This window comes from Garra rufa, chromosome 17 (assembly GCF_049309525.1).
Source record: "Garra rufa chromosome 17, GarRuf1.0, whole genome shotgun sequence".
In the NCBI taxonomy this organism is placed as follows: domain Eukaryota; kingdom Metazoa; phylum Chordata; class Actinopteri; order Cypriniformes; family Cyprinidae; genus Garra; species Garra rufa.
In genome coordinates, this window is record NC_133377.1 from 21,573,048 (window position 1) to 21,636,629 (window position 63,582).

A 63,582-nucleotide genomic window follows, 5' to 3' on the forward strand; every position below is an offset into this window, starting at 1 on the left:
TGAACTTGACGTTCAAGGGGGGCGGGGGTGCTGTTGGGTGGATAGATAAAATCGCAGCCTTGTGAGGTTTAGAAATCGCATGTGCTTAAATCGCGATTTTTTTGCGATTGCGATTAATTGCACAGCCCTAATTAAGTTGGCTTGAGAAAGCCAACTTACTGATATTCTATTTTCTTCCTATCCAAAATTTTCTGACTGTATCTCCTCCTAGAGCTTTAACTCTACAAACTCCAAACTCAGTCCATATCTTCAGTCTGGTCTAACTCGAGTTGCTATATCTTTTCTAACTGATCGGACTTACAGTTTTCGTAAAAATGCAGATTAAAACTGGGGAAAATCCCATTGACTAACATTGACGGAATGTTCAAATGAGCCAAGACTTTTCAAACTCCAACTGTCAAAATTCAAATTTAAACTCCCAGAATCCTTTGAGACTCAATCAGGCTTCCCTTCTATGAACTATATTTCTAATCCATTCAAACTCATTCAAGCTCATCTATCTTTCTATCTAAGTCATGCTAACAGTATGCTAATCATGCTCAAATCATGCTAGCGACTTGCTAGTCATGCTAAAATCATGCTAGCGACTTGCTAGTCATGCTAAAATCATGCTAGCGACTTGCTAGTCATGCTAAAATCATGCTAGTAACTTGCTAGTCATGCTCGAATCATGCTAGTGACTTGCTAGTCGTGCTAAAATCATGCTACTAACTTGCTAGTCATGCTAAAATCATGCTAGTGACTTGCTAGTCGTGCTAGGATCATGCTAGTAACTTGTTAGTCATGCTAGTATCATCCTAAAATCATGCTAGCGACTTGCTATATATGTTAAAATCATGCTAGTGACTTGCTAGTCATGCTAGTAATCATGCTAGTGACTTGCTAGTCATGCTAGAATCGTGCTAGTGACTTGCTAGTCATGCTAGAATCGTGCTAGTGACATGCTAGTCATGCTAAAATCATGATAGTGACATGCTAGTCATGCTAGTAATCATGCTAGTGACTTGCTAGTCATGCTAGAATCGTGCTAGTCACTTGCTAGTCATGCTAGAATCTTGCTAGTGACATGCTAGTCATGCTAAAATCATGCTAGTGACTTGCTAGTCATGCTAGAATCGTGCTAGTGACTTGCTAGTCATGCTAGAATCGTGCTAGTCACTTGCTAGTCATGCTAGAATCATGATAGTGACATACTAGTCATGCTAAAATCATGCTAGTGACTTGCTAGTCATGCTAGAATCGTGCTAGTGACTTGCTAGTCATGTTAAAATCATGCTAGTCATGCTAGTAGTCATGCTAGAATCATGCTAGTGACTTGCTAGTCATGCTAGAATAATGCTAGTGACTTGCTAGTCATGCTAGAATCATGCTAGTGACTTGCTAGTCATGCTAAAATCATGCTAGTGACTTGCTAGTCATGTTAAAATCATGCTAACGACTTGCTAGTCATGCTAAAATCATGCTAGCGACTTGCTAATCATGCTAAAATCGTGCTAGCGACTTGCTAGTCATGCTAAAATCGTGCTAGCGACTTGCTAGTCATGCTAAAATCATGCTAGCAACATGCTAGAAACATGCTAGTAAACACCCTGGGTACCCTAGTAACCACATAGCAACACCCTAGCAACCACCACAGGCACCATAGCAACCGCATAGCAACACCGTAGCAACCACCCCAGGCATCATAGCAACCGCATAGCAACACCCTAGCAACCACCACAGGCACCATAGCAACTGCATAGCAACACCTTAGCAACCACCCCGAGTACCTTAGCAACCGCATAGCAACACCCTAGCAACAATCCCAGGCACCATAGCAACCGCATAGCAACACCTTAGCAACCACCCCGAGTACCTTAGCAACCGCATAGCAACACCCTAGCAACCACCCCAGGCACCATAGCAACCTCATAGCAACACCTTAGCAACCACCCCGGGTACCATAGCAACCACATAGCAACCACCCAGGGTACCTTAGCAACCACATAGCAACACCCTAGCAACCACCCCGGGTACATTAGCAACACCTTAGCAACCACCCCGGGTACCTTAGCAACCACCCCGGGTACCTTAGCAACCACATAGCAACACCCTAGCAACCACCTCGGGTACCTTAGCAACCGCATAGTAACACCTTAGCAACCACCATGGGTACCTTAGCAACCGCATAGCAACACCTTAGCAACCACCCCCAGGTACCCTAGCAACACCTTAGCAACCACCCTTAGCACCCTTGCAACCGCCTAGCAACACCTTAGCAACCACTCTAAGAACCTTAGCATCTAACTTGAAGCTTTTAAAATTACTTTAAACTTCAAACTATTTCAGACTGAAAACCATCAAACTTAAAACTTTTCAATCTATCTATCTATCTATCTATCTATCTATCTATCTATCTATCTATCTATCTATCTATCTATCTATCTATCTTCAAGCTTAAAACTGCTGAAAACTTCAAACTATTTCAGACTGAAAACCATCAAACTTAAAACTTTTCAATCTATCTATCTATCTATCTATCTATCTATCTATCTATCTATCTATCTATCTATCTATCTATCTATCTATCTATCTATCTATCTATCTATCTATCTATCTTCAAGCTTAAAACTGCTGAAAACTTCAAACTATTTCAGACTGAAAACAGTCAAACTTTTAAAACTTTTACAAACTTTAAAAACTATTTTAAACTATCTGGTCAGACTTTCTCAAGCCAACTTCAAAGTTTGTCTTGACGAACTTTTTTATCTAGTTGTTATATTGATGTTGTTGCACGGTTGAAACTATAATTGAGTGATTACATGAGATATCCCATGGGATACAGATTTCAAGGGATAGTTCACCCACAAATGAAAATGTGATGTTTATTTGCTTACCCCCAGGGCATCCAAGATGTAGGTGACTTTGTTTCCTCAGCAGAACACAAACAAAGATTTTTAACAAAAACCAGTGCAGTCTGTCAGCCAAATAATAGAGGTGGATGGGCACCAGACCTTTAAAAGTAAACAAAAACATGCACAGACAAATCCAAATTGCACCCTGCGACTCGTGACGATACATTGATGTCCTAAGACATGAAACGATCAGTTTTTGTGAGAAACTGAACAGTATTTATATCATTTTTTACCTTTGATACACAGCAATGTCCATCTGTCCTGAGCACGAGCTTTGCATCCGGCTCGTGACATGTGAACGTGCTCTGGTGTAGAATACGCAAACGCTGTAAGGGGAAACCGGTTAAAAGTCCCGGATGAGTTTGTGCAAGCAAATGTAATCTTTTCGCTTTAATCGGTTTGAACAATCAGGATACGCGCAAGTAATTACCATTTTGAATAGCCGCTATACCCACAGTCTGTGTGCACTGTGTAAACAATGAGTGTCGTATACACGCTCAGTTTCTCACAAAAAACGATCGTTTCGTGTCTTAGGACATCGGTGTATCGTCACGAGCTGCAGGGTGTAATTTGGATTTGTCTGTGTATGTTTTTCTTTCCTCTAAAGATTTGGTAACCATTTTTGTTTTGTTCTGCTGAGGAAACAAAGTCACCTACATCTTGGATGCCCTGGGGGTAAGCAAGTAAACATCAAATTATCATTTTTGGGTGAACTATCCCTTTCAGTAAGTTTCTTTTATTATACCTTTGGAGGTTCATTCATGTTTATTTTGTCCTGAAACTAGTTAAAGTGGAGAGCTGCTTCTTTTATTGTTTGACCTGAGACTAAACAGTGTCAAAAAAAAGCATTTATTGTTTGAATATTGTATTAAAATTGACAGGATTTGAAATCTAAGACTTTGTTTCATATCAAAAGTAACAAAGCACAAAGCTTATCACGATTTATTGGATGGAAGGTGCATTACAATGTTCCGTTCATTAACTAAAAACAGGCAAAACTAAACAATGCTTGGGATTTAAGAATCGATATTGTTTCGTAAAAATATGATCTGATTAAAAATTTTGAAATTTTTTATCCAGCTCAAGAGGACAGATTGAAAAATGAGTTTTAAAGTGTGTGATTAGTCAATAATGGTGGTCAGCCATTGGCTGGTCATAACTGTCTAAAGCAGGAAAAAATGTCTCCTAGTGTCTTATAAAACAACCGTCTCTCAAGACTCTCAAAACATAAGTCTATTTTTCTCCCAAAAGCAAGGACGCCGTCTTCTCCCACTGTGTCACAGCACTACATAATACCACACCTTAGCCTCCTCCAGGCCACAGCTGACAGTGCAGTGACACTAGTAAACAGATCAAGGAGACAACTTCCTTCAAGAGAACAAATTACTTTTTTAAGCTTTTTACAAAAGGCACATACAACACAAATACCAAGTATATTCTTTGTTGGTAAACTACCAAAGTAGCTATAGTAGCTTGTTGTTTTACAATGATTGATCTGATTTGTGTTATAAATAAAGTGTCAAAGGTGAAAAAAAAGGATGATAATAAAATGTAATTTATAAAGGACAGATATTCTAATGCAAGTGTATCAGTAGATGTAGATTTAGTAATAGTTTTATTCGGATTGTTTTTTCAGTCTGGTTTTAAAACTCGATTTGAATTGCTAATTTATTTCATGCAAAAATACAGTTCTTAGTCAGACGAAACAAGCAAATCATTGAGTAACAAACTGAGGCTGTACGCCGCTGCTTATCTTTAAGCTGAGAGGCACTCACTTTATGCAGAGATGCTATCCTGCTGAGCTCACAATGTGTTGCAAAAGCCAGATCTAATGCATTCTGCATCTGTGCCGCATAAGACGTAACATTAGGCTACTTGCCTCTCATGCTCTCCCTCCTCGTCATCCATTAAGGGGGATGCATGTAGTGAAGAAACCATATTTGTTGACAATAGAGCCTACATTTTCACGATTTCAAGATTGTAAGAACTGGACAGTAGCATTCAGGGTGCCATGCACCTTTTTTGTGTAGGACAGTCATGCCTACATTTAAATATACTAGAGTATATTTAAAGTCAGTACAGGGTTTTCATATGGGGTCAAGGTATATTTTTAGAGTGTAAGCAGTTAGCAGTTCTAATAAATTTACAATTTTGTCATTATGGTGTATGGAGTGTAGATTGATGTGGGGAAAGAAGTAATTTAAAGGAGTTTAACAGAGCTGCAACATAAAAAAATAAAGGGGTATGAATATTTTCGCAAGGCACAGTGTATTTACATATACAGTCAATCGAAAATTTATTTAGACATCTTCAACATTTCTCACATTATCAGTTTTTTCGCTATAGTTTGAAAAATGGTAATAACATATGACAAGAACTAGAGTTATACTGTCAGAACAAATAATGTCAGGTAGATAGATAGATAGAAAGGTATCTGCACCCACAAGTAAAATATGTCAAGTAAAATATTAAATCTGGTGTCTGAATAATTTTTGGTTTGACTATATTTAGTGTTTGAAACGTGCTCAACATTTTAATTAAAAAAAAATATATTTTTAGATATCTAACAGTACTATAAAAGAAGGTAGAAAAAGAAATATTTACAGATATTTGACTATTGTTTTGGCTTTAGTATAACAACAAAACATTTAATTTAGCATTATTTCATCTTTTTACAAATTAAGAGTTAATTTGCAAAAACAGATAGCTTCAAAAAAATCATGTTTTTTCATCGTACATTCCAATTAACCTCAATCAAACTTGGGTTAAATACAGCTAACTAACAATAAAACAGTAAAAACATGATAAAAAAAACAAAACAAGTAATCTGTTTTTGCAAATAAACTCTTCAAATATTTATTTACTTTTACATCCTTGACAACAAACCGTTTGAAAACCTCTGAATTAGTCGTTTATTGACGAGTTTTTCTTACTTAACATGTGCGCTTCAACCTTTTTTTTTAAAAGAACTTTAAGCCAGTACACTAACAGTCAAAAGTTTAGATTTTTTTTTTTATACAAAGTGTGCCAAGCCAAATTGTATCAGTTTGTCTTTCAGTTTTTGTTTTTGAAAACAAATTGAGAATCATTCCTTGGTCATAATTTTAAATCTAATCAAATCAAATAAAAAAATCAAATAAAAAAATATAAATAATAAATAAATATAAAAATAAAAATATATTGCATTGTTTTTTTAAATAATTAATATTTGACTAAACTAAAAAGCAAAAAAAAAAAAAAAAAAAAAAAAAAAACATTAAGTCAAGTCCAAACTTTTGACTGGTAGTGTATGCATTGAACTAATCAATAAAAAGTATAATGCATGTCAAATAGAAATATTATGTATTACAAATATTACAAAATACTTCTGTTTTTGAAATAAATGAGCAGAAACAGAACAAAAGCACACACATCACTGGCAAAATGTTTAAGTTGGGTCAACAATAAACAAAAAAAAAAAAAAACTTTTGCACCGTTTTGGTATTTAAAACAAAAGGTCAAGGTCAAGCTTTTCTTTTCATTTTATCTTTCTATTTATCAAAAATCCAGAGGAAAAAAATTACACAAGCATATTAGACAGCACAACTATTTTTAACACTAAATGTTTAACAAATAATAAATGTTTCTTGAACGCCAAATCAGCATATTAGAATGATTTCTGAAGGAACGTGTGACACTAAAACTTGAGTAATAGCTGGAATAAATTACAGGAATAAAACATATTTTAAAATGTAAAATAATTACTTTAAATCGAATTATTTTTTCAGAATATTTCTGTTTTTACTGTATATTTGATCCAATAAATTCAGCCTAGGCAAGTACAAGACACTTAAAAAATCTTAACGACCACAAACTTTTTAATGATAACTTTGCTTTAAGGTTGCATTCAAAATCCACCTGGCTCAAATAAAAATTTAAGGCAGAATGACTCTTCTGCTAACCGGTTCATGGGCGTACATGTTCCACCTAGACGAAACGTTTCCCAAGACTCCTCAGGCCTATATTTGCAGGAATGCTCCATTATTAAATGACCGCAGTGTTCTAGCGCTCCCCATGACCTGCCAAGGATAAAGAATCTGTTTACTGTAAATTGCACCCCACTCCCCCCCAAATACCATCTGCCATTTAGAAGGCCGCTGTGTTAGCGCCGGCTAAAAATAGACTGTCTGATTGGCTCCTAAAGGGAAAAGGGCCCACATCACCCAAAAAGCTTGTGGATTTGATGGATAACCCGAAAGAACATTGGCACGGGGTCGCCTAGTTGAAGCCGCCTCCGTCCAAATCATTTAGCTAATTTTGTTATCCGGGATGAACGGGAAAACAGAAGACAAGCGAATGACAGAAAGAGCATTTCGAGAATGAAAGCAACTTTTTTTTTTTTTTTTATCTCCACAGCGCTCTCTAGGGTGGGTTTGCCGGCCCCGGCCACCTGTAATTGGCTTATCCTGCCTTCTCTCCAGCTCTGTCACTGTGATTTGCCAGTTTGGTGATATGAGGAGACAGAAGTGCTGCTTCTGTGTCTCTTTGTGTTTGACTTTATGGGCTCTGGTAAAGTGTAACAGAGAGCAGAAATGCTGAGGGTGATTCAAACACCGTGGCTCCCTCCTGCTATGCAGTAATGGCACAAAGCACACTGGCGTTTATGGACGAGGTGAGAGCGCTGCAGTCTTCTTCTCATTTCCTAGGAGACTGACTCCCCTACAACATCCATTTACGTTTTCATACTGACTATTTCAATAAACACACAGAAAAAGTCTGTAGGTGTAGCCATGGTAGCAACTGAGTGGAGGAACTCAATATTTTCAGTGGGGTTGCCAATGAAAAAAGGTGTTGCTGCTATACCTCATCTAGTTCCCGAGACATTACGGATAAAACAAAATGTCCCATTCACAACATCCAGAACAACATATTTTTCCCTTATCGTATAACAAAGCAAATTCAAAGAACTTTAAAGTAGGACAAGCACAATACTTTCAAGATAAAGCAGACTCCTGTCGCATCTATAATCGGCTGCCGTACCTTCGGCATGGAGATGTATTTAAAGGTCACCGGTGGTTTTACAAGAGCCGTTAATGGTGCCGCTGCGTTTGAGTGAATTGGCCGATCTGTCAGAGAGAGGCTTGTTTATGATGGCTGGTTGCCCCCTCCTGTCCTGCCCGTGCACAGAGCTCATTCCAGCGGCCGTAAAAGTCCACAATTGCTCCGATTCATCAAGGAATTAGCAGGAATGTGACGGCTCTACTGAGGTGCTCTTAACTGGTCCAGGTGCGGATAGCAAGAGGGGGCACGTAAGGTGTTCAAATTAGCCTCGACATGACAATACTTGAAAATAGTATAGCAGTGCGGGACGATTACACTAAGCACATTGGAAGATATACAGCTGAAGTCAAAAGTTTACATGCACCTTACAGAATCTTCAAAATGTTAAATTCTTTTACCAAAATAAAAGAGATCAAACAAAATGCATGTTATTTTTTATTTAGTACTGACCTGAATAAAATGATGTTTACATATAGTCCACAAGAGAAAATAATAGTTGAATTTATAAAAATTACCTTTTTCAAAAGTTTACATACACCTGATTCTTAATCCTGTGTTATTATGGTTTTATATTTTGTTTGTTTGTTTTTAATGATAGCTGTTCATGAGTCCCTTGTTTGCCCTGAACAGTTAAACTGGCCGCTGTTCTTCAGAAAAATACTTCAGGTCCTACAGATTCTTTGGTTTTTCAGCAGTTTTGTGTATTTGAACTAGGCCTGTGCAATTAATCGAAATTCAGTTTCGATTTCAATTTCGGCATCAAACTATTATGAAAGTACAATAATTGGGATAATAATTCCCGATTCCACCCCCTTTGTGCGCTTTCGCTCCTCTATAAAAGCCCAATTTCACATGCAAATCAGTAAAATCATGTAATGTGACTTGCATAAAATGCGACATGCTTGATTTATTAATGTTTATTTGATTTCTTGTTTTTAAAAGCACAAAAGGGAATTTACGCTGTTCTGTGTATGCGTTCAGAGATGGAACAGAACACGGACAAGTAAAGTGAACGTTTAGCTTAAGATGCGTACCTAAATGGTCAAATACACGCAAATACATGTCAAAATGTGGCGTTTGGTGATTGTGTGTGTAAACCTTCATCAGTTAGGTCTGAAATTAACGTAAACAACTTTGAGACTTTTGTAGTTTTTATAAGAAACAAAGCATGTGTAATTCTTACAGTGAAGACTTTGCTGTTTTATTTTACATTAAATTACATTAAATCCCCCCACAATATTGTATTGCTATCATTAAATTAATTAATAATGTTAACAAAGTTAATTAATAAGGTTCCGGACCCACTCATAATCGTGCTAATAATCGTGATTACAATATTGACCAAATCATGATTATGATTTTTGCCATAATCAAGCAGCCCTAATTTGAACCCTTTCCAAAAATTGCTGTATGATTTTGATCCATCTTTTCACATTGAGGACAACTGAGGGACTCATATGCAACTATTACAGAAGGTTTAAATGCTCACTGATGCTCCAGAAGGATAAACGATGCATTAAGAGCCGGGGAGCGAAAACTTGAAAAATTGGGTTCAGGGTAAATTTAACTTATTTTGTCTTCTGGGAAACATGCAAGTATCCTCTGTAGCTCCTGAGGGCAGTACTAACTGAAAAATATATATATATATATTTAGGCAAAATAAGAAAAATGTATACATCCGTATTCGTTCAAAAGTTTACACCCCCAGCTCTTAATGCATTATTTCTCCTTCTGAAGCATCAGTGAGTGTTTGAACTTTTGACTTCAACTGTACACTATCGTTCAAAAAAGTTTGGGGTCAGCAAGACTTTGTTTTTTTTAAGACTCTTATGAATCTTACAAAAAGATTTCTGTCACTTTACATCAATTTATTGCCTCCTTGCTGAAGAAATGTATGACTGATATCGTGATCAGACATATCACTGATTGAAAAGCTTAAGTTAAAGGGAAATGTGACCCTGCTGTTGTTCCAAACCTGTAAGACCTTCATTCCTCTTCAGAACACAAATCAAGAAATTTTTGATCCTAGAGCTTTCTGACCCTGCATAGACCCCAACGCAACTACCACGTTCAAAGCCTAAAATGGTAAGTACGTTAAAATAGGGACTACTGAACAGACTAGGGCTGCATGATTGACAAAATCATAATTGTCGATTATTCCCTTCAAATTGTAATTGCAATTTTTAATTACGATTATCACAATTTAAATTGATTGATGTTTTTAATAGCTTTATACCATTGTCTGAAGCAACTGCATGCCATAATTTCATATAAAAATAAAAAACAAGCTGAAAACACTTCCTGAAATACTTGTATTGCTTTTCTCTTTGCCACAAATGTCAACGATACATTGGTTTGGTTTCTTTAAATAAAAAAAGTAAAAATATGCAACATGCATAGGGATATGCCAGTATCAATTTTCATGTTGCGATTAACTGATAATGCTTTTATCACAGTATACTGTACTGTATTATCATGATATTGAAATTTATTTGCAAAAAAAGTGGTGTCATAATACAGTATAACAGGTTTAATAATTATTTTCTTATAACAAAAATAACTGAATGTTTAAATACAATAAAGCGATACACAAGACAGTATAAAGTTAACACAGATTAAAGTGCAAAAGAATAAAGATCAATAATAAAGAATAAAGACCAATAGGTATCACTTTACAGTAAGATCTTAGTTAATGCATTAATATTCACAACGTGCAAGCTACATTTGCTACATAAGTTATTAATCTTTGTTAAAAAAAATACAACTCTTAGTTCATGTTAGCTCGTTGCACCTTTTTATTAACAAGTTGTCATTAAATATTGAAATTACTGAAGATTAATGAACGTTTAGAAGAATTTTTCATTAGCAGTTTGTGTTATGTGTATAGCATATTAAGTCTAAATATTTAATAGTTTTTCATGCTGTGATGAACACCATAGCAAATACATAACACTTTTCAGAAGCTAAAAGCTTCTCTTTTTTTTTTTTTGTAATCACGATAAAAAATGTGATTAATTGTGCAGCCCTAGAACAGACATCTTGAAGTTTATTTTAAAATCCAAAGCATTGAAAATCAAAATAAAGCTCTGCAAACACTTGCCTTTTTGTAACACTATACAGGTATGTGCCAAAAAATTTGTATATCGAGGGAAAGTCCATTTATTTCAATAATTTGTTTCAAAAAGTAAAACTTGTATGTTATATTAGTTCATTACACACAAAGTGAAATATTTCAAGCCTTTATTTGTTTCAATTTTAATGATTATGGATTAAAGTATCCAGTTCATTTAAAAAATCCAGTATTTCACAAAATTAGAATATCATGACAAAGTTCAACATTGTAGGCTCCCTGGGTCCCAATCTAGTCAGATAATTAACGCAAAACACCTGCAAAGGTTTCCTCAGCCTTTAATTTTCTCAGTCTGGCTTCAGAATCATGGGGAAGACTGCTGACTTGACGGTTGTGCAGAAGACCATCATTGACATCCTCCATAAGAAATAAAAGTCTCAAAAGGCAAATGCAAAAGAAGCTGGATGCTCACAGAGCGCAGTATCGAAGTATATTAACAGAGTGTTAAGATGAAGGGAAAAATGTGGTGCACAAGTGACACTAGCTGTGTTTCCATCCACCTATTTTTATGCACATTTTGGAATATCGCATTAAATCTCTGAATGGAAACAAATACATTCTGAAAATGCGCATAAAAAACTTATGCGCACAACTAAGTGGGATAAATTTTTTATTCGATAAGAAAAAATGCGCATAAACTATGATGGAAACACTTTTACAGAATAAATTCCTCAGTGTGCATTAAAAAAAGTCATGTGACTTTGCACGCTGGAACGGGATAACTTGACTAACCAGCGGACCCATCTTGTTGCACTGCATCAGAAATGTTGTTTTGGTCATTCTGAAATGTTTCCTTCAGCACTTGGCCACCACGGCACCGGCACCGCCGTAGTTTTGATTATTTTATAGTAATAAAAATCATTTAGTTCAGTTAGAGAACAAACAGTACAATTAAAAACTGAACGCGGCTGCTCAATGCTGTGTGCCTAACAACAGTCGCATCCGCGGCATGGGTCCGTTTTCATTTATCACATGAGGAATGTCGAGTGAGGTGAGAAAGGCAAAACCTTTTTAAAAAGTATTTTGGATTTTAAAAAGGCCTGTTGACTGTTTTCATTTATCTAAAAGGTGATTTTGGAAGCTCACTGGAAGAACATTCCTTTCTTATTTAGTTGGTTATTTATATTATATATTATTATCTTATTTTTTTTTTCAATTAAACTTTGTGGAAGTTATTTATTTTTGTTAATAAATTAATCATTCTATGTTTAATATAGACTAAGTGAGTTTGTCGTACTGTTTTGTTGTTGTCCATTCAATCTATTGACGCTAATTGGAAAGTAAAAGTAAAATGCTTACGGACATTGACAAGCTTTTAAAAGCGAAGAAAAGCGTGGAAACGAGAGAAAACTATCCCTCAACATTCCTTTTAGTTTTCACAAAGTTTGCTGCTCAACTGCTTTTAGATCTTTGTTTCAGTTGTTTCTGTGATGTACTGAAATATAATTACAAGCACTTCATACGTTTCAAAGGCTTTTATCGACAATTACATGACATTTATGCAAAGAGTCAGTATTTGCAGTGTTGGCCCTTCTTTTTCAGGACCTCTGCAATTCGACTGGGCATGCTCTCAATCAACTTCTGGGCCAAATCCTGACTGATAGCAACCCATTCTTTCATAATCACTTCTTGGAGTTTGTCAAAATAAGTGGGTTTTTGTTTGTCCACCCGCCTCTTGAGAATTGACCACAAGTTCTCAATGGGATCAAGATCTGGGGAGTTTCCAGGCCATGTACCCAAAATGTCAACGTTTTGGTCCCCGAGCCACTTAATTTTCACTTTTGCCTTATGGCACGGTGCTCCATCGTGCTGGAAAATGCACTGTTCTTCACCAAACTGTTGTTGGATTGTTGGAAGAAGTTGCTGTTGGAGGGTGTTTTGATACCATTCTTTATTCATGGCTGTGTTTTTGGGCAAAATTGTGAGTGAGCCCACTCCCTTGGATGAGAAGCAACCCCACACATGAATGGTCTCAGGATGCTTTACTGTTGGCATGACACAGGACTGATGGTAGCGCTCACCTTTTCTTCTCCGGACAAGCCTTTTTCCAGATGCCCCAAACAATCGGAAAGAGGCTTCATCGGAGAATATGACTTTTCCCCAGTCCTCAGCAGTCCATTCGCCATACTTTTTGCAGAAGATCAATCTGTCCCTGATGTTTTTTGGAGAGAAGTGGCTTCTTTGGTGCCCTTCTTGACACCAGGCCTTCTTCCAAAAGTCTTCGCCTCACTGTGCGTGCAGATGCGCTCACACCTGCCTGCTGCCATTCCTGAGCAAGCTCTGCACTGGTGGCACTCCGATCCCGCAGCTGAATCCTCTTTAGGAGACGATCCTGGCGCTTGCTGGACTTTCTTGGATGCCCTGAAGCCTTCTTAACAAGAATTGAACCTCTTTCCTTGAAGTTCTTGATGATCCTATAAATTGTTGATTTAGGTGCAATCTTAGTAGCCACAATATCCTTGCCTGTGAAGCCATTTTTATGCAACGCAATGATGGCTGCACGCGTTTCTTTGCAGGTCACCATGGTTAACAATGGAAGAACAATGATTTCAAGCATCACCCTCCTTTTAACATGTCAAGTCTGCCATTCTAACCCAATCAGCCTGACATAATGATCTCCAGCTTTGTGCTCGTCAACATTCTCACCTGAGTTAACAAGACGATTACTGAAATGATCTCAGCAGGTCCTTTAATGACAGCAATGAAATGCAGTGGAAAGTTTTTTTCGGGATTAAGTTAATTTTCATGGCAAAGAAGGACTATGCAATTCATCTGATCACTCTTCATAACATTCTGGAGTATATGCAAATTGCTATTATAAAAACTTAAGCAGCAACTCTTCCAATTTCCAATATTTATGTAATTCTCAAAACTTTTGGCCACGACTGTATATATATATATATATATATATATATATATATATATGAAAATTATTATTTTCATGACTTCTCCTAGTTTTCCCTAGGAAGTGACGATTTTGTACTCTTTCTTTCGTTGGATGGAAACGGTGCTTTATGTGCAAATGTTTTATGCGATGTTCCAATTTTGCGCATAAGTTAAATTCGCATTTTTGGGTGGAAACATAGCTACTGATGACCGTAGCCTTGAGAGGATTGTCAAGCAATGGCAGTTCAGAAATCTGGGGGAGCTTCATAAGGAGTGGACTGAAATACTGGATTTATTTTTTTTTCTTTAATTCATAATCAACAAAATTGAAACAAAGGCTTGAAATATTTCACTTTGTGTGTAGTGAACTAATATAACACACAAGTTTCACTATTTGAAACAAATTATTGAAATAAATGGACTTTCCCACGATATTCAAATTTTTTGGCACATACCTGTAACTGTATAAGTGTCCCATTGGGTAATGAAAAGTTCTACACACACTTGTGGTCTTCACGCCCCCTTGAACACTTGGGCCAAATACAGGACATGCGTCATGTAACCAGACAAGAGATCAAGCGCAAAGGCCGCAAGTGTAAGTATTTGGACAAACCCAAAGTCACCGTTTCATTCCTGAACGTATAAGCATGATTGATTCATTCAACCAATGCATTCAATCAACAACTCACTCAGTAAGACAGTCCCATCTAACCCCCCTACCAGTGTACTTATGTAATCTGCAGAAAGTGTAACTGAAAAATGCCTCTACTAATGAACAGAGTGGCAGTCTGTCTAAAATAAATACAGACAGGCAGAGCAATACAAACAGTGAAAGTCCTAGCGCTGTTGGACTGTTTTATCAGCACTCTTGGAGATTCGATGACCAGAGTTAACTATTACATGATGTACTATATTGTCAAAAAGAAGCTGGAGGTCATATGAGCAAGCAATATTTTTAAAATGAAAGCAGTGCTATATACTGGCATAGTCTAAATGACTTGAAGCATTAGGATCTGGAGCTCAGACAATTGGCTGTCAGCATCTCATTGCAACGGTAGGGCTTGTGTTGGATGATTCTGCTTGACTGGCACGCAAAGCCCATCACTCTCACATCTGAATTGCCCATGATAAGGCTTCATTACCATAAGTTTATTTTCTCCTATTGAGGTGGGCTGTCTAAAACAAAGGCCAGTTGATTATTTTGCTTGATCATTGTACCATTCAAAGCGACCGATTGCAAACGGAAGGGAAACAATGGGCTTTCCCAGAGGATCCCGGAGGCTGACATGCATACAGTAACAGGACTGGTGACACTGACGCGAGATCAGTGCGGCCAGGCCTGACAGTACACCCATGGGACGCAGGAGAGCTCAGAGACTCTGAATCTGAGCCTGTCAAGGCTGTCTATGGGTTTGAATGGCTGCAGTCCACCGAGGATTTTGCATTTCAGCAGTCCGTCACTGTCAGACAATAGAAACGTATTTGGTTGCTGGACAACAATATGATTTGTGTTACATGTAATATTATATGTGACTAATACATTTATATGTTTTGACAAGAAATAGGCATATTAATTAAAAAAAAGTAGGAACATTAAATTTCCTTATAAATTATACATGTCCTTCTGAATGTGTGTTTTGGATACTACAGTATTAAATGTTGGTGCTTCTTAACCCTATATCCTACTGTAAGTAGTTGATACACAAATTTCTAAGACACCAAAATGCATACCATGTTCAAAACATCTATTGCTCACATTTCTTCTGCCCTTCTGACTGAGTTTATACTTTATCAGCAAATAAAAAGCCTTTTAGTATAATTCGAACACTATCCCATTTCAGCTTGGGGTACATGTGTCTATTTGCTGTAGAATCTACTGATTTAAATAAAGTAAATGTAAGAAAAACTTGTATATTGTTAGTAATATTCCAAAATAAATTGGACTGCATATATTCTATAAAAAATAAAAACTTTACTTGATTATGCTTACATCATTTAAAATAAGAATAAATTACATACATACATACATACATAAATATATATATAATTTTTTTTTAAATAGTTTAAATCTAAGTATCGAATATTACAGGCCTAGGAAGGTTAGAAAAAGAGATATAGAGTAAAAACCATTTATATGCATTTTATGTAAGTATTTATGTAAATAATTTACGTGCATTATCTCATCTTACTTTCTTTAACCAATTTTTGCACCAAATTGTAATTTAGTTTTTATTTTATTTTATTTGGCCCATTTGGAGTGTTTTTTCTTATTGTACTATCCTTTACGTATGGGCCATAAAAGCATGATGTATTAAATATGACACAAATTATAAAACAAATGCAAACTTCCAAGCTTTTTTAAAAATTGTCTGAAAGTTCAACTGGTTTCAAACCATTCAATTAAAAACAAAAAAAAGGACTATTTCATATTTCATATGTCAGGCTTTACTATCTTAGTCAGCAATATTTTCTTGATAAAGCAGCTTTAACCTAGTTTTGCTAGTCAACAATGCAACCACAAGCATAAACTAGTCCAAGTCTAGTCTAAACTGGCCTTGAAAAGGCTGCTTGAAAAGGAAGTAATGCAAATGATTAATAAAACCACTTCTAAGCATTGATTTCATGGTAGTATGCTGGACCAGAGGTGTTTGCACAGAGGATTAAGGTACATAAAAATGGGCACTGAATGGTACAATAGCAACACAACTAAGAAGGAGAGACAACATGGGATTACATGTGGTTTTCTGCCCCTTAATGTGATTTTCTTAATGACAGTTTTACCTTTTTATGCACTTCAGTGAGGACAGTGGCGAGGTTGAGATTAGAGAGAATGTATTTTGCCTCGAAAGCCGATTAGCCTGATTTGAAACAGAGCCAAATTGAGTCTATTCTGTTCTCATTCTGGGCAACAAAACGTGAAACAATCAGAGCAAGGCTTTGTGGTACCCAACGGTCTGTTTTCATATTACAGCTGAGCAGATTTTTATAAACCCTCAATCCAATAAACACCTTTAAAGGAAAATCATTCAAAGATGTAAACTACGGATGGCAGATTTCCATTTGCATTTACAACACTTAAATCATAAGAGGGAATTTGGTGCCAAACGCTGAGCCTCAGTTAGGTAATTAAAGCTTACCTTTGATTCTCTCAAACAATGTAGAAATATATACAATGCATTCTTCTTCCAGGCCTCCCCAGTTCGTTCTGTTGATCTTGACTGCCATCTGGTGGTTTTAAAGGGGCACTTTAATCATTCTGGGACAGCATAACTTACAGGTAGATCAAGGTTTGACATGTCAACATACTGACATACTCAGTTAGTTCAGACATAGCTTAAGAGATATATATTTAGGGTCATTCATATTTTTGGGCAAAATTCTGTGCTAGTCTTGTCTTTTTTCAGTTCAGGGTGTCACTCTGTGCAAGTCACTGACTCTAAATCCAAATGAGCCTGACCAGACCCTCACAGTTCCCTGTAGTTTCACAACTGGTGTCACATGATGTGCAACAATGACATATTAATAATAATTTTATATATAACAGTTGGTTTATATATAATGGTTTGTGTAACAGTTTAATAATGAATATTATTCATAAAAACTAAAAATAATTCAGTTGTAACCCTGGACCACAAAACCAGTCGTAAGTAGGACAGGGTTTATTTGTAACAATACATTGCATGGGTCAAAATCGGCATGTTTTAATGCCAAAAATCATTAGGATATTAAGTAAAGGTCGTGTTCCATGAAGATATTTTTGTAAATTTCCTACCGTAAATATATCAAAACTTTTTTAAGTATGTTTTACTAATTTTTGATTAGCATTGCTAAGAACTTCACTTGGACAACTTTAACGTTTGTTTGTTAATCCTAACAAACCATACATCAATGGAAAGCTTATTTGTGTAGCTTTCAGATGATGTATAAATATCAAATTAAAAAAAAAAAAAAGATCCTTACGACAGGTTTTGTGGCACTTGATTATTATTTGGGTAGCCTTGACCACTGACCACCAAACGGAAATACTGGTCCACAAACAAATACTTACCTCAGCGTTTGTCCAGAAATGATAGTGAAACACCTTTCTCCATTTTCCACAAGAATGGAAACACCTGGATGCAAAGTAAAACATATTTATATGCATTTTATGTAAATATTTTACGTACATATTTCATCTTAATTTCTTTAACCAATTTTTGCACCAAAATGCGATTTATTTTTCACTTTATTTTATTTTCCCCATTCGGAGTGTTTTTTTCTCACTGTACACTGCATAATGTATCAAATATGACAAAATATAAAACAAATGCAAATTTCAGGCTTTTATTAAAAATTGTCTGAGGTTCAACTGGTTTCAAACCATTCAATTAAAAACACAAAATTGACTATTTCATATTTCATGTCAGGCTTTACAGGCTAAGACTATCTTAACCATCAATATTTTCTTGATAAAGCAGCTTTAACCTAGGTTTGCTAGTCAACTGTGCAATCACTAGCATAAACTAGTCTAAGTCTAGTCTAAACTGGCCTTGAAAAGGATGTAACGCAAATGATTAATAAAAACACTTCTAAGCATTGATTTCATGGGAGTATGCTGGACCAGAGGTGTTTGCACAGAGGATTATGGTACATGAAAATGGGCACTGACCGCCAAACGGAAATACTGGTCCACAAACAAATACTTACCTCAGCGTTTGTCCAGAAATTACATAGGAACACATTTCTCCATTTTCCACAAGAATGGCAACACCTGGAAAGCAAATTTTTGAGTTGACAGTATGACTAGCGGTATGAACGCGCTTGACGTCACATCCGCAGACAGCGCGCGAAAAATCCGACCCAACAGAAAATAGGAAAAATAGGATACAGGCTTATAGGTGCACCCACTGTGAGCTGACAAGGTGTCAATATGCTCATCAGGAGATGTTTGAGTCATAAATGGTCAAATAAAAAGGCTATTGTTACATTTATTTTGGGGAAAAAGTTACATATAGCCCCTTTAAGAATAACAGTGGTTTGTGAATGTTGATGCTTAGCCTAAATAACAAATATTTTATCCAGAGCATTTATGCTGGGGTCTAGTGGAACTTACAAGCTGTTACAGAACTGTTTAATGTAAATTCAATCGATGTACTGAAAAAATCTATATAGGTTAATTTTATGCGGGTTTTTGCGGGCGGGAGCGGGACAAAACATGAATGTTGCGGGCGGGAGCGGGACGAGATATTTCCGCGGGAGCGGGCGGGCGAGGGACACATTCTTGTGGGAGCGGGACTGAAAAATCCGTCCCGCGCAGGTCTCTAGTCAGTGGTTCAGATTTTTACTTGCCCTGCCAAAATTTTCACTGGCCCAACCAAAAAAAAAAAAAAAAAAAAAAAGTTAATAGTTGTTTCTTAGCCACATTTTAAATAATGTGTCAAAAGCCAAATATAACTGTATATTTCCTTAAATACAGTTGACAATTTTAAAAAATATATAATTGTGATGTAACTAAATTTATGCACAACAGGTCATGTCCAGGTTGATGGTCCCAGATCAGCAGTTAACTATACATAAATGGAGGACTCCTATTAAAGGAATATTGTTGCAAAGAAGAAAATTAAACAATATTAGTAAATAGAGCATTATTAAGCAGAATTTATGTTAAAAGTTTTGTTTTTACGGTGGTCGTCCAAGAATTTTTTGTTTTTACCTTTTCATATGTTTAATTAGGCTCAGAGGTGCCATGAGTGCAATCAAATTCATAAATTCATGTTATACAATTTTGAATACAGATATCTGCCAGCAGGTAGAGGCAAGAGACTGATTTAATTACTGAATCATATTCATTTGATTCGTTCGAACAGATGGTTCATTCGGCAACAAATAAGTGACTCTTAATGAATGGGAAATTGAATCATTTTACTAGATTCGTTTAAAAACGCACGTTCATTCATAAACGAAACACCGCTGTGTTTGAATGGAGATGCGCAGCGGCTCAGTTGACTTATTTCAGACCACTTGACGACGAAACAGAGCATAATCAGGCAATAGTGTTATAGTCAGACAATGTAAGTCACTTAATAACTTCTTGTATTATATATATATATATATATATATATATATATATATATATATATATATATAATAACTTGTTGTATTAAATCAGTACCTCATTTACAAACTCCCACAAAACTTATTAAAAGTTGTCACTCATCTTAGTTTGCGATATCACAAAGCTCTATTATAATCAACAGCGCTCTCTATAACTTACTGCATAATCAGTCTCTTATTTACACTCTCTCTACACTTTATTAATGAAAGGATTCGTGAGATATGTCTGTAATACATTACTCAAAGTTGCAAAAACGTGTAGAAACCTTTGAAGCTCCCCTAAGCGCAAACACATACTGATGGGGTCAGTCGCGCTCCTAAATATTTTTTTCACAGTCGCACGTAGTAATTTTTAGTCGCAAATGCGAGTTAGAAACAGACGTTTTCTTTTTAGCTACATAATTTTATGTTGCCGCCATGTTGCCGTCTCATCGCTGTACTGGTTGTTACCAGGTTAAAAAACAGTGCTCACAACATCCAATCAGATAAGAGGGACAGAACAGCAATATGGTGTTCACGACATCACAGAGAAGGTAGCATTTAAAGGCTTTTAAACACAAGCCGTTTCTCGATTCTTACGACTGTACTTGCACGAATTTGACAAACAGGCGCAGGCCAATTCACCTTTAGTGACAAGGCAGCACTGGCCCGTTCGGGCCATAGACGATCCTGTCTACTGTCCCGAGCGTCTCGCACGCTGACCCCGGGCAGTCCGTATTGTCGAGCCCTGATTATCAGTAACGTATATAGGCAGAATGCACATAGAGGGGAACATTGAGCGGGTGTGTCGCCGTGCAGTGATGATGGAGACAGGGGGAGAGAGTGAAACCAGCGCGATCGCAGCTGAGGAACAAGCCGCTAGAGAGGGCAGCTGCCTCGTGACGTTTTGTCATTACCTGGGCGGGCCGCCCAAGTAAACAAGTAAACTCCGACTCCGTCTACACCAGTGGTTCTCAACCTTTTTTGGGCCAGCGCCCCCCTACCCATTATTCAGGTCCCTCACCGCCCCCCATCAAATAAATCATAGTCTAATTGTCCTCACTAAATATTAAAGTTGATTATTATTAGTATTTTGTGTTTATAATAAGGACTGTTATTATATATTTATAGTAATTCAAATGTATGGGGTCATTACAATTTTTACTTAATTCAAGGATGCATTGAATTGATCAAAAAAGACAGTGATGTACTTTTTTTTTACAGTAAATTACATATATATATATATATATATATATATATATATATATATATATATATATATATATATATAACGTAATAACATTCATTTACAGAGTTTTTAAGCAAAATGTTGATTTTCATTGCTACAGCTTCAGTGTTGTTGTGATGCTGATATACTTTATTGCCCCAAATTTAAAAATACTAAATAAAAATTCCTGTTTAGAACATCCAAAAGGACATTTTTACATAAGTGATTTTAGTTTGTTCTGCCATTTCTGGAACTCTTGAACACCCATTTTACTGTTGTGATATGTTAGGATATTTTCAATTAGCTTTCAGTAAAAAATAATAATAATAATAATAATTATCCCTTGGAAAATACCCTTCTTTTTGAGAATTTATTGAATTCCCTTTTTTCTGAGATAGTAGACATGGTTAATTTTGTGGGTAATACCACATTTACACATGCAAATGGAAGAAATGTAAACTCTACTTTACTATATTTCACAATTTTTAGAATATTTCAAAGTTTGCTTACAAATACCTTAAATAAAACTAAGTACAACACTAAAAGTTGGGATGTTTTGTAAAATGATCAAATCTATGATTTGTTAATTCTATTTAACTTTTATTTAATTGACAACATTACAAAGAAAAGATTTCCAAAGTTTTCACTGACCAACTAACATGTATTTTATTAAATATAAACATTTTTTTAAGTAACAAAAGTGCAACACACTCCAAAACAATTGGGACAGAAGAAAAATAAAAGTGAAAAGGTTATAGAATAAGCTAAACTGTTTTGAAACAGTTGACAGAAGCCAGGTGAATTGGTAATAGGTGAGGGGATCATCTTTGGGTATAAAAGGAGCTTCTCAGTCTTTGCAAGCAAAGCTAGATCGTGGCTCAAAATTTGTTTATATTAACAAAAATATGTTGGCCAGTGTAAACATTGGAATTTGTTTCTTTATACTTCAGTCAATTAAATAAATGTTAAAGAGAACAAATTACCTATTCTTGATTTTATGGCATTCAGCATGATTTCTGAAAGATCATGTGACACTGAAAGCTAGAGTAATGAAGCTTAGCATAAGAGGAAAACACATTTTAAAATATATTCAATTAAAAAGCTTTTTTTAATGGTATTTTTTTTAAACAAACAAATGCAACCTTTTTAATTCATCCATTAAAAAATCGTATTTGCCTTTTTTAATAGTAATGTATATTTTATTTATAATACATAGGTTACATGCTTTTAAAATAAGCCTATCTAAACCCATAACACAGCCCACATTAACTCATACATAATTTTATTTCAAATATGAGTCACACTGAGTCCGAATATTTCGTCCGAATTTTTTGCACGTTCAAAAATAAATACCTCACGTAATGTTAATCACACTTGCACACTGCCTCCTTAATTTTCGTCCATCAAAAAAAAAAAATCGGATCGGGTTTGATTTTTTGCGTTTTTCGCATCTGTAGCAAGCATTTTGAGAGGTGTTTTGACAGTTCAGAGCCACCGTACAAGCGAACGCCAAAATCCAGAATTGCGTCTGTCAAATTCATTCACTTTGTCCCGCAGCACAAAGCACTGTAAAGGTCTTACGCTGAGTTCCCAAATAAATTAGTGGTCTTCTTTAATATGTGGCTCCAGTAATGCTAGCAAAGCATTACAGATTACTGACATCCTGAAATAAACTTTGAATCACCCGGGATAATCCCGCAGTTTATTAATAAGGAGGTGCGCCTTAAAAGTATTTCCTCATTCCTCTATATCTGTTTCTCTTTTTAAGAAGAGAGTGGACAACAACATCGTTCTATTTCGTGTTGTTTTGCGTTTTTTTTTCACAATGGATGAATTAATACCCATCGGACTTTCTGTGTGTGACGAATTTTTAGGATTATGAATACGAAAAAACGCACACGAAAATTTTGGACTCTGTGCAATGCCTTTAACACTGCTACACTGGCCGCGAACGACGCAACAAGTTGCGTTAAAGCACATAGATCCCGTTATAATCTGTCATTCAGTAACTGAGCGCGAGCGCTACAGTAAACGCATTCCGCGCGCTTATGCTGCAGACAAGATGACAAATAGATAGCCTATAGAAAGTGCGCTTTGATGCATCCAGTGTAGAAATGGCATTAGGATGTGGCAGACCGTTTTCTTCTGCAAGTTTCAGCTCAAACATATTCGGTTTAAACTCGTCTTAATCAAACGCCCCCCAAAACCACCTCAGCGCCCCCCTTTCAAAATTATTGCTTTCAGCGCCCCCCGATGCTCTCCCAACGCCCCCTGGGGGGCGGTACCGCCCCCGTTGAGAAACACTGGTCTACACGAAGCCGGTGCGTTCCCTATCCGATCATTCTTTTTCCTCGTTCTAAAAAAAATTCCGTAAACACGAAACCACTGAAAACGGTGTAGTATATATGCCAGACCAGTGTGGGGTGCTGTAATTCTGCCATAGAGATACGCTATACACGGGGAAGAAGACTTTGAGCATGCGCATAACCTTGCTCGCTGTATACGAACTTAGAAGAAGACGACGAAGATGCGAACATTATCGCTTGTTGCTCATAACAGTTGCATAGAAGCAATAGATTTTGCTGTAATAAAGCTAGTAGGCTTAGTAGCAACACGAACACAATCATGTAGTCCGCCATTATTGTTGTTGCTGTTACGTGTGACGCAGCCGACACGTGATGTGATGACATCATCGTTTCACAAAATATACGTATTGGCTGTACACACGAAACCGCGAGGGTGTCGTTTTCAGATTTATCCACTTTGGGACCCGGTTTCAAAAAATAGCGGATTCAGTCTCCTAAAACACCGGATCCGTGTGGATGAAACGCCAATACGATAAAAAATTTATATGTATACAGCGAAACGCGTCTCCGTGTGGACAGGCCCGGATGTATGGGAAACGCTGGGTAAGAAATTCACATCCCTATTTGACTGATAAATGGATGATTATGAAAGATCGCGTTTACTCTTTCACTGTTTAACTTCCGAGCATAGACGTCTATTACAAATACAAAACATGAGCGATGGGTTTTTAATTCGCACCCTGCGTATAGTGCTTGTTGCAGTGTAGGAATAGTTACACAAGATTGTATAGTTAATTGTGTTGTACATGCAACTGGCTTTCAAGAAAGAAAAATTATATGAGTAATGGACTGCCTGTGCCCTAGTAGAGCTTAAAGGGATAGTTCACCCAAAAATGAAAATTTTATGTTTATCTGCTTACCCCCAATGCATCCAAGATGTAGGTGACTTTGTTTCCTCAGAAAAACACAAACAAAGATTTTTTATGAAAACCGGTGCAGTCTGCCAACCTTATCATGGATGTGGATGGGCACCAAACCTTTAAAAGTAAACAAAAACATGCACAGACAAATCCAAATTACACCCTGCGACTCGTGACGATACACTGATGTCTTAAGACACGAAACGATCGGTTTTTGCGAGAAACTGAACAGTATTTATATCATTTTTTACCTTTGATACACAGCCACGTCCATCTGTCATGAGCACGAGTTTGGCATCAGTCACGTCACATGAGCACACGCTCTGTCGTAGAATACGCAAACACCAGAAGGGGAAATCAGTGAAAAGTCCCGGATGAGTTTGCGCAAGCAAACGTAATCTTTTAGCTTTAAATCGGTTTAAACAATCAGGATACGCGCAAGTAATTACCATTTTGATCAGCCGCTATACCCACAATCTCTGTGCTCTATGTTAACAATGAGAGTCGTATACATGCGACAGATCGCTTACGGAGTTTGCGTATTCTACGACAGAGCGCGTGCACATGTGACGTGACTGATGCCAAACTCGTGCTCATGACAGATGGACGTGGCTGTGTATCAAAGGTAAAAAATGATATAAATACTGTTCAGTTTCTCAGAAAAACCGATCGTTTCGTGTCTTAGGACATCAATGTATCGTCACGAGTCGCAGGGTGTAATTTGGATTTGTCTGTGCATGTTTTTGTTTACTTTTAAAGGTTTGGTGCCCATCCACATCCATGATAAGGCTGGCAGACTGCACCGGTTTTCATTAAAAAATCTTCGTTTGTGTTTTTCTGAGGAAACAAAGTCACCTACATCTTGGATGCATTGGGGGTAAGCAGATAAACATCAAATTTTCATTTTTGGGTGAACTATCCCTTTAAGGTCTAACAACGCCCTTGGCCCTGCCCCCTAATGGCTGTTGTGCCAGATGCAGCAACTATTTAATCTCACTGCTACAACAAAAACTGCCTACCATCATACACACTAATAAATCCATTCATATAATCCATACAAGTGGCTGCAACAGCCATTGTTGAAACACTGCTTTTAAAGGAATAGGTTACTCAAAAATAAAAAAAATCTGTCATTACTCACTCTCATGTCTTTCAAAGACCATTGTTCATCTTCAGAACGCAAATTAAGATATTTTTGTTGAAAGAGTTTTCTGACTCTTCATAGAAAGCAAGGCAAGTGACATGTTCACTGCCCAGAAAGGTAGTAAGGACATTGTTAAAATATATTTTTACAAAACGGCAAGAATACTTTTTGTGCACAAAGAGAACAAATTCAACAATTCTTCTCCTCCCAAGTTACTCTCTTCTGTATGCACTGAGCCTTATTTATAAGCACTACACATGCATACATTGTGGTTTTCTCAGTAATGGTGGAAGATGCTAACTTAGGGGAGAAGTTGTTGAGTAAAGTTATTTTTGTTTTCTTTACGCACAAAAAAGTATTCTAGTAACTTTGTAAAATTAAGGCTGAGCCACCTTTGTCACATGGACTATTTTAACAATGTCCTTACTACCTTTCTGGGCCTTCAGTTGCATTGCTGTCTATGCAGAGTCAGAAAGCTCTTGGATTTCATCAAAAATACCTTTTTTGTGTTTCAAAGATGAAAGAAAGGACTTACAGGTTTGGAACATGAAGGTGAGTAATTAATGGCAGAATAAATATTTTTGGATAAACTAACCCTTTAATAAAAAACTTAATTCACTGTAAATAACATTATAACACATTAAACCCTAATTTGTAAAGCATTTCTCCACCTACCAAAGAATGAAAAAGTTGTCTAGTGTGTGGATAATTATTTTTATTGCATGTGCAACTAAAGAACATGCACCGTATATAATCACAACGCAACACTTAATTTGCAGTCAAGATGTTTATTTCTCATCTTATTTGACATTCAAGCCTTTGTAATGCATTTCTGAAAAGGAACTTAAATACAAACTTTTGCAAGTAACCCACATATGTACACATTCACTGTGAGCCACAATGATGTGATCACTTCAGCATAACAGACACTTAGATGATGGTACATCCTCTCACATGAGAGTTCACAGAGGAAGAATGTTCAAGACCTCCATAACCGAAAGTGGGCAGATGATGTTTTAGCACCGTTTCACCAAAAGGAGTGATGAAAACCATTACACAGCTGTCGGAGTCTCTTCTTTGAGTCTGCAAGCGTGTGTGGAAACAAGCCCTCCGTATTCCAAAAAGAAAAAACAGCAATAGAGGTGTTAACATTTACCGCTAGCTTGAAACAAAAGCATTTATTTTATGTATGGTAGGAAATGCGCAATGTATACATAGCAGTTGCATTTTGCAGACCTCTAGAATGATTGCTTCTCTACGTATTAACTATGTGTGCTGATGTATTATTGTAAATCAACTTTTAAACAGGACCTCATATTGCTTTACACAGAGCACTACTTTAAAATGACCTGATCCAAATCACTCAACCCGGACAGATACATTCAAGTGGAAGGTTGAAAGCAGCCCACTGATATGATGTCAGACTGAACATCCAATCGCTGTTTTGGAATGTCTAGCATGCACACGAATTGAATGTTGTCTAATCAAATCTCAATGAACTATTCATGCATACAAGCTGCTATTGTAAAGTGCCAATATAACAGTTTTAAATTAAAGATAAAACCTTGGACCATATATAGACGGTTACAAGTCTTAGTATATCACAAACATGGTATTTACAAGTTCACATGTGCCTAATTAATGAGAAAAGAATGGTCCCATTTAATCAGAACAAAGCAAACGAACATACAAAACCTAAAAAATGCAGTGCAGATTCAAATTAAAACTTTTCGCACAATAAAAAAGGACATTCAGCAACAAATGTGATACACTGACTGTACATCACTGATGATCACTTATTGGCCAATAGAGGGCAGTGATGTGCAAGACCGCATGTCCACCAAGGTATAAAAAGCACTCGCAATATTAGCAAACAATTCTTCACATTCAGGGCTACAGTGAAAAACACAGCAACCAAATATTGTAGAGAAGCCCAGAGCAAACTCCTTTACATATCACTGAGGAGAACGTTTTGAAAGTTTCTATGGCTATGAAAGATAAAAACAACACCTGAAAAGTAACACAAAAGCATGTCATGTTTAATGCATGTACAACTGCTTAACCCTGAACAAAAACTTTTCAAACCAAACTAATCAGATCTACTTTAAAGTTTAAAACGGGTGTAAGTGCCTAAAACCTGTCTGAAACCAGACCAGCAAAGCAGCTTCTTCCTTTCACATGCTCTACTTTAAAATAAGATCAAGAGTGAACCTCATCGCATTTGGTTATTTTAGAAGTACATCAGGCTCAAACAAACAGCGAGTAAAGTCAATACAAACCCCAAGCTGACTGCTTCGAATGAACTTCACACAGTGGCCATGGCAAATTCTGCTCTCCGGGCAGCAGTCAGAGTGAAACATTCATTTGGTCTCGGTCCAAGCTGCAGCCTCAGTGTCCGAAAATTTCACTCTCTCTGCCAGCGGTGACCCTGCACTCAGTAATGAGGAGAAAAGCAGTGCACAATACAATCAATGGTGCCATTAAACTCTTGAGGTCAAACCGCAATGCTCTGAAACGACAAACAGCAGCATGGATCCATCTAGAACGTATCGTTCCAAAGATCTGTGCCGAACGCTGGGCGTTAATAAATCTTTGGCTGAATGTAAATGTCCTGCTATGAGATGGATGTGAGAACCCTCATCCTCCCAAGCCTTTATTTCTCCTGAGTTGAGAGCGAGTGTGACAGAAAGCAAAGTCAAAGTGGCTTAGTTGTACCCTGTGCGTTTGAAAGACGACAACAGAAGAGTATCGTTGCAGAACCTGACAGCAAAATGACATTTTCCTCAGCAGTATCAGTTATAAGAACAGAAATGCTAACTATAATGGCTTCTAGCTGTTCATTTATGACTGCAAACATGCTTATGATGATGTATATATCTAAGTGATAAAGTTTCTCAAATGAAACAAGCTTTCTTAACCGAAACTAAAGATGCTGTTGCATATTGGCGAAACACTGTGAGCCAAAAACTGTATATTGTCAACAGTGAAATATGAAGCACAACTCGCACAAAAGTCACTTTTATTCCAAGTCAAATTCACATGCAAATTCTGAGGGGAAATCATAATTTGCCTGTGAAAATTCGGCCAAAAACAGTAAATGTGATCGCATCTTAACACTGATCAAAAAAATCGAACCGAATTTTCAAGCGAATGTAGCAAAAAATCAATCAGGAACATCAAAGCTGTGAAACGCAACATTCGTTTGAGAAGTGCATACGCACTATACCTTGCGAGCGACACTTCTATTCTCTCTCTGAGTATGTGACTGTTTGAAGGCAAGCATGAGAATCTGGCTCTGAGAATGAGGGAGGTAGAGACTTTGCTTCGGTTGCGATCATCTAATCGACTTTCCAAAGTGTTTGCTCCTACAATCTGTTCCCCTTCTGCTGTCAGTCAGTCTTGGCGCCAACCGAGCCCAACCAATTCTGACACGCCGTCCCACTCTCTCTCTCTCTATGGCATCATCTTCACTTCCACACGTGTGACCCGAGCACTGGATTTGAACCGGGAGCAGCCGCCCCCCCCATAGGCTGCCCGTATCCCATCATGTTATTGGCTCCGTAGACATTCATTCCCGCCATGTGTTGAGTCATCTGTGAGAGAGATAACAAAAACGGTCATTACAGGCAATTAAAAGAAAATAACGATGACACTGGCAGTCGTTGATTTCATTTTGTTCTCCCTCATGTCGTTCCAAACCAATGGAAGACAAAAGGAGAAACTTCATACCAGTTGCTTTTGGCAATACAGAACAATTAATGGGGACTGAAGCTTTCAAGGAAGACTGTTTGGTTTTGATTATGTCTAATGCGTTGAAATCATGCGTTTTGAACCATATTAGTTTAAACTTCTGATATAGGGTTTTCTGAGCACACACATCTGAAGCATGCGCACAGAAAGCACAGTAATGCATTACAATATTGCATTAGCCCATGGAAAATTTACTTATTGTGTTACTTAGTTGCTTTTTATGGAAAGTAATGCTACACATAGGGCTGGGCGATATGGCTGAAAACTATATCACGATATCAGTGTTTCATATCGGTCGATATCGATAATTATTGATATTTTTATGACCTATTTAAAATAAGGACCAGGAGAAAAATATATTACACTCAAGCATTTTTATTTTAAACTTAACCTGCCTCTGATCATAATCCCCTCAGTTATTAAGACAGAAATGTCAACAACCATGGAAAACTCAAATAATTAAAATGTAAACATAAGTCTAAAGTCACAATATACACTTAATTATCTCTTAATCCTCAATTCAAACCCCATTCATTGTCGATGAAGTGAATGGTCAAGCTAATGTATGGCCCAGAAGTACGGCTTGACCACAGGTCAGAGGTTGTTGCAAATACTTGGCTGATTATATTTTTTTCTGCACAGATTGCTGGTTGCCAGTAGCCAACATTACTTCTTTCCCGGTACTTTAGCCTATACTTTGTGTAATAACAAAAATATTTAAGTGAAAAAATAAGTCCAAAGCTTTCAACATTTTGAACAATAGGGCCTTACAATCTTTTTTTTTTTTTTTTCAGAAATTCTTGTTTTAATTTTTCTGATAATCAAATGAAAGCAAAATCACAGATTTATTTTTAAAAATAAAAATAAAAATAAACGGAGCTTTACTGTTAAAATTAATACATAGAAGAAAAATTATATTCAGTTAAAAAAAGGTTTAATAATAATAGTATTTTTTCAACAATTAAGTGGTGACTCTTTATTTTATTTTTTATCATATATATTGTTTTATGTAAATTATTTAAATGTGAACATATAAACACCTACATTATACTGTACAGTAATACAAGACTAATATTGTTCTGTTACATGTTAAACCGTACTTTTATTTTGACAGGTTGCCGTGAAGTTTCAGTGTGTAATACAGTATGAATGATGCTAGTTTCACTAATGAAACGGTAAAATTGACAAAAAGTGACACTCACAGCAGCTTTGGAGATGTATTTATTGGAGTTTGTCTCTTCATGTGAGATGCAAAGGCCAAAAATTAGCGGGAGCGTCACGTGTGCTTCAGTATGCGTGTAGTGAAAATAAAACGCGTCTCCTCCATTCATACATAACATACAGAGGCAAACGGAACATGCAGGATTCTTATTGAAACGGTCTTTTTGCATTTCAGTTTTCACAGACACTAGTCCATATCGCGATCTGAATTAATTAACAGACCAACTTTTGATTTATTGTTCCAAAAATCGACGAATTCCGCGGCATTCCGCCCTATAGTAAAGTCCGTTTTTATGAATGGAGTCCGCCTTCCCGTCTGTGAGGAGACATTGTAAACGCGCGATCATGTAGAGAGAAATCAAATGCCGTCGTGTAAATAAGATAAATAACATAAGGCTATTTACTTTGTTTAATACAACAACATGGACCCGTTCTGTAGGAAAGATAACCTTAACTTCTATTGTGATCTGGCGCTACCCAGCAAACACAGAACGTTCTGGGAACGTTCCCATATGGTTCCCATTTGGTTATTTTTTCGGGAACCAAATGAGAACGTTCCCAGAACGTTCCCTGTAGGTTCTCTTTTTAATAACCTATAAAAAACGTTCTCAGAACGTTCCCTGCAGGTTATTTTTTGTTTTAATTTTATAACCTAAAAAGAACCTTCCCAGAACGTTCCCTGCAGGTTATTTTTAGGTTTTAATTTTATAACCTACAGAGAACGTTCTGGGAACGTTCCCTGTAGGTTATTTTTATATTTATTTTTTTTACCTACAGAGAACGTTCCCAGAACGTTCCCTGCTGGTTATTTTTAGTTTTTATTTTATAACCTAAAAAGAACGTTCCCAGAACGTTCCCTGCAGGTTATTTTTTGTTTTAATTTTATAACCTAAAAATAACCTTCCCAGAACGTTCCCTGCAGGTTATTTTTTGTTTTAATTTTATAACCTAAAAAGAACGTTCCCAGAACGTTCCCTGCAGGTTATTTTTTGTTTTAATTTTATAACCTAAAAATAACCTTCCCAGAACGTTCCCTGCAGGTTATTTTTTGTTTTAATTTTATAACCTAAAAAGAACCTTCCCAGAACGTTCCCTGCAGGTTATTTTTTGTAGTCATTACCATGTAAACGAATTAAAACTTTGCAGATGACTCTGATTTTTCTAATGCTGAAATGTATTTTTTTTTTCATCATAAACAAACTAGAATCTCATGTCCGAAATAAGATTTCAATAAATGACATCAAAGTGGTCAAACCGCATTATAATGATAATATAATTTTAATTTTATAGCTAAAATAAGCCAAGGTTAAGTGTCTGAAAATCATATTATAAACACTGTTTATTTCTTTACTCCGGCACGCGCTTTCTCCATCACGCGCTTTCTCCATCACGCGCTTTCTCCTGTCCTCAACATAAAGCGGCGCGCTCGCGTAATTTTAAAAATAACGGTCATTTCGTTTTACTGACTGACTAAAGTTCGTTGATTGATCTCTTTAATGGATAATTACTTATAATTAATATATATATACCAGAGTAAATATTGTTATTTTAGGGAGATTTGACACGTCTTATTGAAGAAAACATAATGTTAACCAAGACGTTTTCGTTTAGTGACCAGAAGAGGGAAGCACTTCATCGTTAATTCAGTGGTAAGAAACGAATGTAATGTTATCCTAGTTAACCTCAAATAAATGTTATTCGTTTTTAATGTCTGTAAAAAAATAAATACACATTTTTAAAATCGAATATTTTGTTGATGTCATGTTATTTGGTGCTTTAATAAACATAAATCTGGGTTGTTTTATGGTATGGTACTTCTACATCTTACATTAACGAAATCTAACATAGTATAGCCTAATTTAGTCTCATTTAATGCTCCTTATGATGGTTAAATGTGCCCTGATTATCTGTAATGATTAAACAATAGTTTAAAACAAGACATGGTGTGTAGCAGTGATTATTGAGATCCACATCCGTCCGCCTTCCATGCCGCTTACTCCGGGACACGGGAGTGCTGACGTGCAGAAGCGGTACTGGAGTGAAGAGGTTAGGAGAACGTTCTGGGAACCATCAGAGAACTTTCAGGGAACCTTCTAGGAACATAAATAGAACGTTCCCTATTGGTTAGCCAGGAAAGTTTTCTTTACGTAACTAGAACGTTCCCCTAACCTAAAAGGAACGTTCCGGGAACGTTCCTACAACGTTCCCGGAACGTTCCCAGTAGGTTCCCAGAACGTTCCCCTAACCTTAAGGGAACGTTCTAGTTACGTAAAGAAAACTTTCCTGGCTAACCAATAGGGAACGTTCTTGGGAACGTTCCGGGAACGTTCTGGGAACCAAAAACTAACGTTCCCAGAACGTTCTGGGAACCAAAAATTGTTAGCTGGGTATGAACTGAACGTTAAAGGGGGGCTGGGCGGGCCGACGAAGAATACAAAATATCGAATGTTTTATCGAACACATTTTTTATTGATATCGATCTCTTGTCTATCGCGATATATATCGTTATCGTTTTATCGCCCAGCCCTAGCTACACATTACTCTTGCATTACTTTTTTTCACCTTGCTTACCGTAAATCCTCTAATACAGGCCCGGGCCTTTATTTTACTCCAGCGCATCGCGATCCAGGCCTTTATTAGAAGGAGGCCAGAATTAGAGGCAGGCCTTAATTTCTATTTGAGCAAAACGAACTACCAGTAGAATTTAAAAAAAATGAGATTTTGTGTCTGTTTGAACCTATAAATTACTAGGTGCATTTAATAATCACTCCGCTCCGGGTTCATAATTTCCAGCACCTGCTCCACTCCACTCCTCGCTCACTGATATTAGAAACACCGCTCTGCGTCAAAAAAAAAAGAAATAATGTTTGAAATAACGGTCCTGTTCATAACACATATTAAAATAAAAAATACTAAAATAAAATACCACATACCAAGCTAATAACATTGTCAGCATTAAAAGAGTATAACTGCTGCTTTATGCCGTGCAAAGTTTGTAATGAAAATAAAAAATACATTTTCGTCAGTTATTTTACCTATGGATCGCTGCATTTCTTACAGATGTCTGTTTATTCGAAATCAGATACTATTACATTTGTTTTAATGCATTATTGACAGAGCGATCGCGTGTGAATAAGTGTTGTACCCGTTTCATTATCTAGAAGGAACAAACTAATTCCAAGTGAACTATAATTTACCGCTCATGTCTATTGCCGCCATCATAGCCTTTACATTCTTTCTGATTTGAGTGATCCATCTCTATCAAGCTAGCTATACATGTTTAACATGTGAATTCTTGCTTAATATGCAGTTATATTACGGACCGTTGGCATGAATTGTACTCATGATGGAGCGGTGGTGGAGCGCTCTTGGAGCGAGTGAAAACCACGACGCTCCGACTTTTCAAAAATCCGCTCCTCCCTCCATTCAAAATTACACCGCTCCGCTCACATACACTGCTGCCCAGACAAACGTTGTTTCTAATAATAGCCCCGGCCGCTATAGAGTCTGGGAACGTGACGTCAGCAACGCAATGCATGTTGGGAATTTAGGTAACGGAGCTGCGGTGAACACTGTGTTTGATTGTGATCGTGAAGTTTTAGTCTACTTTATTCTGCATAAATAATAATTTTTGGTGAACTATTGTTGTGTTGTTAATTGCCACAGTCTCACCGATTACCAGCATGTACGCAGACTGTCAAATGTTTGATTTTCCAGCTTTCCAGCTTGGACAATCACCTTGGATCCCAAGTGTCCGAGTTAACAAAACGGCGTTGCATGGCGTGGGTACAAGCAGTTAGACGGAAAAGCAATGTTTTACAGCCTTCAGTTATGCCGCGTTTCAGGCAACCCGTTACCCGTGTTTTTCCAGCCTTATTCTACCGGTGAAAGTGCACTGGAGCGGCAGTCAAACCTGTGATTTCCCATCTGTGAACTCGTACTAACGTTAGATCAACGTACTCCCAGTTCCGAGCTCTGATATACGGTGCGTTGTTTATGCAAGTGGTACATGGTGGAAAAATAGTCTTTAGGACAATATAACGTTGCATTCAAATTAATAATAATAAATGCGCTCAGACAGTTTGGCACGACTTGCCTGGAACGCGTGACTGATGGTTTGAAGTCGTGATTTACGGGCTTTAAAATCTGCCTGGAACGCAGCATTAAACATGCATTATCTGTTTTGCTTATTGCATACCACGTTGCAGCAATAAATTGAAAAAACACGAACATTTCTATATCCCTTTATTTGTGGATAACACACTGAGGTAAATGTGCACAGTTCACAGCAACATAAGAATCAACTAAATTGAAAAGTTCAGTTCCACTACTACTTTAGTGCAAACACAACAGGTGTAAGATGTAACAGTGCTGTAAACTTTAAGTCTCAAGAACACAGTTAACAATGCAGTAGGTAAAACGGCAAATAACACTACAAACAAAGTAGGAAAACACCATCTGGGAATGTTACGTGCGGTAAGGCGGTAACTCATTTAGATCGTCCACCACTCTTTATGCTCGTAAGGATCGAGCAGTTGATTATTTTTAGTTTTTCTAAATATCTCAGCTTTGACACTTCATTAAGCTTTTCTCGGTATGGAAGATTTAGCTTTTCCTCGGATCTGTGCATTGTTTTTTTTTTCTTTTTAATAGTAGCCTACTATCTTGTAATACTGACGGCTGACGACGTTACATAAAACATGGCGGCAACTACCCATAATTCTACGCGCAGTGACGTAGTTGGCCAAGCTCTATTAGAGACCGGCCATTATTTACCTCAACTGACAGCGAGACCGGCCAATGTTGGAGGATTTACGGTATTTGTTTTTATTAACACAAAAAAAACTGTACACTGTAAAAAAAAAATAAAAAAATAAATAAAAATAAAAACTTTTGGCAACTGTAAAGGTCCTTCAACACCAAAAGTCAAATGAATAAGCCTCAGACTGAAAGAAGTGTCTCTGTAAGATTTATGGTTCCTGGACACTGAGTCCGAAATGTTTGTATGTATTTTTTTGTACTTGTCAAAATATGTCATGCACAAAACACCTCTTTAAATGCTTGCTACGGATGCGAAAACCCAGAACATTTAACCCGACCTGAATTTTTTTATGATGGACGAAAGTTTTGGAGGCAGTGTGTAAACATGGTTGACACAACGTGAGGTTGTATTTATTTTTTTACGTGAACATTCAGACGAGAATTTCAGACTTGGAACTTACAACATGGAACAGGAGAAATGTCAGTGAATAAAAAGTGTAAACGAAGTAACTGGCGTTACTTATTTGAAAAAGAAACTCCGATATTTTCTTGTAAATTTAAAAGTAATGCATTACTTTACTAGTTACTTGAAAAAAGTAATCTGATTACGTAACTCACGTTACTTGTAATGCATTACACCACTGTTGATTCTTGGGTGTACAAATTGATATTGTTTCGTAAAAAATGAAAATCTTTTTTTTTTTTTACCCAGCCCTAATGGATACTTTCCATTCATGATAGATACATAGAAACAAAAACAGTACATTCTTGTTTTCCACAGAAGAAAGTAAGTCATACACGTTTGGAACAACACAAGGGCGAGTAAACAATGACGTAATTCTAATATTCCTGTAAATTTTCAAATCTTTCTAACGTTGTTCTAACGAGTTAAACATTCCTAAAAATGTTTTGGGCTATCACTGTGAACAAAGCCTAAAATATTTGCTGTTTTCAAGTCAGCATGGTAATTGTGATTTCAGTGCTTGTTACCTGGCTGATGTTCCACTGCAGCTGCTGGGCCTGCTGTGCTCCATATGCCTGCTGAGGAACTGCTGCCATGCTTCCCATCATCCCGTTCTGCATTCCCATCACGCCCCCCTGCACCCCTGCCATGTACTGAGGAGCAGCTGCCACTCCGGTGTGCGGCATGACACCTGCCTGTCCCAGTATGTTCATCTGTGGAGCCATCATAGGCCCCATCATGCCCTGCTGGGCACCCAGGGCCTGGTATTGGCCGTACCCTGCAGCAGGGACATAGCCCATCTGGGTTGCTCCCATGTACATGCCAGCTAAAACAAAAACAGATAAACATGCATAAACAGTACAAAGTGACATGTAAGTCATTTCAAATATGCCTTCATCCTAAAACTAATCTCACCATGAGCGGCCATGTTTGTCTGTGGTGCTGTACTGCCGTACAAAGACAGGATTGAGTCCTTAGACATCTTTTTTCCACTGTCCTCACTTTTGGATGGGGGATCCAGAAACAGGCTGAGGTTTTCGGGCACTGATGCTGCTACCCGGCCAGTGGGCATGGACCCTGAGCTAGGCTACAAGGGGGAAATACCCAGCAAAAGATAGATTCAAGATAGTTAAAGGACAGTGAGAATGAAGTGAAAACTCTGTGCTGTTGCTGTATGAAAATCATTACCGTGCTCCTGGAGGAGTTTGAGCTGCTGACAGCAGCAGGCAGAGAGCTAAAGAGGTCGAGGGCGGGACTGAGTTCAGTGCTTGGTTTGCCATTGGACACGTGAGCTTGAAGAGCAGGGGCATCTGGGAAAAAGAGTTTCAACCTTGAGCATCTATATTGTGACTGTATTGATATGTATGGTGTGTATGTAAGCATCTTACCTAGTCCTAATAAGTCATTAACTGACTGTGACTGCTTTGGACTGTTTCTGAATTGTTGTGACTCGTCTTTTTTCTACAAGACAAACAAACATTTTCATGTGTTAAAGATTAAAACACTTTTTTGTCATTTAAATTGAGGTTTTCAGTCAAGACGTCAATTTGAAGGTCAGCCTGGAAGTCTTTCGAAATTTCTAACGTGATTTTAAAATAAAAATGTTTGGTGACTGTGTTCAGTTATGATCATGGGTTGAACAAAACATGAAAGTCTCTTCAAGTAATAAATACCACAGTTTTAATGATAAATCATAAACACCATTTTAAAAGCTAGGAAATCCAGAGGGATCGCATTCTCACCCAGGTTTTAGGGCAATATATACTAGTGGTTATAAAACTGGGAGTCAGGGCCTTAATATGACCACAAAAGTACTTAAATAATAAATTCAAAAATAAATAAAGTCATATATTAAACTAATTAAATTCTAATATAAATTAGAAAAGATGCATTAAAAAAAAGATTTAAAATTACAGTATTCTATTTCTTTATTACAATGTTATTCATAAATGCAGAAACCCACCAGCTTCATTTTTTCAAAAACAACAGGAGCCTCTTTTGTTACTGTCTCACTCTTTTCTTTCTGAAAATGAAAAAAAAAAATCACTAAGTAAAAGATGAAATTCCAATGAGAACTTTTAATTTAAAATTTAAGGACTTGCCCTGAAAGTGTGGATGTCGATGCATTTATCCATGTATTTCTTCTTGTCATATTTGTCACGTATAAAAATCTCCGCAGCTCTGTAAGGTGTAGCTTAAGGAAGCCTTTAACATGAGGGGAGAATAAGCTTTAACATGCATGCTCAACCATACTGTATATAAGTGCTAAAAGATACTGGTCTGTCTCTGGGCGCTGGAAGCACTCTGGTAAAAAGGCCTCGTATAGTCGCCGAGCTTTGGCATTTCCCATCTCCTGAACAGACTGAGCACAACACAAAGATGTCTTTATCAATCAGCTGTATACACAGACCAAACATAAACAGGGTGCTTTCTACTGAAAATCTTGATTCATAAAGCTTACCTGTATCTGCTCATGAGTCCACTGGTCCAGGTTTACAGATTTAACTCGTGATATGTGCACGCCAAGATTCCGATGGATTCCCGCACAGCGGATACAAATGAAGATTCCAAGATTCCAGGATGCCCATCTTGGACCTGATGGGCAAAGAAAAAAAAAATGAACAAATTAGATATTTAATTAGGACTGCAGTGTTATCTACTTTATTTTTAGGAATATAAAATTGAAATGACACTTTATACAGATATTTCCATAATGTATATGTACAGTCGTGGCCAAAAGTTTTGAGAATGACACAAATATTAGTTTTCACAAAGTTTGCTGCTAAACTGCTTTTAGATCTTTGCTTCAGTTGTTTCTGTGATGTACTGAAATATAATTACAAGCACTTCATACGTTTCAAAGGCTTTTATCGACAATTACATGACATTTATGCAAAGAGTCAGTATTTGCAGTGTTGGCCCTTCTTTTTCAGGACCTCTGCAATTCGACTGGGCATGCTCTCAATCAACTTCTGGGCCAAATCCTGACTGATAGCAACCCATTCTTTCATAATCACTTCTTGGAGTTTGTCAGAATTAGTGGGTTTTTGTTTGTCCACCCACCTCTTGAGGATTGATCACAAGTTTTAAGATCTGGGGAGTTTCCAGGCCATGGACCCAAAATATCAATGTTTTGGTCCCCGAGCCACTTAGTTATCACTTTTGCCTTATGGCACGGTGCTCCATCATGCTGGAAAATGCATTGTTCTTCACCAAACTGTTGTTGGATTGTTGGAAGAAGTTGCTGTTGGAGGGTGTTTTGGTACCATTCTTTATTCATGGCTGTGTTTTTGGGCAAGGGAGTGGGCAAAATTGCCCACTCCCTTGGATGAGAAGCAACCCCACACATGAATGGTCTCAGGATGCTTTACTGTTGGCATGACACAGGACTGATGGTAGCGCTCACCTTTTCTTCTCCAGACAAGCCTTTTTCCAGATGCCCCAAACAATCAGAAAGAGGCTTCATCGGAGAATATGACTTTGCCCCAGTCCTCAGCAGTCCATTGGCCATACTTTTGGCAGAAGATCAATCTGTCCCTGATGTTTTTTTGGGAAAGAAGTGGCTTCTTTGACACCAGGCCATCTTCCAAAAGTCTTGGCCTCACTGTGCTTGCAGATGCGCTCACACCTGCCTGCTGCCATTCCTGAGCAAGCTCTGCACTGGTGGCACTCCAATCCCGAAGCTGAATCCTCTTTAGGAGACGATCCTGGTGCTTGCTGGACTTTCTTGGATGCCCTGAAGCCTTCTTAACAATGCAGTGGAAAGTTTTTTTCGGGATTAAGTTCATTTTCATGGCAAAGAAGGACTATGCAATTCATCTGATTACTCTTCATAACATTCTGGAGTATATGCAAATTGCTATTATAAAAACTTAAGCAGCAACTTTTCCAATTTCCATTATTTATATAATTCTCAAAACTTTTGCCCACGACTGTATACACACACATATACATTTTATATTTTATATACACTACCAGTCAAAAGTTTGGACATACTTCCCAATCAAAGAGAATAGGGAAGTGTGTCCAAACTTTTGACTGGTAGTGTATAAAAAATACATTCTTTTTATCAACACCATGGTGAAAGAGCACCGCTTTCATTTATTAAAAATACTATATAATAATGTTTTTTTAAGTCTCTTCAGGTCAGCAAGCCGGCATTTATTTAATCCAAAGTACAGCAATAACAGTATGATTTTGAAATATTTCACTATTAAAATAACTAAATAAATGTTCTAATAAAATCAAATTAAATTATAAATAAAAAAAAATTCTATATGAATATTTTAAAATGTAATTTATTGCTGTGATTTCAAAGCTGAATTTTAGCATCATTACTCCAGTCACATGATCCTCCAGAAATGATTCTAATATTTTGATTTGCTGCACAAATTTATTTGTTTTGGTGAAAAGAAAGTTCAGAAGAACACCATTTATCTGAAATAGAAATCTTTTGTAATATTATAAATGTCTTTATCATCACTTTTGATCAATTTAAGAATCCTTGCTAAATAAAAATATTATTTTTTATAATGTCTTAAAAAATGATACCGACTCTAAGCTTTAGAATGGTATAATGTATGTTACGAAAGCTTTTAATTTCACATAATTTAAATCTTTGGGTCTTTCTATTTAGCAAATCAGCATATTAAAATGATTTCTGAAGGATCATGCGACACTGAAGACAGAGTAATGATGCTGAAAAGTTTGCTTTGATCACATGAATAAATTACACTTTAAAATAGATTCAAATATAAAACAACCATTTTAAATATTTCAAAATGTTACTGTTTTTGCTGTTCTTTGGATCAAATATGCAGGCTTGGTGAGCAGAAAGTTTACCGTTCAAAAACTTTTGACTGGTAGTCTAGTTATACAATTACAGATGGTGTAACATCACAGTATGCTTTAAAATCCAGCAATCTCCTCTTCTTGTCATTACTATTCAACTTCCTGTGGGGAGTGGCCAAATCAATTCAAATTCCATTCTGAGATTTGAAAGCGAGCCAGTTCTTAAAATCAGAATTTAGCCCAACCCTGGCTGAAGCAATTTAATGAGTCAGTGAAGGAGAGAATGGACAGAAAAACACAGACAGAAGGGAGCGAGAGATAGAGGGAGCCTGCTGAGGAGTGATATTTACATTCTCCTGCTTGGCATTAGAAGAGAAAATAAGAAGCTTCACGCACTGCAATGACTAATCCAGTTTGGGCAGTCATGTGGACACTCTGGCACAACGCTGATAACGCACACCCACCAGCCCCTGCAGCATCTGTAGTCCTTCCCACTGCTCTTAAAACCACACGTGTATGAATAGAGTCATGATAAATCCCACACTAGCGTCAACAAAGCCATATGAATCAGAACAATGCCTAGAGGTGCATATATACGTGTTGCTATCAACATTTTCCCCATTTCTTTTCTACTTCAAACACATTATATAACTGTACTCTGCTGAGACATGAGCTAGCTTCAAAGACAATGTCAAAGATGGTCTCTGAGCATTGCTGAGGCAATATCAGTTTTGGCCAAGAGGTGGCAGCACCACATTGAGTTATTGTTCTGGCTGGTCTCCTGATGTGATGTCACAGAGGATTGTTGTGGCAACATTTCTGCCTAATTGCTTCGAGTTCTCTGGAACAAGCACACAGCATCCTGGGACGGTCATACCTGCTGTTTACACAGCGCACCTGCTGGTTATATTCATCTGAGTGGATCTAATTTGACACAAAATAGACAGTTTGCCTCTAACCTTGAGTAAGCATTGATATGGCATGCCCATGGGCCGTCCGCTGACGGTCTTGTGCGTATTGCATACAAAACTGAGAAGCACTTTTAAAAATAACAAGCTCCAATCAGATTGTGAGGCTTTTGCGGAAGAAATAACTGCATTTGACAAAGTTTGCTTTGTGTTACATCTCTAAGAAATACTTAGTTTTATTTGAGAGAGTCAGAAGGGAACTGTAAATCATGTTTAATGATTCGGTTTGTTCGGCAATTCCATGAATGATTCTTTTAGTAGTTTTATTACAAAACACAAACACTTTTATTCAGCAAGAATGAATTAAATTCATCAAAAGTAGTAAAAACATTTTTTTTTTCAAATAAATTGTTGTATTTATCAAAACATATTTAAAAAAAATATGTATCATAGCTTCCACAAAAATCAACAATAATGTTTCTTAGCACCAAATTAGCTTATTAATGATTTCTGAAGGATCGTGTGACATTGAAGACTGACGTAGTAGCTGCTGAAAATTACATTTTGCCATCACTGGACTAAACATTTATTTAAAATGATATATATTTAAAAAAAAACACACACACACACACAATGATATGTTATTGTAAAAATTCATATTTTTGATCAGTAAACAATGGTAGCATGTTGTCCATAAATGTTACTGACAAAATAGAATGTATATTTTAGTCATGTTATTATCATAAAAATATATGTATAATAATATATTTTACACCAGTATTTGGTTCTTGAATGTGATTGGCTGAGAGCCGTTTCCAGGCGTGCAATATTCCAGTGTTAACAGAACTCCAACCATTTCAATACATAAGCAATATCACACGATTAGATGTGAGATGTGGCTGTATATCGGCACGGTTGTAGGTAATCACAGCGTGCTGATATACAGACATACCTCATGTCTACGAGTGTGATATTGCATTTATACAACAGTTCGGCAGCTAGGGTAACAAAGGGGTGGAAAATTTCCGGTAAATTCCCAAAAAAATCCTGTTAAGCTTCCAAAATTTTTGAAATGTTTCAGAAATTCACTGAAAATTGTCCACCTTTTTGCAACCCTAACGACGGCACGAGTAAAATACATTTACATCATTAAATTAACATCTGAGCCCAAGCCTCTGTTTTTTTTTTATTTTTAAAAATGTCACTTCAGATCTAGTTACAAAGGCAAGTGTGATTACCTGCATCTGATACTGCATTCATTCTTCAGATCGGTCTCATATTCACAATAAACATTAGTTTGAATATCTGCTAAGGAAAGCGTTATCTTTGTCGTAACATTAATATCCTTTTATTGTTAAGGGTGATTTTGCTGCTCAGTGCATTTGTTTGCTGCGTCAAGCTGTTGTTGAAACTAAAAATAATAAAAAAATAAAAATAGTGTTAACTTTTCAATATAAAAGTCTTTACTGCTGACTCATAAAAACACTTGTTTATCTCGTCGCCATCCAATGGTGGCCCAATGTAACTGAAATCACCATCACGAACACGCACTGTTTCTCAATACTATACTGTTATTAAAGGAACACTCCACTTTTTTTTGGAAATAGGCTCATTCTCCACTCTAATATCGCACTCTTATCATCCAATCAGATTTGAGAACCAGAAAGAACTGTTGTATAAATATTATGATACATATCATAATATAATGTGGGTTATAATATATTATACAACAGTTCTTTTTGGTTCTTGAATCTGATTCTAGGCGTGCAATATTCTAGTGATAACAGAAATACAACCATTTCAATAACAATATGATACATAACATTAGGGCTTTTTAATAAAACTAATATATATATATATATATATATATATATATATATATATATCAGAACGGAAAACAAATATTATTATTTATTAAAGATTATTGAAGACAATGGCGAATTATTTGCATATCAGGGCTCTAGAGTGCGACCTAATTTCTCAATGGTGCGACCCGCCGTTCAAGGGCAAAAAGAAACTACTACGGGCGACTATGAAAAAATATTTAGGAGCACCATGTGCGACTGACCCGACCAGCATATTTGTATTTGCGCTGAGTGGAGCTTCAAAGGTTTCTATGTGTTTTGCACGTTGACTAATGTATCTCAAGTGTAGAGAGTGTAAATAAGAGACTGAATGGGCAGTAGCTTCGTTTATTATAATAGAGCTCTGTGATATTGCGAACTAAGATGAGTGACAGCTTTTAATCATTTTTAAGGGAGTTTGTAAACGAGATATTGATTTATTATAACAGTTCAATAAACAAGAAGTTCTTATTAAGTGACTTACATTGTCTGACTATAACACTATTGCCTGATTTTGCTGTTTCGTCGTCAAAAGTATTCTGAAACAAGTCACAACTGAGCCGCTGCGCATCTCCACTCAAACACAGCGGTGTTTCGTTTATGAATGAACGTGCGTTTTTAAACAAATCTAGTGAAATGATTCAATTTCCAGTTCATAAACGAATCAAATGAATGATATGATTCAGTAATTAAATCAGTGTCTTGCCGCCATCTGCTGGCAGATCGTTTCAGTTATTTAAATCATTTAATATTTCTCTGTTCAAAATTGCATATTTTTGTATACGATATAAGTGCAAGAGAAAAGCATTCCTCCCATCTCATATTTATTTGTTTTACAAACATTTACTGTGTCTGGTATGATAAGAATGGGGCCTGGTGGAAAGCGATCACTGATGCAGTTGCAATGTATACTGCAAAATATATGGTGCCCATATATATTGTGGAAAAGCTGGGGTTTCTTTACATGCTAAATGTAGTAGGGGGGAAAAATCGATTTAAATCTTTTTTTTTTTTTGGTGAAAAAATCGGGGATTTTATTTTTAGGCCATATCGCCCAGCCCTACATAACATAATATGTATAATATATTATACAACAGTTCTTGATGGTTCTTCAATCTGATTAGCTAAGAGCCTTTCCAGGAGTGTGATATTCTAGTAATAACAGAACTTCAACCGTTTATATCACTCCGCTGGCAGTACTTCTCCAATCTAGTGTCATGGCTGATGCCCAAATACACTATAATTTTATAAATACTACTTTTTTTTTGTCACAGACCTTTTTTTTAAGGAGTGAATATAGTTGTTTAGACTTCAAATAGGCAGTTTGTTAACTCCCAGTTAAGCCATATATTATTTACTTTTCATTTATTTACTGATTGCACTAGTCTATTATTGTACTATTATTTGATGCTATTTCAGATCCACTCAGCCCTAAACAGCACATAAAACAAATAAACTGTCTCAGTGGGCGGAAGCGGACCAGGCTGTATTCTAGAAATCAATGTAGAGGCTAGGCGAGACCATCTGACCTTGTTTGTTTTAAAAATTTCTTTGTACCAAAAAGGCTCAGAAAGCCAAAATCCAATCATGAAATCTGAGCTCTGATATTTACTCTGCTATAAATGTGTTGCTTTGGCCTTTAATGGAGCACCAGGGCTTCAGGTTTACGTCTGCACTATGCTCCCGGTCACACTCGCATCTGAGATTTGGCATTGGCTCTAATGTGAGATGGCCCTGTGCCAGAGGAAAGGGATATTCCCAACGGGAGGCATGCTGGTTCGCTGCAGCTGCATAAAACACAATTTTCATGAGCTCTTGTGTGCTGTGGGCCTCTTTAGATTACCTATTCATCCTCCACCTACAAATATCCCTTCTCTCTTTTTTTCTCTCTCTATCTCCCGCTGAACCCGCCTGCGTAGCTAAGGGGTAATCAGCTTGAGAGGCATTACTGGAGGACGCCAGCTCAAGCAAAGAGAGAGAGAGAAAGTGTATTCGTGTGGGATGGAGGACGGACTGAAGAACATGTGCGGCTGTAATAAACAGTCATGTGGATAGGGTGACCATATTCTGAGAATCCAAAAAGATTTATACAGTATAGTCTTTATACAGGACTAAAGCAAACATAAATAAATAATAGATAAAATGCTTAAATAAGAATTGCATTGTTAAATTTTTTTTTTTTTTGCAATTTGTCTCTGAAACTACATTTGCGTTTCGGCATGTTAGTGACACACAGCTCTTGCAGCGCAGATCCTCGTTTGTTTTGTTTTGACAATTGGGTCTTTCACGTCATCAGACAGGTACCCAGGGCTGGACTGGGGTTAAAATTCAGCCCATCCGGCCCACAAGTTCCACATGAAAGTTTTCTTGGGTTCCCTGGTGAAAAAACCCCTAGCTAAAACCAGCCTGTGCTGATTGGCTGGTTTTAGCTGGTCAGCAGGCTAGTTTTAGAAGGGTTTTGACAACTTTTCCGGCTTGGCCAGGCTGGTCTTAGCTGGTCAGGCTGGGAAACCACCAACTAAAAGACCAGCTAAAACCCGCTACTTCCAGCCTAAACTGGCCAACCAACCTAGGCTGGTTTTAGCTGTTTATTTCAGCAGGGTTATAGGGTCTTTAATTGGAGTACATGAATGAATAAAACAGGACATAAACAAATAATGATAAATACTGCTGAATTCAAATGCAACAAACTTAATTGCATTTTTGTCACAGAGAAATGCATGCAGCAAAGCATTGATTTTGAGCTAGAATGCAGGAAATTTGTTGCTAATAAATTATAAAAAACATTCAGTAACAATCATCATCACCCTCATGTCATTCCAAAACTGTATGGCTTACTTTCTTCTGTGGAACACAAAAGATATTTTGTAGAATGTAATCAAACATATTTGGTTACCCTTGATTTCTACTCTATAGACAAAAAAGTTTTGAATTTCTCAAAGTATCTTCCTTGATGTTACACAGAAGAAAAAAAGTTCATACAGGATTAAAATTACATGATGTTGAGTAAATGATGACAATTTTTATTTTTGGGTGAACTGTCCCTTTAAGAACTTTATTATGTATAGTAAACACCTAATTTATATAAGACCCATATTTAATTCTTTAATCAGGCTCTTATTGAATTAACATTTTACTCCAATTAAAACGAATTACAACTAAACATTTAAAAGAAAGAAATTATTGCTTAGAATATTAGTAGCCTATTAGTAAGACGGTGGTCACAAGAAAACATTAGTTATATGGTTTTTAAAATAAATAGTAATAATAAACTATGAAATTTGTAATAATTTTGTTTTGACAGTAATTATTTATTGGCGTTTTCCACTTTACTTAAAGTGTTGAATTAATGACGGTCAGTGAAATGACGTAAAAAACCCGGACATTTTATGATATTTTACGAAATCCCCCCGGACATAATTTTATAGCCAAAAAGGAGGACATGTCCGGGTAAAAGAGGACGTATGGTCACCCTACATGTGGAGTCAGGCAGGTTTCAGGGTGAAGTACAAAAGAGATGCAGAACAGAACAGAACAAGACAGAGAGATTCGCACATGCTGATCACACTTATTAGGCTGTTAGAGAGAAGCCCGAGAAAGGACACAAGCCAAGCCACCTGTTTATTAGTGGGACTTGCTAAGCCAAACATCACCATGCTTGTGCTGCTCACATTTTAGGATTTAACCTGGTGGGAAATCATTCTATATTGTTAATCTTTACGGACATGATACTGTACCTTGAGGTGATGAGATGAGATGTACTGTTTTCTTTCTACGTGATTAGTCTTAAGATTTTTGACCTGGTAGATGATTAAACAAGGGCAAAACATGTAATTGACTTACACTGAAGGAGAGTACGAGTCCACTCAGCACAGTAACTGTGTACCAAAATAAGAAAGGTAAATCACTTTAGGGCTAAACAATAAGGAAGTCCTGATGGTCAAAGACGAGTCTAAGAGTTGTGTAGACATACCAGTTTTTGAACAGATTTTTGTTGTTTTTAAAGAGGACTCTTCTACTCACCAAGCCTGCATTTATTTGATCCAAAATACAGCAAAAGCAGTAATATTGTGAAATATTTTTACCATTTAAAATAACGGTTTTCTATTTGAATACATTTAAAAATATAATTTATTCCTGTGATTTCAAAGCTACATTTTCAGCATCACATGATCCTTCAGAAATTATTGTAATATGCTGATTTGCTGTTCAAGAAACATTATTATTATTAATACTTGTATAATTATCAATATTTAAAACAGGATTTGTCTTTTAAAGGAACACTCCACTTTTTTTGGAAATTTTTGCTCATTCTCCAACTCCCCCTGAGTTAATAAGTTGATTTCTACCGTTTTGAAATCCATTCAGGCGTTCTCCTGTTCTGGCGATATCACTTTTAGCATAGCTTAGCATAGATCATTGAATCCTATTAGGCAAGGCAAGGCAAGTTTATTTATATAGCACATTTCATACACAATGGCAATTCAAAGTGCTGTACATAAAAGGAATTAAAATCATAATAGCATAAAAAAAAATCATAATGTAAAATAATAATCACAACAATAAAAACAGAAAATTTAAGAACATTTAAGATGATTTAAGAATTGATTTAAAATTTATTAACAGTAAAAATGATTATACATAAAATAATGCAATCTGTTCGGACGTAGCACAGTGCTCATTCAATAAATGCACAACTAAACAGATGAGTTTTGAGTCTGCATTTAAATGTGGCTAATGTATTTGCACATCTGATCTCTTCTGGAAGCTGATTCCAACTGTGGGCGGCACAATGGCTAAAAGCGGATTCCCCTTATTAGACCAATAGCATCATGTTCAAAAATAACCAATGAGTTTCAGTATTTGTCCTACTTAAAATTTGACTCTTCTGCAGTTATATCGCGTAATAAAACCGGTTGAAAATGTAAAGATGCGATTTTCTAGGCCGATAAGATTAGGAACTACACTCTCATTCCGGCGTAATAGTCAAGGAAGTTTGCTGCCGTGATATGGACGCAGCAGGCGCAGTAATATCACGCAGCGCCTGAAATTAGTTCCCAGCAAGGTAACTTCCAATGAGGAACGCTCCCTGTGTATGCATTTGGTCACGTTGTGCTGCGTGATATTACTACGCCTGCTTCGGCAGCAAACTTCCTTGACTATTACACCGGAATGAGCTTATTTCCAAAAAAAGTGGAGTGTTCCTTTAAATAAAAAGCTTGGAAGCAGTATAATTTTTTTTTTTGGAAAAGAAATGATAGAAATTCATATTTTTACTTAGCAAGGATGCTTTAAATTGATTATAAAGACAATAATGTTGCAAAAGATTTATATTTTTTTTTAAACTACTCAACTGTTATCAACATAATAATAGTTTGAGCATCAAACTGGAGTAATGATGCTAAAAATTCAGCTTTGAAATCACAGGAATAAATTACATTTTAAAATATATTGAAATATAAAAGTTATTTTAAATAGTGAAAATATTTCAAAATTGTACTGCTTTTGCTGTACTTTTGGATCAAATAAATGCAGGCTTGGTGAGCAGAAGAGATTTCTTAAAAAAAAAAAAAATCTTACTGTTAAAAAAAAAACAGAAAGAACTTTAGAAAATTATCATCACAGTTCCATATTACTTCAAATAAAAATACAATACTAATATTTTTGTAGGGTAAATACACAAGTATAAATTTATAAATATAGAAACATTTTGTACATGATTTATAAGTAGATTAAAAATATAAAACATGTATTTTATATACATTTATACTTAATGTATTAATATATTATAATTAATTATAATATATTTTAAAATATGATAATTATAGGATAAATATAATTGTGTATTAAATGCTTTAGTGTCACATGATCCTTTAGAAAGCATTCTAATATGCTGATTTGCTGCCCAAGAACCCATGTTAAAAACAGTTGTGCAGCTTCAACAAAACAAAATAACATTTATATAAAATATGCATATTTTGGAAACAATTTAAATGTCTTTAACTTTTGACCTTTTTTTTGCCCCCTATAATTTTGAATGGTACTTTTTAGTGTAAAATCTATTTTTAAAATCATATGTGGGTAGGCAGAAACAAACAAAAAAAAAAAAAAAAAAAAATCGGAGCTACTGGCAGAGACCGTTTTTAAAGGAGCCCAGCATTTCCTGCACACCCCAGGCAACTGTTGATCTACAAGAAAGAGCGAACACCTTCCCCTCCAGCTTGACAGGAGCCTTTTTTACAGTCTTTGTGCGTAAATTTACAGTGCCACAAAGCTGTCGTAATGTTGCTGTTAAAGCTGCATTAACATGCGGTGATCTATAATGTGTTTCTCTGACAGACAGCACTCTAGTCTGCCAAAAGAGCGATGCAAGACACATGAGAGCGTTCCTGAATCAAACAGCAACAAAGAAGACCAACAGAACCACTCAGGAGACAAACATGGACTTTGGTTGGTCCTGTTGTGAGAGGATGTGTACCGAACAAACGTGGGGCTTCACAAACAAACAGATTGTGGACGATTTCTCTTTAATACATAGAAACTAAAAAGTGCAATGTGGTCTAATACAGGTCTGTATTCAAATTCCCTTCTCAATAGGATCCAACGTTTGGATTCTCCAAATAGATGTGTACTGAGAGTGAACCACAAACCGGGCTATGAACTAAAGACCCAGTTTCTCCAAATGGGTTGAGGGATTCTTGGCCTGCAAGGCTGCCAGTTTTTCTGGGAACTACAAGGCTTCTCCAGTCGCAAAATAACCAGAGGACATGAACTGAGTCTGGCACCCTCAAAGCAGATGGACTTCTTGTTTTATTCAAGATGAAATTCATAAAGACAGGCCTTGTTCTTAATTGTGTAGACTATCTCAACTCTCTGTTGTCACGCTATTAGCATGTGTCTGTGAGCAGCAGCATTAGGACTGCAGTCTGACTTTCATGCTAATCTAAGCTAAAGCCGGCATAACGCCTGGAGAACAGGGACGCTTGTAGCTTATGATGTCTCATTAATCGAGGATGTGTACAATGCCTTGCAGTAAAGAAATACTAATACGAAGTTGAATTTATAAAAATTATTCTGTTCAAAAGTTTACATACACTTGATTCTTAATTATGTGTTGTTACCTGAATTATCCACAGATGTTTTTTTTTTTTGTTTGTTTGTTTAGTGAGAGTCCCTTGTTTGTCCTAACAGTTAAACTGCCCGCTATTCTTCAGAAAAATCCTTCTGGTCCTACAAATTCTTTTTTTTTTTTTTTTTTCAGAATTTCTGTGTATTTGAACCCTTTTCCAACAATGACTGTATGATTTTGAGATCCATCTTTTCACATTGAGGACAACTGAGGAACTCATTTGCAATCATAACAGAAGGTACAAAAACTTGATGATGCTTCTGGAAGAAAAACACTGAAATAAGAGCCAGGGGTGTAAACTTTTGAACAGAATAAAGATGTGTACATTTTTCTTATTTTGCCTAAATATTTGTTTTCATTTAGTACTGCCCTTTAGAAGGTACATGTTTCTCAGAAGACGAAATAAGATAATTTTACCCTGATCTTCAAATTCAAAAAGTCAAAAAATGTAAAAATTATCTTTAAAACATTTTTTGTTGCTTTCTATCCAAGATATGTTTACTTTATTGTCTTAACATCTTAAAACAAATATTAAATTGTTAGGTGCTTTAGATCATTTGTTCATATTTCAAGTTTATTTTCATCAAAGACCTCTTTATCAATGTTCCTGATCTGTGGAGAGTTCACAAAATACTTACAGTGAAGTGAAGCACATCATGTGGCAACCATGTGAATAAAATCCATTCATCCATTCCTTAGTGGTGAATGAACTACTAGAAATAACTACTGGGTAACACAAACAATGTTACAATGGGAGAGAGATGCTTCCAGCACGATGCAGCTCAGAAAGAATAAACAGCCTATTAAAAATGTTAAGAAACCTCAAAGAAGGGTCTTCGTAATTACATTCAACAGGTATCCTTGACAGCATTGCAACCATTTTCTCCCATCTAATGTGTCTGCTTCATGAATTCAGAGATATGAGTTGCTGAAAAGAGCAAAACTCCAAAAACATGGAACTAGCACTTTCAAGGCTCAGAAATGTAGTAAGGACATCGATAAAATGGTTCATATGACGTCAGTGGTTCAACCTTAATTTTATCAAGTTACGAGAATACTTTGTGCGGTTTATACTTCTAAATGAACCAAAAACATGAAGTAATGACAAGATGAAAACACGTTTATATATAGTCCAAAAGAGCAAATAATAGTTGAATTTATAAAAACGACCCTGTTCAAAAGTTTACATACACTTGATTCTTAATACTGTGTTGTTACCTGAATGATCCACAGCTGGGTTTTGTCTGTTTAGTGATATTTGTTCATGAGTCCCTTGTTTGTCCTAAACAGTTAAACTGCCTGCTGTTCTTCAGAAAAATCCTTCCGGTCCCACAAATTCTTTGGTTTTTCAGCATTTGTGTATTTGAACCCTTTTCAACAATGACTCTATGATTTTGAGATCCATCTTTTCACACTAAGGTTCAAACGCTCACTGATGCTTCAGAAGACAAAACGATGAATTAAGTGCCAGGGGTGTAAACTATTGAACAGAAAAGTTTTTCTTATTTTACCTAAATATCATATTTTCTTTCCATTTGGCACCAAACAAGCTGACCACGACCATTAAAAAGATGGGTCTTGGCTAGAGATGTTCCGATACCCTTTTTTCCTTCCCGATACCGATTCCGATACCTGGGCTCGGGGTATCGGCCGATACCGAGTACTAATCCGATACCTGGGTGTGTAATTGTATATACAGCTGTAGATAATACTAATAAATTATTTTATTGTGTGCTTCAGACTTATTCCTTAATAAAACAAATATACAGTGATATATACAGTGAACTAGAGTATTTTTATTATATGACATACATTGAACTTTTATTATATGACATATACAGTGAACTAGAGTATTTTTATTATATGACATACATTTGACAGTAATATTTTTTCATATAGTTAGTATTACTAATCTGGTTTTCTAACGTACATCAGCCCTGTTTATAACAGAGAATTTTGGCCAGAATTTGAAAGATTCTCACTAGATCTCGCAGCAACCTTATTCATTGTGCGGCATTTTCAAATGCTCCTCACTGCATCTCGCAGCAGTAACAGTGTTGCAAAATCAACGTTGGCTCCCGAATAAAGCTGTTCGGGGTTTGTGCAAGTTTGTTTGCATTGCAGTCCAAGCTGATAAACGGTCAGCGCTGAGCAGCTCAAACGTGTCGTGTTAGTTTCACTTTCGTTTCGCGTGCCATTTTATGTTTCTCATCTGAGACAGAAATGGCAGAGCTTATGAGTTGAACAACGCGGTGGTTGCGCCAGTGTGACCGCTCACGAAAATTAGTAACACTGGCAGAAAAATTGGTCACAGTCTGGAGCCCTTTAATATTACCGCAAGTGTCCCGCGCGCTTCAGTACAAGGAGTAAACAAATCCATGCGCCTGTACAATTCATTAACACAGAACCATGCATTAATTCATATTTAAACAGTCGGTTTTTGGCTTAATATTAGTCCATATCACGATTTGATTTAAGTGTAATGAACTACCTTTGATTAATGCATCAAACTTTGACAAATTCCGTGACGTTCCGCGTTAAACTGTAAATTCCATTTTGACTGGATTCCGCGATTCCGTCCGTGTTTTCCGCATCGCAGAAATCATAAAGCCCTACATATGAGACATGCCGCCGTTTTAGCGGACAAACTGCTAGCACATTTGTATTTCTTCTTCGCTGCTCTAAACAGTGGTTGCTTGTGGCAACACTGTTTGCATTCTGAGCCGCGAAGAAGAACTGGCTTCTGATTTGTTAGCGGGAATAACATATCTTAAGAAAATGGTATCGGATCGGTACGTGGGTTCAAGTACTCGCCGATTCCGATGCTAGATATTTTTGTGGTATCGGCGGCATTTCCGATACTAGTATCGGAATCGGAACAACCCTAGTCTTCGCTTGCTTCCAAACGAACTCTGGTGCGGTTCGAACGAAACATGAACGCAACATGGACCAAATACTTCTAAATGAACCAAAAACAAGAAGTAATGACATGATGCGATGCTATGCGACATGATTTCACAAAGTGAACAAGTGGTGTTTCCAAATCAAAATGAGCAGAGGGCAAACATAGAGCAACGAGCAGGTAAAGTGCCTTGTATGAGCTCTTTGTGAAAAAAATAAAATTAAATCGTATACACACAACAATGAGCGCGCTTAGTCCAGTAGGCGGCACTGCATGTATTCGACTTAAAGCGGCAATCACCAGACTGATCGGTGAATGGGTACTTGATGTCACACACACTGCTGTCGAAAGCACCTTTTCCTTTTGTTTAGAGTGTTTAGTGAGTTTCGTCACAAAATATACGCCATTCTACCTGACCAATCAGGTTGTGAATGTATCACTATGCCTTTAGCTTTGGTATCTTCACATTCGCTGTCAAAAATGCCAGTGTGAACGCTAACAGACAAGGACCAAATGTATCATTTTACGTTTTGGTCCAGACCAAATTAACCAAACAAACCGAATTACAAGTGTGAACACACCGTAAGATTGCTGGGTAGCTCACCTGGTACTCAATACACAAGTCATGATAAAAGAGCTTAAACATTTATAGAAGCAAGCTGAAAGGACATAATTGCTTTTTATCTCAAGTTTGCTTTTGTTAACACTATTGGATACGTTTATTGTAAGGTTTTAGATAGGTGCTAGCCTGGAAAAAATCCAGACCCTAATCTATTAAGATTAAGGGTCTGGCAACGAGCAATAAAAAGGGCCTAACTCGAGGGGCGGCACCAACCATGCATTTGAAACTATCACTGCAAGCAATTGGATAATGCCACGACCAATCACAACAATCCAGCGGAGCTAACTGATAGATTAAACTCTTGCCGTATCCAGTCGGCAAAACAGCAAAAACGTCCTTCTTGCAAAGGAACGATTTGAGCGCGGTTTTCTGTTCCTCTTTTATATTAATCAAAGTCTAACTCGTTCATTGTAGCGGCCAAAGCCGTTTCAAACAACCGGTGTTCATCTGTAGTCATCTTTCAATGTTTACTAAATGATTCCGGATGTTGCAGCGCTGTCATCATCAGCTTAGCTCGCCTCTGGCCCGCCTACATCAGATACACCGATTTGATTGGTTCCCAGAACTGCTTACGTAATGCAGTAACGTGCATCATTGCTCGATGCCAGAGTGTCTTGCAGAGACAATTCAAATTGTGCTCTCGCGAGACCTCTGGATTTCCAGGGTAGATAGGTGCTACATTTTATTTTTTTAAATGCAAAAGAGCATTAACCAGACATTTATTTCCGAATTCACATTCACCTGTTTTCATTAAAGTTAAACTTGCTTCAACAAAACTTACTTCGAAAGTGTCATGAAATGCACAAGCAGCAACATATGATTTTGCACACACATTGCCACAGGTGTGTTTTTCCAATGAGCCTGGATTGGAACAGAAGTACATCGGCTCCTCAGTGAGAAACTGACAGGGTTTATAAGGGACAGTCATCGTGTCCTCCAGCATCACATCCTCAATCCACTCCAGCCTCCACGGTGATATCTCCATGACAACCGCAGAACAAGAGAATGCAAATGAGCCTCATACCAAGGTGTTCTGGGAGAAAAGGTCACACATAAAAACCACTTCCGTTCTCTGATCTCCATTTCATTCAGCCGTTTAAACACAGACTACCCTCCATATACAATCAAGCTGCAACTAAACAATAAAATGAAGGAACACATAAAACAAAGATAAAGATAAGAAACAGCCCTTTAATGAGAGATACACAGAGTTCCAGCAATTCAATAAATCGAGCTTTAAAAGACAGCATCAGTTGAACTCCAGAGATTATTACAGCTACTTGTATTACCTCCATGATTGCAGCTCAACTTTAAATTACAGACTGAAAGTGAGCTTCAGCCAAAACAGGAAGAAACAGGTAGTTGCTTAGGTGATGAGCTTAAAAGGAAGCCATCATGGAAATCTATACTGTACTAAAACTGATTCTAGATCAGTTACTGTAGCTTCCTACCACAACACCACAATATCTGGGCCTACTTCTTAGTGTGCTTACAATCCTTTACCATGGACAAAAATGCATTTAAGAAATATTCATGGTTAGTAAAGTTTCTCAATTTATCCATCACTGGTAGGTGTGATATAAAAGATAATTTTGTGCTTTCAAAACACATGGCAGGTTGGTACCAATACACAATACCCTGTCTACCACATGACGCTCTTCAACAATAAGAACACTCTTCTCTATTATGCACAAACAGCCAGAAAACAAACAATCTTGCATGCTAGTGGAAACTGTGTAGCATGCAAAGAGAAACACAGCATTATTCCCACACCTAAAACTCTTCAGCACAAGTTGTTAATTAGATCTTTGAGCCACCTGCTCTGTTCAGATGTGCGAAGACATAGTATCACTACAGCAAAGTGCTAACAGAGAAGCAGTAATGAGTTCAAAAATGCACAAAATGTCAAGTCAAATGCCAGTTAACCATTAAACAATTTCCACCACAGTTTACACACAAATACAGTTTGTTTGTTTTGTTTTTTCAGCTGAGCAAAGTCCACATTTGTACATATGTCAAAACGAATCATCACGTGAAGAACCTGTTAGCCTAGCTTGACCACTGCAAGCTACAGTTTACGAGACTGGCTTGATTTTGAGATGAAGTTGTAACTGAATTTTACTGCTTGTGGGATTGTTTCCCTTTTTTTCAAAGTGAGGAAATGCTGTGGCTGCACTACACAAGCTTCTTCCATCCCAGGGCAAGAACATTTACATGTATTTGGAGTATGAAAAAGGGAACAATCGTGTGTTACACAACCAAGCGACACATTCAAAGCAAGTAGTGGAGCATTCAAAGAGAACAGAGTGCAACTGGAATACAGATGAGAGAGGACATGAGAAGTTTTGGCTGTCCTCAAACTCAGTACAGGACAGGGAGGGCTGGGAACAGATTACATCTGACCAATAGTAGCCGGCCTCTTAGAATAAGGAGAAGGGCAGAACTGTGTCCCTCGAGGGCTGGAGGTCAAAATAGGGAAGTCTGCCAACACAAAGTGTTTGACAAGCAGAATCACATAAGCAGCATAGTTTGGTCAACGCAACTGTATGTGTGTGTGTGTGTGTGTGTATACAGTGATTTGTGCAATGTTGTGCAACACAAGTTGATGTGAAATTTAACCACAACAGCAGTCTCTTCAATGCAACCTCAAAGTGAAAACAAAATGCTGTTTAAATTCTAGTAATATAGTGGTTATTTAGAAAAATAAACAAAGAAACTAAATAATAATACAAAAAGAAAAAGTAGTGCTGATGCAAGAAATAGTTGCAAAAACAGCTGTATTGCACAAGGCCTGCTAGTTTTTGTGCAATGGAAAAACTGAATGTTGTCTCTTAGTAGACTAGATTTAATAAAGGATACAACTGTATTTTTTAGTCTAGCGACATGTTTATACACTTGCAACACACCTGCACAAATATTATGTGTGTGCGCAGATGAAATCGCAATTCATTAATGTGAATCGGTTCTTTCAAACAGTTCTTTTCAAAGAACTAGTATGAAGCGATTCAGTAGTTATTTTAATGTTTGGACTTGAGCATGTCATCAGGGCCTTATTATACTATAGAACATTTTAAGTGTTTTCACAACACGGCCATATTGGTGGCATGGAATGCAAACTATGCACCTGAACAGAACAAAACGTGCATATTTTGCTAATTATTGCTACTGAAAATGGTCAATTATTGTCATGTTTTGGCCTGCGCTAATCAGTCGGACCGGAAAAAAACACTTGCAGTACTATAAACTATAGTATATAGTTTATATATATAACAAATCAAGGAGAAGAGTGCAAACAAACTGTCTGAGGAAAGATGGCACTTGTGCTTGGCCAAATTGAACCAGGATTTCCAGAGCAAGAATCTTAACAACATTTGTGTTTGTTCTTATAATTTCCAGTCAGGTACGCAATATATTAGGTGGCCTAATTTCTCAATGAAAACTGCTTGTACTTTTACCACCTATGAATTTGTTTGTCGAAATATTGCACCTTTCCTGCTTTAAGTCCTTATATGATTTAGCAGCTTCCACATGATTTTCCCATGATTTACACAACATATAATTAGCAGAACAATGTATTCAGAATGCAACTTATGCTGTTGTTTACATTCAGCTATCTCCAATATCGCCCTGCAAATTGTGAATTCAGTGCAAACTCTTAATAAAGTTATACCCATGTTTACTGCAAATTTTGTCAAATATTTCCTAGTCGTTCTCATTACGATTTGGAAATGTCCAAACGAGACAATTTGTACTTCAAAAAGTACAATGAGTTGTTCGAACTGATTCAGTCCGAGTCGTGAACCAACGATTCGGGTTTGTTTCATAAAGCCTAAGCAGATCGTAGAAACCACTGACACCGATTGTCTCTACAATTTACTGACTTACGATTCTTTTGGAAAACGCTCGACACAGGCCAGTTCAGATGATTCATCAAAAAGATCCGATTCAAACAGAACGATTCGTTCACGAATCGGACATCAAGGCACCAACCAAACTGATGTAAAGCACACAGGGCCTAACCAAACCTCTCATACACAAACACTACAAATAAGTGCATAAACTTAATTTCTAACTATGTATTTTTATTTACAAATACAGCGCATCTTTTAAATATGAATCTTACCTTTGGCGTGACAATCAGCGCAAAACTTGTTTTCCTCTAAGGCGAGAAGAGATGTGAGAACAGCTTGATAGCGGTCAATGTCTTTGACTGATTTCCCCGTCATCTTCACTAATCAGTATCTCGCTGATGGACCTGCTCCGTGATAAATAGTCCAAGACCGCTCAAATGATGTTCAGATGTTTGTCCTTAAACGAAATACACCGGCAAGCGGATCGCTGACTGTCACAACCGGCTGCTGCTGCAGATGAAGAGAAAAAGCACAGTACTGTACTGCTGGCTTCCGCTAATCTTACCAGGAAGAGGAAAAGGCATTGAAGCACGGCTCATATAAAAACAACACCATATTCCTCGCTGTACATTCGCTGGCTCTTGACACCCAACTTTCCACCCGCAGTGTCAGGTACACATCGAGCACATTCAAGCACTACACTTGAGTATTACTCATCTCAGCTGCGCACTCTGTCGTGTCTGCTTTTGGTCGGCAAACATGTGCCGTTTAAAACATTCAGTGTCTGAAAGATAGCACAACTAAATCCGGAATCAGATAGACAATTGCGGTCGTGATGTTGGCTGTTCAATGATGTGAATTACAAACCCTTTGTGTCATTTCTGGAATATGGGAAATTGCGCCACCCTGCGGGGAAACACGACACTGCGGACATCGATGTAACATTCATTCATGCTCCTGTTGTCACACAGGGGAGATGCTACTATTTCCTAATAACTAAAGGTTTGAGTCAAAGATATGTTTTCATATTCGGTGGTTTTGGTTTTTCAAACACTTATTTGAAAATGTTGTGCTTCTTATATCAACAGTTTTTGTTAGTGAGGCAAGATTAGAAAAGTTTAAAATGTATTAATTACAATAATTGTGTACAATGATTTTTTTTTTTTAGTGTTCACAGTTGATTATTAATAGATTTACTAATAGATTATTTAATGGTAGATACCACTATCTCAGCTCACTGCATATCATAAAACATTTTTGTTAATTGAAATAAACTAAAATGAAATACGATAGAAATATAAGATTTTAAAAAAATGAATGAAGAGTAGAAATACTGCTAAAGGGCAACTAAATGAAATAAGTTTAATTTAAAGTTACTAAAAACTAAAACTGAAATAAAAAAATCATAACATATACATATATATATATATATATATATATACACACACACATAAAAAATATTAATACTATGTCAGTATATAAATATTAATTATAATATCAAAAACACTTAAACTGAATGAAGATCAAGATAAAGGCTAAATGAAATAAGTTTAATATGAAGTTACTAAAAAACTAGAAATTAAATAAAAATAAGAAACCAAAACTAATAAAATGACAAAAGAAAAACTGACAACAAAATTACCACAATTTAAAATAACATAAAAAAAGTGAAAATATAAAAACAAAAAACAATAAAAATATTTCGAATTTCAAGTTCTTAATTCGATTCGATTTTGATTCTCGATTTCAATTCTTGATTTGAAAATATGAATGAATATAGATTTAATACAAATCCTACATTTATAAAAAAAAATAACAGTGAACATAAGATTAGAAGTGGTTAATTAATAAAAGGAAATTAAGAGCCACAAACCTGTATATAAACTAGGGCTGCACGATTAATTGCACGATGTTGTGAGGCCGTTTAGTCAATGAAGCCGGTACTTTGATTAGTAGTAAATCTCCATCACGTGCGTTCAGCTGGAGCGTTCAGAGGCGTAAATCACTGACAAGCTACGCCAAATCGTGCTCAAAATCGAATGTGATTTTGAGCGGGATTTGGCATAGCTTGTCAGTGATTTACGTCTGTGCATTAATTGCCGATCCAGCTGAACGCACGTGATGGAGATTTACTACTAAAGTACCGGCTTCATTGACTAAACGCGCCTCACAACATTGTACGATTAATTGTGCAGCCCTAATATAAACACTTTTTAATTTTAAGTGCACTTGGGTGCAATATAACAGAACTCAACTCTATATTTCAGATGTTTACAATGAATGAATAGACAGAACTGATTTCATCAGATGAAAAACTGATGCTGGAAATTGGACAAGTCAGAACAGTTGCATACCTTGTTGAAACAGGATCAGGTTATTTTATGTCAGGTAAATAAGGGGATGACACCTAGTGAATTAGACTAGTAATAAGATTAACATAAATCTTATGTTTAATGCTTGTGTAAATAAATATAGAAAAAAATCGATACGTGGCCTTTGAGAATCAATTTTGAATCGACATTTTAAAAAACAATATATCGAAAAATCGATTTTTTTGCCCAGCCCTAATAATAATCATATGTGACCCTGGACCACAAAACCAGTCATAAGGTTAAATTTTACAAAACTGAGATGTATACATCATATGAAAGCTCAATAAATAAGCTTTCTATTGATATATGGTTTGTTAGGATAGGACAATATTTGGCCGAGATACATCTATTTGAAAATCTGGAATCTGAGGGTGCAAAAAAATCCAAATACTGAGAAAATCACCTTTAAAGTTCTCAAAATTAAGTTCTTACAAATGCATATTACTAATCAAAAATTACATTTTGATATATTTATAGAAGGAATTTTACAAAAAATATTCATGGAACATGATCTTTACTTAATTTCGTAATGATTTTTGACATAAAAGAAAAATCAATCATTTTGACCCATACAATGTATTTTTGGCTATTGCTACAAATATACCCCAGCGACTTAAGACTGGTTTTGTGGTCCATGGTCACATATCTATTCATGGGCGTCGGAACAATTGTATGAAAAGTTGAAAACAAATGATATTGGACCCACCCACTTTTACCATCTGTAATTCAGCGAATATGTCTGTGCACATTTCAGAGCACCGTCAGTCAAATCCATTCCACATGACGAATGCCTGGGGTTGCCAACCGATCCAGAATTGTCCTGTATGTAAGGCAGGGCTGTCGCTAGTGGGGTGAAAAGTGATGACAATTATAGAGGCCCACAGCTGAGGGGGGGGCCCCCTCTTTTGAGGCCAGCCTAAAAAGACACTCAGGACAGTTGATGGGCCACTGCTGCGCTTCGTCATGAAATCGATCATTTGCACGTGTTTTTAAGCCTTGCCAGTTTTAACATTAAAAAGAGTTTAAAGCATTCAAACACAAGGTTTGACAAACTCAACTGAGTACTCGTGCACCGCATTTGGTGCGCACACTGAGAGCTGCGTCTCACAAACAGCGCGCAAACACCGAACCGAGCTCTCCTTCGCTTCCTGTAAAAAAGGAAAATAATATACAATGTTACAAAAAAATACACTATTACATTACATATTACATTTATCCTTTATGTATTATGTGTATGTATATATATATATATATATATATTTTTATTTTTTTTTTGTGTGTGTGTGTGTGTGTTAATTTGTACTAATATTCTTCAGATTCTTCTATCTTCTGTGGTATTCAATCTATCAAGGATGGATCATCTTCTATACTGTGTCTGGTAGTCTTCACATTGCTTTGCTGCTTATTTGCAAATATATTCTTATTATTATTGTAGTCAACCATCTCGCGAGAAGCTGTCTTTGACACCATCCGTCACCCACCGAGTGATGCCTCACTATTGGTCTGTCACTGTCAGTGCCAGAATCTAAAGCAGCGTCTCGCTATGGTAAGAGTGCTTCAGGTGAGCGATGGGCGAGTGAGAGAGTCACACCACCTGACGCCGCTGGTCATTCCCATTGATATGGTGTGATGCAACAGCACTCACTACCCAACGCTATCCACCACCATCCAAGACAGCAATCCCACGAGAAGTTGACTACAGAGGCCAATCCATCACCCACTGAGCGCTGTGATAATAGGAGCTGCGATGTGAAGACTACCAAGTCTCTAGGTTGTTGGCCAGTAGGCAGTAAATTATTTATTACTAGCATTTACTATTATTTTGCTATATTCATAGATATTCTATTGTGGGCTTTTTTACTATAATTTTTTGTTAATTTATATTGTATTAAATTAAAATTATAGTTATTATTATATACTCTATTATTATCATTTGTTATTTTATATCACATTATTGTCATTATTTAATGAATCATCTTATTTTTTTATTGTGTATTTGTTATTTTATTAGACATTTAATATTAATCAACTGTATTATTGATATTATTTTAAACTTATATCTTAATTACTTTTCTGTTTTGTTATTGCTGCTCTGTTATTTTAAATTCATTCATTTTTATCATAAATAATCTATTATTATTTGCTACGCTATCCCCAGGATTCACAGACGAGACATAAAACATTTTTAAAAGCATGTCTAGGCTGTTTTAACCCAAACAAATTTGCACTGGCATATCTTAAAGGTTGTATCAGCGATTTCTAGCCTAAAACATAAGTGTCAATTTCAGCTTACCTTTCTTCAGGATCCGCTCGCTGCCTGCCCCATAAATTGTCTGTGAAAAAACCGCGTCTCTCTGGTCAGCCTAGGGTCCGAGATATGCCAAAAAAACAATCGGTACTACCAACCTTTCCACACAAAAACAAACAGTGTTCCAACCAATCAGCGTCAGGGATTTGGTGTTGTGGACTTTCGCTCCGCCTCCCTCACATCCCTGCACCAGTAGGAAAGTCCACAACACCAAACCCCTGACGCTGATTGGTTGGAACACTGTTTGGTTATCTGTGGTGTGTTGATAGCGCCGATTGTTTTTTTTGGCATATCTCGGACCCTAGGCTGACCAGAGAGACGCGGTTTTTTCACAGACAATTTATGGGGCAGGCAGCGAGCGGATCGTGATGAAAGGTAAGCTGAAATCGACACTTTATGTTTTAGGCTAGAAATCGCTGATACAACCTTTAAAATGTCAGTGCCATTGTTTTGTATTAAGATGCCCACCAGTAACGTTTTTTCTAAGCCACATTTATAAGTGATACTTAAATGTTCTAATTGAGCTATGACCTAAACCTGGCTTAACCCAAAGGCCTAAATTGCTGCGGCCACTACTACTGTTGTTGCTGTTGTTAGTTTTTCACTCACCACACGACAGGAGCGGTTGGCCTTTTTCATCATATCCGCGAATCCGATTCCGTGAGTTGGTGGGCTCTAGTAGACACTCATACTCAGTCGCGGTATCAAACTGTATCGCGGCACATCGCTTTTTGTAACGTTAATCATGGTAGCAACTGCATGGCTTAATCGCAGCGTTGAGTCTGGCGTCTTTCAGCTTTTCTTCATAACCTTCCATTCAGAAAAGCAAGCACGTGCGAAACGTTTAGCGTTTCGCCGAATTCCGAAGTTGCTGAACTCTGACCTGCGAACCCGCGTCAGCAGATCGATACGTCACAGCGTGACCTCGTAAATTATTTATTTTTATTTTATTTTGTTGTCGATTATTTTTTCTATAGCCTACTGAGCATTAATATATATATATATATATATATATATATATATATATATATATTATATAT

General features: G+C 36.8%; 1 protein-coding gene across 1 annotated transcript; it reads right to left on the reverse strand.

Moving 5' to 3' along the window:
• Nucleotides 1–26,401: 26,401 nt before the first annotated feature.
• On the reverse strand, nucleotides 26,402–58,712 carry smap2 (small ArfGAP2). Its single transcript, XM_073821787.1, has 10 exons — nucleotides 58,135–58,712; nucleotides 38,277–38,410; nucleotides 38,092–38,177; nucleotides 37,918–37,996; nucleotides 37,779–37,838; nucleotides 37,204–37,276; nucleotides 37,004–37,125; nucleotides 36,731–36,902; nucleotides 36,343–36,641; nucleotides 26,402–29,213 (listed from the first exon to the last, which is right to left on the reverse strand). Exons 1-10 carry the CDS (start codon nucleotides 58,235–58,237, stop codon nucleotides 29,088–29,090), a joined length of 1,254 nt encoding a protein of 417 aa, XP_073677888.1. The 5' UTR covers nucleotides 58,238–58,712; the 3' UTR covers nucleotides 26,402–29,087.
• Between the last annotated feature and the right edge of the window lie 4,870 nt (nucleotides 58,713–63,582).

What these genes read in the sequence shown, in the direction of transcription:
- smap2 (XM_073821787.1), bottom strand. Translation starts at nt 58,237, where the DNA reads ATGACGGGGAAATCAGTCAAAGACATTGACCGCTATCAAGCTGTTCTC. An exon ending in TCGACATCCACACTTTCAGG is followed by an intron (nt 37,839 to 37,917) that starts GCAAGTCCTTAA and finishes TTTCATTTTCAG; the next exon opens with AAAGAAAAGAGTGAGACAGT. An exon ending in TTTTTGAAAAAATGAAGCTG is followed by an intron (nt 37,277 to 37,778) that starts GTGGGTTTCTGC and finishes TTTGTCTTGTAG; the next exon opens with AAAAAAGACGAGTCACAACA.